This window comes from Bidens hawaiensis, unplaced genomic scaffold (assembly GCF_021521415.1).
Source record: "Bidens hawaiensis isolate Kalapana, Puna unplaced genomic scaffold, B.hawaiensis_p1.1 tig00036381_1, whole genome shotgun sequence".
In the NCBI taxonomy this organism is placed as follows: Eukaryota; Viridiplantae; Streptophyta; class Magnoliopsida; order Asterales; family Asteraceae; genus Bidens; species Bidens hawaiensis.
In genome coordinates, this window is record NW_027496352.1 from 57,904 (window position 1) to 129,992 (window position 72,089).

The 72,089-nt window shown below is 36.9% G+C and overlaps 6 protein-coding genes and 1 pseudogene across 6 annotated transcripts; 4 read left to right on the top strand and 3 right to left on the bottom strand.

The window, feature by feature from the left end:
• Window positions 1-8,745: 8,745 nt before the first annotated feature.
• LOC143588443 (protein CUP-SHAPED COTYLEDON 3-like) lies at window positions 8,746-12,056 on the top strand. Its single transcript, XM_077069442.1, has 3 exons — window positions 8,746-9,278; window positions 10,798-11,063; window positions 11,181-12,056. Exons 1-3 carry the CDS (start codon window positions 9,110-9,112, stop codon window positions 11,607-11,609), a joined length of 864 nt encoding a protein of 287 aa, XP_076925557.1. The 5' UTR covers window positions 8,746-9,109; the 3' UTR covers window positions 11,610-12,056.
• Window positions 12,057-14,786: 2,730 nt separating this feature from the next.
• Window positions 14,787-19,451, bottom strand: LOC143588439 (U-box domain-containing protein 4-like). The gene is made up of 5 exons (XM_077069439.1): window positions 19,244-19,451; window positions 18,044-18,324; window positions 17,834-17,959; window positions 15,593-17,137; window positions 14,787-14,869 (listed from the first exon to the last, which is right to left on the bottom strand). The coding sequence occupies exons 2-5, from the start codon at window positions 18,059-18,061 to the stop codon at window positions 14,804-14,806; spliced, it is 1,755 nt and encodes a 584-aa protein (XP_076925554.1). The 5' UTR covers window positions 18,062-18,324; window positions 19,244-19,451; the 3' UTR covers window positions 14,787-14,803.
• Window positions 19,452-22,969: 3,518 nt separating this feature from the next.
• LOC143588440 (TOM1-like protein 2) lies at window positions 22,970-28,416 on the top strand. The gene is made up of 3 exons (XM_077069440.1): window positions 22,970-23,455; window positions 27,024-27,302; window positions 28,025-28,416. Exons 1-3 carry the CDS (start codon window positions 22,973-22,975, stop codon window positions 28,325-28,327), a joined length of 1,065 nt encoding a protein of 354 aa, XP_076925555.1. The 5' UTR covers window positions 22,970-22,972; the 3' UTR covers window positions 28,328-28,416.
• A 4,422-nt stretch (window positions 28,417-32,838) lies between these two features.
• On the top strand, window positions 32,839-34,353 carry LOC143588444 (F-box/kelch-repeat protein SKIP25 pseudogene; annotated as a pseudogene).
• Window positions 34,354-39,078: 4,725 nt separating this feature from the next.
• On the top strand, window positions 39,079-42,772 carry LOC143588445 (cocosin 1-like). The gene is made up of 4 exons (XM_077069443.1): window positions 39,079-39,489; window positions 40,196-40,440; window positions 41,292-41,711; window positions 42,287-42,772. Exons 1-4 carry the CDS (start codon window positions 39,204-39,206, stop codon window positions 42,659-42,661), a joined length of 1,326 nt encoding a protein of 441 aa, XP_076925558.1. The 5' UTR covers window positions 39,079-39,203; the 3' UTR covers window positions 42,662-42,772.
• A 13,334-nt stretch (window positions 42,773-56,106) lies between these two features.
• LOC143588446 (transcription factor MYB14-like) lies at window positions 56,107-57,420 on the bottom strand. Its single transcript, XM_077069444.1, has 3 exons — window positions 57,108-57,420; window positions 56,884-57,013; window positions 56,107-56,605 (listed from the first exon to the last, which is right to left on the bottom strand). The coding sequence occupies exons 1-3, from the start codon at window positions 57,238-57,240 to the stop codon at window positions 56,119-56,121; spliced, it is 750 nt and encodes a 249-aa protein (XP_076925559.1). The 5' UTR covers window positions 57,241-57,420; the 3' UTR covers window positions 56,107-56,118.
• A 10,154-nt stretch (window positions 57,421-67,574) lies between these two features.
• Window positions 67,575-68,132, bottom strand: LOC143588442 (uncharacterized). Its single transcript, XM_077069441.1, has one exon. The coding sequence runs from the start codon at window positions 68,130-68,132 to the stop codon at window positions 67,575-67,577; it is 558 nt and encodes a 185-aa protein (XP_076925556.1).
• Between the last annotated feature and the right edge of the window lie 3,957 nt (window positions 68,133-72,089).

Here is a 72,089-nt window from a genome sequence, read left to right on the forward strand (position 1 = left end):
GCGTCTGGAATGACCATATAATGTCACGTCACCATAACTTCCTGCACGTCCTGACACAGTCAGAAGAAACTGTCGCACGACGTTTCAGAGGTTTGGACTGTTCCTATCTTTCCACCAACCTTTCGAATTTCAAAATTCAAAATTTAAAAGTATTAAAAAGTAAGCGGGAAAATCCCCCCTTACCTTGGCAAACAAGTAACCGTAAGACGGATGCGGGTACAGTGTTAAGGCAAAACCCTTCACATACCTAGCACCCGCAGGGAATTGAAGCCAAGAAAACCTTGGCAAACAAGTAACCGTAAGACGGATGCGGGTACAGTGTTAAGGCAAAACCCTTCACATACCTAGCACCCGCAGGGAATTGAAGCCAAGAAAACCTTGGCAAACAAGTAACCGTAAGACGGATGCGGGTACAGTGTTAAGGCAAAACCCTTCACATACCTAGCACCCGCAGGGAATTGAAGCCAAGAAAATCTTGGCGAACAAGTAACCGTAAGACAGCTGCGGGTACAGTGTTAAGGCAAAACCCTTCACATACCTAGCACCCGCAGGGAATTGAAGCCAAGTATTCCTCGGCAACCAAGTAACTATAAGACGGGTGCGGGTACAGTGTAAAGGCAAAACCCTTCACATACCTAGCACCCGCAGGGAATTGACGCCAGGAATACCTTGCAAGTAAAGTAACCGTAAGACGAGCGCAGGTACAGTGTTAAGGCAAAACCCTTCACATACCTAGCGCTCCGCTGGGAATTGAAACCAAGAAGGATCTTTTGGGCAATGCTTGCGTAAACGGAAATAACATCCCCGCATAGCGGGAACGTCGAGAACTACGTTGTTGGAATCTCCAGGATGGAATTGGTGGTTTTAACATAATTGATCACTATGTTCAAAACTATCAAAACCTCATGGAAAGACCACATAAGTGGGACTCAACGCTCCTGACTTGCGAGGAGGTTACAGACCTGCCCGCATCATACCCAAAGACCAAGCAGGAAACTCGGGAATTTCTGCAAGTGACAAGGACTTCCGCGGGAGGAATCCCTATGGAAAACCTTAAAAAACCCCTTTTCAAAACCCTTTGCTCAAGTCCAAAAGTTCACCTCACTTTATTAAACACGCATGAGAAGAACATTGGACTGGGGGGACTTGAAGAGGTAGGTCCCAGCAGAGCCCAGTTGGACCCGCAAGACTCACCTTAAACAGGGACGTCTGCGCAGAAACCAACTGGATCCGCAGGACCAACCATGCTCAGAGACGTGACGTCCTTACGCGCAGTACGCAAGCTGTTCCCGCAGGAAATGCCTCCCATGGTGAAGGACTCCGCCTGTTCCCGCAGCCTCGGATACAAGCCATGAGGGAAGGCCACCCGCGCAGCAAGGCTACACGCACAAGGCACTTAGCTCTCAATCACTCAGTGTCACCTGAAGGAATGAGCGAAGCCGGGAACTATCCCGCACAAGGGCGGGAGGGGGAATACTCCCGCCCAAATAAGCCAGTCCGTACGATACAGGAAGATCTTCTGTACTGTACCTGACGAGGTATGGGAAAAAGATCTGACTAAAGATACGACAGCTTATGGACAACAGTATGGCGAGCAGCATGCTCCTACACTGTTTGTCACTGTTAGCCGCTGCCTACTCACCAACTCTTGTCATACCACGTGCGTAGCTGGCAGTTGGTGGAAAAGGAATAGTATACAGCAGGTCTGGTCACTATCAGCCGCTACCTACCCACCAACTACCAGCAGGACACGTGCGTAGGCTACTGTTGGTGGAACAGGAACACTGTTGCAGCCGGCCATACCTCTTTGGAAACCTACCTTCGGCTATAAATACCACAAATGGTATGACCATCTCATCTTATCATATCTTACTACATTATCATCATAATATACCTGATATCTGCTCTAGCAATCTCTTAATATACTTTTATATTTAAAGAGCAATCTAGTCTGATTCTCACGCCGGAGGGTGGTCACAAGGAGGAACCCCCCCCCCCCTTCTCAGTGACGAGCTCACGGTGTCTGTTTTGCAGGTTATCAGAAGAACCATCTTCCAAGGGTCTAACCCCTCGTGGGAAACATCTCTCCAACCCCCAGGTTACCAGTAACCTGTCCGGGGTCCGGTTAGTGTTTCTTCAATCATCTAATTCAGAGGCATCACAACATCCAAAATCTAGTAATCAGTATGTCTGAAGAGTAGTTATAAATGATTTCTAGAGTTATTAACAAATATTTTAATTCTTGTTAATGGAGCGATGAAGCGGAAGGGTGAAGATGGAATGATTGAGTACGGGTGAAAAAAAATAATCCAACCTAACAAAAGTAAAATTTCGATTAAAATTAAGTCGATTTTTATTGTCAAATAACAGACGACTCCTAAGAGTTTATTGCAAATCACATTTATCGACAAATTCATAGAACTCAAAATTATATCTCTAGTTTAATTTTTTCTATAAATACATTCCTAAGTTGGAAGAAAATAAGTCAAATCACCCTTCATATCTATGCATTAAGATGAGACATAGATGACTATAAGTTAGTCTAAGTGCACAAACATACAAATATGAAATTTAATGTATATGATTAAAATTTTATCAATGAATTTATCTCTTAACATGATTCATTTTAAGAGAATGACTACTAAATAGAGTTTCAAACGATGAGTATTATAGTTTTCGCAAATGACTTATTGACCTAGCAGTATCTACCGTGTATTCATGTTAAATCGTTGTGGGTGATGTGTGTTTGTTGTTAAAAAAGAAGAATATCATAGTTTCCATTAAAGATTATATTCTTTTTTAACTTGTGAACACAAACTCTCCGCTCTATGTATCCTTAACTTTTAAAATCACCACATTTGTACATCTTAGGATTTGAAATTACAACTACTTGGTTGGAAAACAAAACATTTTGCCATGAGAAATTGAGGATATCTGCCTAGTTTTTTATTATGTGTATTATAAGACCAAGTATGATGATTTTAAAATCGAAGAGGTTGGTGATGTTGAGCGCCATTGGAGTGGCGCCCCCAGGCCCGGCTCCGAGAACATTTAAAAAATTTTGGGTCGAAGGCGAAAATTTTTTGGGGCCTTAATAAAAAGGGTATCTTGTTGTGTTTAACAATTTAGTTTATAAATAAGCCTTAATTTTTGGTGTCTTATAATTTGGTTGTGTAAAAAAACTATTTTTTTTATAAAAATAATGTTAAAATGTCTCAAGTGAGATTAGAACGCATAACCTTTTGGTTGAAAACCACACCTCTTTGCCACTAGACCAAACTAGTGATTGAATAATTATGTTTAAACATTATATATACATACTATTTTTCATAAAAATATATATAAATTTTTTTTAAAAAAAATTCTGGGCCTATCAGGGTGTCGGGCCGGGGTCCGTCGACCACCCGGCCCTCCCTTAAAGCCGGCCCTGGGTGCCCCCATTTGCTTGGAGTGTAATGGTGTTTTGACGCCATATCACGATGACATGGAGATGAGTGGCGCCCATAACACGTTTTCTTAATTAATAAATGTTAAAAATAGTATTTAAAGTAATAATTACAAGCATTCTATTTGCCATTTGATGATTTGGTCCCAGTCAAGAAGCTCTTAATCTATGACAAGTGGCAAATGACCATACATCAAGTTATATACTTCCTGGTGGGCCCAAGGGCCACGTCATTTATGATTGCTAGACCCCACATGGGTCGTTTGGAATTGTAACCTACCAATTACTTCATCCAAATTATTTTTTGCTATACTTACAAATAATTCGACATGATATGACATTATGATATGATTTCTAACTCAATGATTATATTGAACCCTGTCCCAGTTTCATTTTTTCATTCTCTGATGACTCAATATTATGTACCCGTCTATCGATCATATTCAAGACGAAATTTCAAAACTCACTTCAATTATTAGTTTCATATTTTTCATACTCATCAATTAGGTGTTAACGCTCACTAGTATTAGTACCTTAATGTGCTAAAAAAAAATAAAGCGTAGTGCTTAAATCTTTTACTTGAAAACCTTAATACTTCTTTTAAAAACCACATACACTAACGACATAATTAACTCTAAACACAATAACCTAAGGCCCTAAAGCGGGTAACTCACAACACTTAAAAGATTTACTTATTAAACAAAATTCTTAGACCAAAGATTTTCAATAAAAAATGCATCGGAAAATATTTAAATCATTCATACAATCATTCAACTAAAACATCATGTTTTGAAAAAAACAAAATTAACATAAACAAGGATGTCAATCGTTGGCCTAGATAGTCATGTCGATGCCCTCCATCCTAGCAGACATACCTGCAAATCTGCAATCAACCTGATTTGTATAGTAAAAGTCAGTTATGCTGAGCGAGTTATGGTTAACGCATAACGTCAATTCATCATATCACATTCATTAACGTAACACATCATCACGCGCATAATCATTTATAACTAAACTTAGCCTTCCCGAAATATTTTTAATAAGACCCCCTTGAACTTTTTAAATCATCATTAACATTAACTCAATATTATTATAACAAGACTTAATTTTTAAGTACCTTCTCTGTTTTCCATAAGCATAGCTCATCTTTCAACGCTTGTGTCTTTCTAAATGCGGTTGCTATCGGAATAAGCATTAAGCACTTAGCTTGTTTTAGCATAAATAGGTCTTCAACAATAATACTTTCGTTCTTTGTATATCATCTGACAACCAAATACAAGTTCGTTTATAACATATTGTTTTTAAAAAGAGTCCAGCGGGTCATGCACAAGTTCTTATCGAAGCCAAAGAACTACAACTTTGTTTTAGGTATGATCGGGATTGCCACTCAAAACGGGGGTGGCGCCGCAACTTGTTGCCCGTTTACCCGTCCATCTGATGTAATTGGATCTTTTTGTTCAATATAAAGAAATAATCACTTATCCATTACCCAACAAAATCTTCAATAGCAGCATTGGACTTTTGTATCAATTCCCAACATAAATAAATAGACTAGAATCATGTCTTCCCCGTAACACTATTGTAGTATTGTGGACAACATTAACTTCCCACTAGATCAAATATTTGTTACAAAATTTTGGGATTTATTTTATTTTTTTTCCTTTCCAAGTTGATTCTCAAACTTGGTTCTTTTTAGAAGATATCAGTTGTGCCTAATAACATCTCAAGAACAAGGCTGCGCAAGGCGGCTTTAACGAGAATCCGCCTGTTAGTGCCTTGGGCCGTTGGCTTGCTTTATATTTGTCTGACAAACTCCATAAACATCTGCTGCTGAAGCTCTTAAAAGAATTGGGTTTCATCATGTTTTTTTTTGAACGGTGACTTTCACAGTTAAGCTAGCACTGCGCGACCAAGTCGTGCCCCACCACCCCACTCAGGCCAGCTATGTTGACATGATCGGGATCCACGCTAGCGTCCAAGTTTGGCTTGGCGTTCCTGGTAAAACCTAGTTTGCTCACCCTACCCGAAGGCACGACAAGTTTTTAATGCTATGGAAAAATCCGGTCGGAATCAGGATTCAAACCCGGGACACCCGGGTCATCCATCATGTTTTTGGCCATTGGGGCAAGCCCCGCTGGTTACAAGAAAATAAATTTACAATGTTCGTTTGTTTAATAAAATTAATTAGGCTCTATTATGCTGAAAATGTAATAGAATATTTATATATTCTTGAACCATAATAGAATAATTTCTATAGTTGGATTGCATTAATAAAAGGTTAAATATTCTCCAATATTTTCCCTTAAAACATTCTACAAATTTTCCAAAAATAAAACAACCACTTATATTAAACATGACCAAATTAAACCAAAACTATGTAATGTGTCTTTTAACATCTAGCAAGAGCTTATAATAGATCTTGTCTATTCCTTCACTTCAAATAGAATTTCAGTTGCTCAATATGTTTTGAATTTATTGACATACATAGTTAGTAGCTAGGTTGTTAATCAGATGTCACAAGCATACATAATAATTCGTTTCAGTATTATTTATTTTCTTGAGGTTTATGCACTATTTTACGAAATTCGAATTGTATATGGGGTTAGATTAATAGGTTTCAAAAAACGAATCAAGACATGCAAGTCGTTTCAAATGCAATTTATTAGGCTACCTTGACGGCATGAAGGACTCAAATCCCTGTGTTTCAAGTTGGCATCCTAATGTTGATTAACTCCAATTTTAACCTATAAAAACGATTGTCACTTCGTTATAGAGAGACAGGCTGATCGATAACTTTGAATGAAAGTAAGAAAATGTAAGTAAACAAGTCTAGATATGCTTGATTGATCCAAAGTGCATGCTTTTATTTACAGGTTTTTAAAAGAAAATATAACACAGACAACTATACCATGTAAAAGTTTGTTTTTTTTTAAGTGTAGTAATTAAGAATATATATTTATTAAGACTAATATAAATTAGATTTTATAAGGTTGTAATGACGCATGAGAAATGTTCTTTGTTTGCATGTGGTGCTCTCATTTAGTTGGCAATTAGATCCGAATTTTTTTATTTTTTTATTTTTTTGGTGGGGGGTGGGGGGGGGGGGGGGGGCTACGTAGGGATGGCAGATCATGTGTGCCTAGATTTTTTTATCATGATGGTGGGAGTCGAGACAAGGAGCCTAGATTTTTTTTATCATGATTGTGGGCCGACGAGAAAGGATCGAGACAAGGAGACAGACCTAGAAAGAGATTTATCTCTTCAGTAGTTTCATTTGTTATCCTTTCGCGTTTTATGTTTTTATCTTGTTTCTAAATTTTTAATATTCGAATTATTTTGCTTAAATAGGGTTAAGATTATTTATCTTGATAGTTTTTGTTAAGTACTGATAAACAGTTGGTCATGTTAACCGTGTTGACTGACTCATATGATATAAACATTTGAAACTGTGATCTTGAGTAATTAAACCTTTTGAATACGCATCCGTGCATGCATCATATAGTAACTAGTTGCTTGCTAATCTTGGATTTCAAAAGAATTTTATGCTACTATGTGTCTATGGTGTGGGTGTATGTGTTTGTATATATCTTGGTCGAAATTGCTATTTTTAGCAGCCATTTTTATTGAAAAACCAATGTTAGACTAGCAAGGAGCTAGGCAGTTTGCCAACCAAACATCAAAACACCCGCTAACATACACATCCATTCTTGGTCAAAATTGCTTTCCAATTGTTAGAAAAAGTCAAAGTTCCTTTAATTTATCAAATAAGAATTAACAAATTAGACAATCCTAACAGTTATACTGGACCAGACACCTAATTGGACGAGCTTACAGCTCCGAATTTTATTGAGTGTTATAGCTTGAATATGTTAATAGGACACACCATCAAAAAAGTTAACTGTATTTAAAAAATGTAGGAAGCGATCAAGAAACGTCATGTGTCTTAAGAGATAAAATTAAAAAGCATTCGCAACTATAACTTAAAGGTTGTTTGGTAGTCATTTAATACTACATCTGAATCGGTTAGAGGTAAAATGTGCCGGTTCACTAAAATGACACATTTTAATAGTTCGTGGAGACTTGGAGTTTCTCAATAGTTATATTTTAGAGAATCATGCTGAATGATGAAGTTATCTCTTAAATATCAGACCTCTTAATAATTCAGAACAGGAATATAAAAAAATAAAAAATCAATTACTCTAAACCCTTACACTTACACGCACACCCCTCTTCAGATGTATATGCTTTAAAGTATATTTTTTATATATAAGGATTATGCCATTATGAATATATGTGCATTAAGATAGCTTTATATGTAGTCATTTTTGTCTTTTATGTTTGGTTTTTGTGCGCCCAAAAGCTAAATGATCTTGAAAAACAAGCAAAATAATTGAACGATCCAATGATAATTTTCACAAAGATGGTAAAAAAGCTGGATTTTGGAGGTTTTCTCACCAACTCATAAACTTTATATTTTTGGATCATATTCATGGTTTTAAAATCTTGCACTATATTTTCTAAATAATTATTGCCTGCAATAGTTTAGTAAGTTGTTCTCTTAAACACCATTATAAAGGTAATGATTTCTTTAGATTAGACTTAATGAGGATTTTTATTACGCTTACGTTATGTAATAGGTCTAAAGTTTTGCGTCGTCACGCTAATTAATTAAACCCCAACTTTGATACTAGTTAACGTATTAAAGTATATAACAAGACAAGTAACTCCTGTTTAGTAATCCTTTTTTCAGTAATGAATTCCCAACATCACAAAAGTTTATAATAGGGAGCCACAAACATACATACATACATACATATATATTCTCAAATTAATATTAACAATAATAGTAAACTATGTATGCAAAAGAAAGATTACTAAACTTAATAGTTTTTGTCTTATTTTAAAAGACTTTTAGTTTCTTAAAAATAATCAGAGAAAAGATATAATACAATAATTGTTTAACGTACATTAGGTACAAGAATATGTATATTCATAAAATCGATCCAACGAAATCACATCACAAGATCTCGAAATCGTCAATACATATCCAATTAATCATTGGTTCACCGAAATAAACAGTTTTGGATCGTTAATCGATCGGTTTTTTACTTTTCTTCACGAAAACCATTTTTGAACGTTTTAGGTTTTTGGCTGAGTGTTTTAATATTTTTGCCTTTAACGTGTCGCGTACCTATCGTACGTTAAGCAATTATTGTACAGTTCCCTCATCCTATATATATTCCTATATATATGTACTTATTTTTTAGATTTGATCAATAATTAAAGGGAAAATAGTAAGGCACACAATGGAGACAGATTGATTTCTTGTGACTTTGGTTTTTCTTGAAAGTTCCCACTCAGAAACAATAACTAACCATACAAGCATAATTATAAACTGTTAAGAATATTGATTGACACTTAAGGAATTCTAGGTGGCAAAGGTAACTTTCAGCCTCCATCCCCTTATATACAACACCTTTCTTCTTCATTATTAATATCATTATAAACTCACTAGTAGAAAAGCTTTCAGCTGGACCTTGTAGTTATATCACCACCATCTACACCTTTCTTGTTTCCTAAATACATACTCCTTATGATCAATAGAGCCTAGCCTCTACATGCTTTAATAAACCTTGAAGTTTGATTATTGGTTCAAGTCAAGAGATGGGTTTGAGAGATATTGGAGCCACACTACCACCGGGATTTCGGTTTTACCCGAGTGATGAAGAATTGGTTTGCCACTATCTTTTTAAGAAGATAGCTAATGAAGATGTTCTTAAAGGCACTTTAATGGAAATTGATCTTCATACTTGTGAGCCTTGGCAGCTTCCTGGTGAGTTTAATAATTAGGGGGTGTTTATAGATTGGTTATAAATTATAATTATTGCATGTTCATATATATACATACATACGTGCATATACATATATTATATTGCATACAGGAGATAAACAATTTCCAAGGGTGTCCCATATTGTTTATCCAATTCCTTATTTGATTATTTGTCTATAAATTTTATTTAACAAGACAATAAGTAATAAGTTTTAATATAGCACTTTGTTAACTTGTGAATTTTACAAGAAAAACACCGGTATAATTCGGTTCATAATATGCATATTAGTCAGGTTCTGAAACACATAATTAGCACTCCACACACAAACAACTTGATTTAAAGCTGATATTCAATTCATAATTCACGACAGATTTACGTTGTTTGAGAGATTTGAACTCAAGGCCTGCCGACCATGATATTCATTTTTCATGGTAGATTGATATTTGTAAAAACTTTTTTATATTAATATTTTTCTCAATATAAATATGCATAATGGTAGGAAAAATAGACTCTTGAGTCAGGTTTACTAAGAAAGAAATCTAAACAATACATATTTAAGGTTAGGCTTTTGTCAAGTAGAATTTCTCTTAGATATTATATATAAAAGAATATATGTATGTGTATGTATGTGGATACATATATATAGGTACTACATGATTATTATTTATATGAAAGTGGAATTTTGAAATCCTAATATGGCATAGCTTCAATTATTTGTGTTTAAATAGTCATAATTAATTTGTAAAGAACACTAGCTTTCTTGACAAACTCCAAAAGCACCTTTTGGATATGAATTAAAAAAAAACTTTTTATTCCCACCCTGACCATACCCTATATATATCTTTTAGGATATGACTACAGATTTGAATGCACTAATGTATGATCATGTATGATTGTATGTACATATGCATCTTCCAAATCAATAAAGTTGATAATATATTCATTGTTATCAATCCTATATCCTTATACAGTTAAAAAGACAATTCTGTATCATTTAAAAAACAATAATGGGATAAGATGTAGATGTTCTTTTGCTTTCTCCAATAGGTTCCTTAGAAAATAAGCAATATATAATCATCGTGTCACCCGGACCGAAAAGGAGCAACAATTAGCTTCGTCTCGTGACCATATATTCAAACTATAGACGCGTCGAAAAATAAGAATAATATGACTCAATGTATATACATGTGATGCATGTAAGTTGGTGAATGGAAACATATATATTTCTGTCACATACACATCAATGGTACTGCTAATAGGGACATATTCCAAAATTGACATTGTACCAACAATCTGGGTCATATTCTTTACCCTTTCATTTGAATCCTATCCAAGAAACATTACTGATTACACACTTGAAACACCTGCATTCACTCTCCATCTCAATTTCTTTTTCTTTAATCATTATGTCATATTGAAGCAATTAATTAATTAGTAACCTTTAAGCTATATAACTTATTATGGTGCATAATCATATTACTAACTATTTTTTTCAACCATTTGTTTTTATGGTAACTGAAGAGAGTGCAAAACTCAACTCAAGTGAGTGGTATTTCTTCAGCTTTCGTGATCGTAAGTACGCAACAGGATACCGAACTAACAGAGCCACCACATCCGGATACTGGAAGGCCACCGGAAAAGATAGGACAATTGTTGATCCAAGAACCGGTGTCACTGTTGGGATGAGGAAAACTTTAGTGTTTTACATGAACCGCGCACCTAATGGGATTAAAACCGGTTGGATCATGCATGAATTTCGCCTCGAAAACCCTAATCTTCCTCCCAAGGTAAGAATTAGTTAAAGTTGTCACTTTTTTTTAGTGTTTGGCATAAAAAAAGCTATAAAATATGCATCTATTTAGTTAACTTTTCTCTTGTTTTTGGTTGGATCTATCTATCAACAGGAAGATTGGGTTCTATGTAGAGTGTTTTACAAAGCAAAAGGAGACAATAGCAACCAACACTGTCCACAAGACTTGTATCATAACACAAGTCATATTACCACTACACCAAATCTTGTTGATCCACCTTGTGTCCACCATCACCACCCATTGATCACCACAAACACCACCACCACCGCAACCGCTCTCACTCAAAGCCAGCCACTAAACTACTTTGGCATGTCACAACCACATTGCAATCACCCGAACATTCTACCACTACCTCCTGATCATTCCATGATTGCATCAACAAATCAAATGATCATAAGCTCAAATAACAAGTGTGAGGAACAATATGGTTTCTTTTACGATATGGGGTTCGAAGATCATAATCTACAAGACATGGAGTACGCTGATGATGATAACGACAACGGCCTTGTGTTCTACCACTAGTCATTAGTAATGTGAACTCTAAAGTGTTTTAGGTGTAGAAAATTTAAGGTATGAACATATATTATATTCTTTGCTTGATTCTTGATTGTTTTTCGTGTTTGTGTTCGATTTGAACGAAGTGATTGATTTGTTGTGGATTAAGGGATTGAATATATGTACAAGCATAGGATTATTTGGGTTTGTAAATGTTACTCTTTTAATTAATTTTAAGTTTTAACGCCATATTATTATTATTTAGTTTCGTGTTCATTATGCAAATATACATAAGCAACAAAAGCTTATCCAATGTGCAAAATATGCATCATTTTTGTTCCTTTTTTTTCCTTACTAAACTACAATGATAACGTTTCATATTTGTTTTAACCTCTAAAATAAGAAAAATACAAAAATAAACTTGATCGAACCCAATCTTTATACTGTACCGCTTAATTTGTTTTCGTTTTCGCCGTGTAAGCAACATCATATGAACCCAATCTTTATACTGTACCGCTTAATTTGTTTTCGTTTTCGCCGTGTAAGCAACATCATATGATGAGTATGATGTGATTAGGATTTCTGCTAATATTCAAGTTTTTTATTGTGGTAGCCTTTTTATACTTTAGTCATTATGTGATGAAATGATTTATGTAATTGGGAGTTATTTGGCTAATGATTTGATGTTGTGGAGCAAGAACACTTGGGAGTTTTAAAAGGTCAAGAATAAATAGTTGGGCTAAAACTTTCAAGGGTTACTTCAATCTTTCCAAAAGATTAGCTTAATTAAATAATAATTTCGTTCATGATATATACATGAATGTGAAATAAACATAAAACTTAAAAGGTGGTTTTAATGTTTTTCTAAGAAAATGTGTAAAATGTGTTTTAATGGTTTAATTAACATTTCTATTTATTTTGGTATTGTATTTTAATATTCCTGAAAATTCTTTAAAAGTAGTTAAAGGTAAAAAAAAAAAGGGATAGTGATATGCGCCGCGCCCTATGATTTTTGTTATTTGTGCAATTTAATCTCAATCGATCCTTCAGAAATTTTGACACCTACCCTCATAAATAATTAAACCGATCCCATGAAATACTAATTAACTCCAACTCTCAAGAAAACTTTAATTAAAATTTAAAAGTTATACAAATTTAATTATATATACATGTTATAAGCTAGTTAATAAATAAGATACAACCCATTTTATACAACTAAATAAATAAACTCATTTATCGATTGAACGGCTCACTGAGTATGATTAGTTTATAGATCTATATATCCTTTTATTCACGACTGAAAAGCAATATATGCACATCAAACACATAAAGAATGTCGTATATGATATATGAGTGTTATGTTACGCATGTTAATATTGAAATTGAGGTGATAAATTTTAATGGTTATCGAATCATTTTACCTTGATATAATGAATTATTGATAAGTTTAATGTATATTTAACTATATATATATATATATATCAACCATTGATAGGTGAAAATTAGTTACATAACTGTGGAAGGGGGAGATAAATAATAAATACAAGGGATTAGAAATAAAAATATTAAGATTAGATAAATTAGTCAGTTCTACTGGAAATAATGTAATGAATGTTTCGTTTAAAATAATGTAATGATTATTTGTCCCGGTCCATTTCTATACGCACAATTTTACTAACTCGATCCATTATGATATAATAACTAAAGAACTGTATACGCTATGCAGGTTAAATATAATAAGAAAAAGAAATAGATGCGGTTCTCCGATTACAAAATATCATGTATCTTAACTAAAATAGTAAATTTATTTGATACTTTACTTACGTTCCAAAATATTTTCTTCTCAGATTTAAGATGGTTTTTAATAATGTTACTCTATTTAACAACTTAGCACTAATAAATATACTAGTAAATAAACTATGTGAATTTAAAATACTTAAATTGAGACAGAATGAGTGAGAGAGAATAATTGGTGTGTAATATTGGGCCTTGTTAAATGGCTCACTTTTAAACCAGGCCTACAAATATAAATCCTAGTTGTCCTTGGCTTTGACCCATGATGATTTATATTACAAACCATATATTTTTAGGAACCGGTACGGGGTATGGTCAATAAAAGTCAAAAACGGGTCGGGTAGGAACTGGCTCCGAGTATAGTCGAGTATTTAACCTGGTTTTTCTCGGGTTTCGGGTATGGTCGGGTCGGGTTTTGACCAAGTAATGTGGAACCGGTTCCGGCAAGTCCGGTTCCGAGTACAGATATGGGGAGAAACCCAATAGAAGTTTCAATACGAAGAAAGCCGATATTTGATTGTTCGGCTTCGACTTTTTGGCTGACGGTTCGGCTTCGACTTTTTGGCAATGTAACGTTTGAAGGTTGAGACTGGCTGTGTAAACCAAACCAATCATTTAGCTTTTAAACCAACCAAGCCTAAAACCTCAAATTAATGATTTGTAAATATACTTATCATTTTACAAGTTCTAATACAAACTAATGATCTGAAAAAAAAAATAAAAAAAAACGGTTTAAACAAACCAAGCCTTAAACCTCAAAACTGGCCCGTTTGGCCTGTCACTTCCAGAAACAATACTACAATAGTTAGCGGTTTGGCCTAGATTTTCGTCAAAACTAATGGAACTGGACCATGCCCAGCCAGGGCCATGATCACCTGTCCTGAGTACAGACCGATCCGAAACTGTGGGGACTTTTGTATGAGTCTAACCATCCCAGGTCAGAAACACCTGTCATAACTCCTAATCGACCCCTAAAAAGGCTAACCTGTCTTTTAAGGACTTTGTCAAACGTGTCTAAACCATTACGAGTCCAACGAAAGATCATAAAATAAGCACAGAGAATAATATCCTCACAAAAACAGAGCATTGCTCTCCGTGAACCGAATAATTCAATTCTGATCATAGATTCATTGTTTTTTCTCCATTCCTTCTTTTTACAAGCTACAGAAAAACAATACAAGAATCCACAAAAACAAAAAAATAAATAAAGAAAAAATCACTCTTTTAAACTAACAACAAGCCTGAAGCTGACCAATTTAGTGTTAGATATCAAATCTTCACACTTTACAGATAATATAATAATGAAGAAGAAACACTCCTGAAAGGAAAAATTAAAAACAATGAAACCAATCAACAAAGGCCTCGCATTTTAAAAAACAGAAAAAACAATTTTTTTAAAATAAAACTAGCAAACCGTCTTTTGTTTCTCAAGATTTCCCTCTCCCGGAAGAGTTTTCACGCTGACTGTGAAAATGACTCAGAAGTTGTTGTGCCTGTTTTAATAATAAAGCAAACCCATTACTATAAAAAATAACTAAAACTAGCAAGTTGCAAACATGTCAAATAAAAAAAAAACTAGCTAAAAGGGTTAAAAGGCGCCCAAAGTCTTTTTCTTTAGTTTATACAACCTCCTAGTTGTATTAGTATTGTAACAATATTGTGTTTAATCATATTTAACACATCAATCACAAGAAAAGAAAGAAATTGTTGACAAAAAGTTTGTTTACCGGTGAGTGGCCATAGTAAACCATGTACCACTAAATGGTCGATTACAACTTTGTTTTATCTCAAATGGGTAAAACATTTAACGCTAAACAGGTCAATTGCAGCTTTGTTTTATCTCAAATGAGTCAAAAACATTTTACCCGTAAACAGGTCAAGTGATCAACACAGCTTTGTTTTATCTCAAATGAGTCAAAAACATTTTACCCATAAACAGGTCAAGTGATCAACACAGCTTTGTTTTATCTCAAATGGGTCAAACATTTTACCGCTAAACGGGTCAATTACAACTTTTTTTTTCTCAAATGACTCAAACATTTTACCCGTAAACGGGTCAAGTGGTCAACACAGCTTTGTTTTCTCTCAAATCGGTCAAAAGTTTTACCGCTTAACAGGTCAATTACAGCTTTGTTTTATCTGGGTCAAATATTTTACTGCTAAGCGAGTCACTTATGGTTTTGTAAGCATGCTTTATGTAATAATCACACCTTTACCTTCTCCTTGGCCCGTGATGTTCCGGATTGTGACAAAGCAACAAGAGGCGGGACCGCACCTTCTTGAAGAACCAACCGACAATATTTTGGACTGTTTAAACAAAGTTGTAAAAGTATAGAAGCAGCGTTCTCTTTACCCCTTTGAGAACCCGTTTCAACAACCTCAACTAACAATGGTATCCCACCTTCTCGCGCAATAACCAAACACCCTTCAGGTACACTAGCAAGGTTCGAGAGTAAAGCAACCGCTTTATCAACCATTTGTATTTCGGGATCCATTAACTCCACAAGATACTTAATCGCTCCTGCTTGTATTATCCGAGCTTTATTCTCGTGAAAAATCGATAAATTAAACAATGCGGTAGCTGCATCCTTTTTCCCTCTTAGTGTGCCCGATCCCAAAAGGTCAACCAATGGTTTTATCGCACCAGATTGACCAATTTTGACCCGGTATTCTTCTAACAAAGAAAGGCTAAATAACGCTGTTGCTGCGTTTTCTTTAGCGCACGTGTTTCCCGTTTCTAAAACGTCGATTAACGGTTCAACAGCACCCGATTCAGCGATCATTGACTTTATGTTTCCATTTATTGACAGGTTTAAAAGAGCGGTAACCGCGTGTTCTTGAGTGAGCTTTTGATTGGAATGCAGTAATGAAATGAGCGGTTGAATGGCTCCTGATTGTCCGATCAAGATTCGGTTTTCCATATTGTTTTTGGCGAGGAACCGTATTTGTTCAGCAGCTTTTGTTTGGGTTTCGTTTGAGGGAGATTTGAGGTCATTAACGACTCGTTTCACATGTGAAAATGTGGTTGAATCGTTTGGTGAAACCCCAGCATCCGAAGCTGTTTCTTCACATAAATGTTCAGAACTGGAAACAACCGTTGAAGTAGATCCACTCCTACTATGACTAAACGACTCCTCAGTTGACCGATGGTTTGACTTTTGAAAACTAAGTCGGTCAAACCCTTTTTCAATCGTCAAATTGCTAACTAATTGATCTTCTGATGCTGACTTATCAGGATGGTCAACTTTTACATTGTTTTTATCACACCAATTTGAAATCAAACCTTTGACTGTGTAATTCGGGATTAGGTTCGTGTGTGAAAATGTTTGACGGGTGACCGGGCATCTCAAAAGCCCATTATCAAGCCATTTCTGGATCGAATCCCGTTCATAAGTTTGACCAGTTGACACGATCACAGGGTCAAACATGAGCTGCAGGGTTAACGGGCAGATGAAATATGCAGGGACTGGAACACCATTAATGGTTTTAAAGCTTTCAAGATTTACCATGGTTTCCCTTATATGAAAAACAAGATCAGAAATATAACTGATTTGACTCGGTTGGTCAACGTTAATATACTCCTTTTCAACTGCAATGCTTTCTTTTAGCAGTTCTTGACTTGATGATAACCGAAACAATTCTATAATTTCCAATATTAGTTCTAAAGGTGGAACCTTTTGTTCTTTTATGAATGTTAGGGCATTTTCTAACTTCTCGGCTGTGGTTTCCGACTTTAAATTGTTTAATTCGTCCATGAAATGCTGAAAATGAATTATATGATGTTGTTATGCACTTTGAACCAAACCGACATAATTAAACAGTACAAAAATTAATAATTATTTTCCGGGTAGGCATAAACGAACCGAATTTTCAGTGAACCTTTCAGCAGGAAATTTGTTCATTTAAAAAAACGAACAAAAAATTAATAAAAGTTGTTTTTCTTTCAGTTGAACGAATGAACATGAACGTGTGTATCATTTGTTCATTTATGTTTGTGAACATTGGATCAAATTTCGTTTATGTTCATTGATTCATTTATTGATGTTTGCTACCTTAGCATATTCATTTAAACTTTGTGGGCCCATTACAATTTAATCTAGCTTTAGTAAAATTTTAGGCTTACTTTTAATTGATTTTAGCTCGATTATGTTATATTTGTTCATTTATGCTCGTGAACCACCGTCCGTTTAAAGAACGAACATAATCGAACATTTACACTTTCATTTTCTTAATGAACAAACACGAACAAGAAACCCACATTCATTTAGCTGTTCGTGTTTGATCTTTTCTCCGTTAAAGTTAAAAGAGCGAACAAGAACATGCTCCATTCGTGTTTGTTCGGTTTGTTTACAAGCCTACCGGTCCTAATTAAAAATTATAAAGCCAGTAAAATATATTATTTTCATCTAAAGATGTGTGCTTTTTGTCAATCAACGTGATTCCAAGTTCACGCATACCTTAATATCGGCTAAAATGGAAGTAGATGAAGTTGATGATGAAGACTCTATTAACCCGTATACAGTTTCACAAATCTTGATAGAGTCTCTTTGAATTTTTGAAATAAGGTGTTTGCTTTGCACGACCTGAAAATATATTCAAGAGACAAGACATTTGTTGTCACTTTTAAATAATCCACCATAATTATGTAACAACGGATATAAACGCACCCCATAAATTTTGCTCATGTGAAAATTTCAATTTTCAATGAACTCCCGGGCCTCGTTTACAGCCACATCAAGTTCTTCTAACTCCTTACACAAAACTTCATCTGAGTGCATGCAGGATTGATCAACATTATCAAGTGCCTGTTTGAATAGCTTCAGTGAATTAGCAACATATTTGTAGTCGTGCTGACTTGGCAGGTTCGTGGATGCCCCAAACGTGACAAGATGAATGAATCGAGAAAAGCTGTTGGTTAGACATTTCAAAACCTTCTCTATATCCATCACTGTTACAGAAACACATCAAGTGGTAAAAGATGGTTACGTATCCAAATTCAAAGGTACATGAATAACAATTCAAACTGGTTTATGAATTACTAGCCTCTAAAGCTACAAACTTTATAATATGTATGTAAATTATGTAAAGTCAGCAAAACTTGTTATTTATTCTATCGTTAATATACAAACAAAATGGGGAATTGCATGAGTATCCGAGTATCAGACAATTAATCGAAGAACTGGTATGCAACAAAAACAAACCACTTTTTAGATACCAAATTTTGTAAGAAACCACTCGCAAATCAATGTTTATGATCAAAACTCACCCATTAATCACATAATAAACAAAATTCTGTTCTTCCAAGTTATAATTACATGAATTACATGAAAATTAAAATAACCGACAATTAGTCAAACAACTGGTGTGCAACAAAATAAACCACTTCTTAGATGCCAAATATTGTATAAAAACAGTCACAAACCAATGTTTGTGATCAACACTCTCCAATTAATCACATAATAAACAAAATTCTGTGCTTCCAAGTTATAATTACATTAATACACGAGAATCGGAGTATCAGACAATTAGTCGAACAACTGGTGTGCAACAAAAACAATCCATTCTTAGATGCCAAACTTTGTATAAAAACACTCACAAATCAAAGTTTATGATCAATTAATAACATAATAACACAAAATTCCGTGCTTCCAAGTTATAATTACATGAATTACACGAAAAATAAACTACCAGACAATTAGTCGAACACCTGGTGTGCACCAAAAAAAAACCCAAAATTCACACAAACCCAATAAAACATTTTAACAAATTCAACCACACAAACTAATTCCAATCATATTCTACAGAACCCCCAGCAATTATCAATTCAATTCCATACAAAACGACAAAATTATTAACAACAAACAAACCTAATGGTTGCAGTGGTGCGAGTACAGCGATAATAAACAGATCTGAATGAAACCCACAAAGGAATTAAGACGAAACAGAAACACCCATCTGGGTAATTGAATTAGAGAGTGATTCATGAGAAGAATCAATGGGTGAAAGAAAAAGAACAAGGGGTTAAATTGGTGGGTCAATATAGTTGCAGGGTTTGTTTGTTGGTCTTATTATTATTATTATTATTATTATTATTATTATTATTATTATTATTATTATTATTATTAATTAAGTATATAATATAATATAATATAATATAATATAATATAAAGTCAGGTTGTCGTACAATAATATTTAACGCACAAAACCGTACGCGAATCAAGCTCAAGATAAAAACAAAACGCTCAAAGCCAAGATACAAAAACGCTCAAGAAAAATCATAATACGCTCAAAACAGGTTTCGTGAAGAAAAGTAAAAATGGTCGATTAACGATCCAAATATTTTTTTTTCAGTGAATCGATGATGAATTTGGTATGTATTGATGAGTCCGAGATGTTGGAATGCGATTTCATGGATTAATTTCGTGAATATATATATTCCGTACGCTAAGTTACGTTAAGGATTATTGTATTTTATCCTTTATAATATAATATAATTAAATTATTATATGATTAAAGATTGCAAAAAGTTTGATGGCTTTTAATTATGTAACGTAAGAAATAGACGTCCAACAAGATTCCATTTCAGATAAATACAATTATTTTTGACGTCTTATGTTGTTTGTTTGTATATATATATATATATATATATATATATATATATAGGTCGACAAAGAATATGTGATTCTCGACTTTCGGCCAGCTTGTCCATAATTAACTTATTAGAATCTTGATGAGATTATGTTTAAGCTTAATTGGTACGAGTTTGTTGCTTCATTTAAATGTTAAAGTTCGTCAAGATAACTAAAATTTCATTTTAAATAAAGATGATTCAATTACAATAAATAGACAGGTAAGCGGGCAACAAGTTGCGACGCCACCTCCTTTTGAATGGCAAAATCGATCATACTGAAAACAAAATTATCGTTCTTCGACGTCGTTGAGTTACTGTGCACGACCCGCTGAACTCTTTTCAGAAACTTAGCAGCATATGGGGCAAGAGACCCAAATGTAAATGTCATATCCGAAAAAACCTTGTATGCGTCACTTTTTGTTCATGTAACAATAGAAATTATACGTTTAGATGGCAAAATTCCATATATGTAAGAGAAACAAATTCGCATGGTGGGTATACTATTAACGTATTTGGTATTGTTATTAATTTATGCATAAAGTTAAACATGTATACACATAGATCAGTATGTATTTTATCGATGATGGTGACCAAACATATTAAAGGACTAGAAAATCACAAGATTAATTGTCAAAAGCAAAAGGAATAAATACATGTTGATTGTTAAAACACGCATGTTTAGTCACATTGCATGAAGCAACTTAACCAGTTGTGAAACCACTACTTCCTAGGCCCGCCAGAGGGGAAATCCATGTTAGATCCATACACGAATGTTTTCCTCCGATCTATCCAAACACTAAAATGTTAGTCAGCCGAATAGATGATCTTCCCTCCAACGAGTCAGCCAGGAAATTCACAGGTACTTTTTTAACAGAAGTTCCGACCCACCTGAATATGTCAAAGAACACATCTCGTGTCGTTACTTGAACTCCGAGGGCTCTTCACAAGTTTTAATAATATTTGTGTCTACACACATGGAATTTGACGAGATAAATAAGCATGGGTGAAGAACGTGATTGAATCGAAGTTGCTTAAAGTGAATTAACGAAGGACATGTACAATTAAAATTTGGGTAGAATTAGAATTAAGGATTTCCCGAATGGATCAATCATTTAATCAATTAAAAAATGTTGTAACATTTTAATACAAATCCCATCAATCTCAAGCATGTTCAGAGTAGTCTAGTCATCGTCTCTTATTAAAGAAACAAATCTATGGTCAATAATTAATATTTGGTAAAACAAGTTCGATTAGTCTTTGCATCTAATGTAACATATACATACAATCATAGTTATTTTGGTATCTGTTACAAGTCAAGGCACTAGAGTTTTACATGGATATCAAACAACATTGATCAGCTTAAAATATTACATATTCATTCAGAGACCAAACAACAAATCATTGACTATAAAGTTTTGGGCAACTAATAATGACATGTTCTTCTTAACTCTAGTCTTATCCTTAAATTTTACTATTTCTTTTTTATTCTTTTAATTTTCACATCTCATCCGTGAAAATTAGGTACCGACTGATTGTTATTATTATATTAATTAATATAACAGTTACCTCTAAATTTGGTAACTCAAAACATATCATAAATCATAAAATAAAACTATACTAATTTTCACTTGTGGCCTACTGGTAGACGTAGGTGTCTTGGGTTATTAATTGAAGACTCAAGTTTAATATTTATTTATGTTATTTTTGATTGGTTATGGCAATAAAGAATTAGAGTTAGGACTGTATATGATGCTAGAGAGTTTTAATTGACACTACAAATAAAATTAAAAAAATAATTAATACAAGGGTAAAGTTAAAATAAAAATGGAGACAAAAATTAGAAGTGTCAGCAGGGTCGTCTTCGATAATTTATATACCACGGCCGAGCCAAAATAAAAAGGCCCGTAGGCCTTGATGAAAATTTTTTATTCGTTAATGTACATGGATAAAACTTTTATCGACCGATTTATTATAAGCAAAAACCATTATGAGCATGTAATTATCCCATAAACTATTGCAAATAACCTTATTTTTAACACCAAAACACATATATATGTAATATGTATAAAAAAGTTTGTGCCCTCGAAACTTATGTGCCCCGGCCGATTGTGCGGCCTGCACACCCACCGAGCCACCCCTGAGTGTGAGAGCGAATTCTCGTCACACAAAAAACTCCTCAACAAAAAATTCAAAAGAAAAATAATAATAACTCAATATATAAAAAACCGAAAAAAATTAAAAAACAAAAATGTTTCCCCCGTCATTCTAGTTCAAAAAAAACTCCAATGAAAAGACACAATGTCGAGAAAAAAGACGCAATGCCGAAAATGAACAAACAACATAATGATAAATCAAAAAAGACACAATAGGTCGCAAAATTTAACACCATGCCGAATAAAATATAACATAATTAAAAGAAAAAAAAGACATAATGTAAAGTAAAAAAGACACAATTAACGACTAAATAAACACAACGATGATAAATAAAAAAAAATATTGTTTGTTTTATCCTAAACATCGTGTGTTTTTTTTAAAAGACGAAGAAGACGGTGGAAACATTTTTACGTTTTTATATTTTTAATTTTTATTAAATTTTAAGTTATGATATTTTTTATTAATTTTCATAACTTTTAGTGAGTTTTTTGTAACTAAAAATCCTTCTCGTTATCATTATTCTCATTTTTAATTTTTTATCCTATTTTGTATAATAACTTAACATTTAATATTGTTACCTCTAAACTTGGTAACTGAAAAGTGAAAACATTAAACATATAATAAAAAAACATGTACTTTTCCTCAGTAGTTTCGTAATATCTTTAGTCAACATATGTTCCCAAAGACCGACAACACATCACTTTGATCCACCACAATCTCCACCACCACCACCAACCTCTTGTAATTATCATTAATAATAATAATAATAATATTATTATTAGGGTTTGAAGTTTGAACTCCAATCTTCACCATGGACAAACTCAAACTGGCTTCATCCTCCTTCGGCGAACGCCTACTCACCGGCAGCCGTCTCGTCGGCACCAAACTCCACCAAATCCTCCAAACTCCAACACCAGAGTCCAAAACAGTCGACGATGCCACGTCAGACACTCTAGAGTCACCCAACTGGGGGCTTAATATGCGAATATGCGCCATGATTAACGCGGAACAGTATAACGGGACCGAGATCGTGAAGGCGATTAAAAGGAAGATATTGTTGAGTAAGAATGTTGTGGGACAGAGGCTGAGTTTGGATTTGTTGGAGACGTGTACGTCGAATTGCGATAAGGTGTTTTCGGAAGTGGCGTCGGAGAAGGTGCTTGAGGATATGGTGGCTATTGTTAAGGATGAGAAGACGGATGAACGGAATAGGGTGAAAGCGGTTAGGTTGATTCGGGCGTGGGGCGAGTCGGACGAGCTTGCGTATTTGCCTGTTTTTCGACAGACTTATTTGGTCAGTCAGTGAATTGTTTTTTCTTATGTTGTTTGTTGTTGTGTTGTGTTGTGTTGTGTTGTGTTGCATATGTTATGTTTGCTAGTTGTTTGAGTAGATGAAGACAAATTAAGCGCGATAAGTGTTAAAAGTTTTAGGATTTATTTAATTAATGTTACAAGCCAAACAGAAGAACTCAACCCAAAAGACTAGTCTGATAGGTTAGGGAACTCATTTGGCTTATAAACCCCACATCGGTTGCCCATACAACCGATGTGGGACAGGTCCCATACCTTGCAATGGTTTCGGTCCGTAACATTTACGTTAGAGGACATAAGTGATCATCTAAAATTAGCATATAGTTGTAAAAATCGCGACTAGGTCCCCGAGTACTCGGCGAGTCATCCTTGGATACTCCCTAAACTAAGGCTCCCTAGTTGACTGAGTTGGCAGCGCCTAGTGACTTCTACAACCTTGAAAATTAGGATGTGAAATATTTGGATATTTGTTTGTTTTGACTTACCGTTAATATTTTGCATAATATAGCTACGGTTAATGATAGTGTTGTAGAACTTGCTAGGTGCTAGTCAGGTGGTGGAGTAATGTATCACTGTGGGGTACTGACTAGCGGTTAATAGGAATTAATTGGATTGGAATTTAATGTGTGATTTTTCAGAGTTATGCACGCACACATACACACAGAGTTTTTGGAAATTTTATATATAGTTTTTGAAAAATAAGTATAATTTTTATAATTGCTTCAAAGATTTTGCCCAATTTTGAGTGAATTGGTTTTCCATTATCTTTAGTATATTATTTGTGGTTTGCATTTAGGTTTGTTATGTTTGATTTGATTTAGGTTTTCGGGTCGGGTCGGGTCGGTTAACCGATTTATTTGCCCACCTCTAATTAGTTACTTGGTACATGTTATTATTTGTTGTTTTGTGTTTAGGTGTTTTATGTTTTGATTTGATTAGAGTGGTTTTTTGCTAGTTGTTTGAGTAGATGAAGACAAATTAAGCGCAATAAGTGTTAACAAGAGGCCGTAATTGATCATCTAAAATTAGTAGGCTGGTAAACGAATCGAGGGAAGTTCATTTATGTTCATTTATCTAAAAACGAACGAACGTGAACACATTTTCGTTCGTTTATTTATGTTCGTGAACGTGTCTGTTTATGAATGTTCGTTTACATATCAATAGAAAATAATTAAACATTATCTGGAAGAGTTATCTACTTAGTGGTTTTATATTTGTTCATTTGTGTTCATATATGTTCTTTCATGTTTGTTTGGTTTCATTTGCATTTGTTCGTATATATGCTCATTTCTGTTGTTTATCTTTGTTCAAATATGTTCATTTATGTTCGTTTAGATTTTAAACAAAAGAACATAAATGAACACAAACATGTTCATTTTTTAACTGAACGAACGCGGACACAAAATATGGGTTCGATTAAGTGTTCGCTCGGTTTGTTTTCAGGCTTAAAAGTTAGCGTATAGTTGTAAGAATTGTGCCTAGGTCCCCGAGTACTTGGCGAGTCATCCTTGAGTAGTACCTAACTAAGGTTGAGTATTCGCAGCTCCCCAGTCGACCGAGTTGGCAGCGCCTAGCGACTTTTGCAACCTTGAAAGTTAGGACGTGAAATTGAAATATTTAGATATTTGTCTGTTTGCCTTACCGTTAATATTCTGCATAATATAGCTAAGGTTAATGATAGTGTTGTAGAACTTGCTAAGCGCTAGTTAGGTGGTGGAGTATTGCAGTGGGGTACCGACTATCGATTAATAGGGATTAATATGGAATTTTATACGCACATACGAATTTTCTGAGAATTTTATATATGGGTTTTTAAAATACGTATAAATTTTCAAATACTTCAAAAATTTTGCCCAATTGACTAAATTTCACTGAAAAACCATTCGGCCTCCTAGGAACAATTTGGACTGATTTACGGCAATTAGGTCTGACTAGTGATTATCTTGTCTAATTTGCTGAAATCGCATCGGCTAGCCTCCGATAACCGATTAATTGGCGCCTAGGAACGATTTTTATAACATTGCCTAATCAATCAATCAATCATGCCCAGTAAAATCCCACCGACAGCAAAGCTATAAGTAGGGTCTGGGGAGGGTGGGATGTAGGCACACCGTACCTCTATCCAAAGGAATAAAGAGGTGGCTTCCAGAGAGACCCTCGGCTCTAGGTACATAACATTGCCTAATGACTTTATAAAAGTTTATTAACTGTTTTTCGCATTTAGGTATTGTTTTTTGCATTTAGGTCTTTTCATGTTTGATTAAATTTGTTTTTTCCTAATTGTTTGAATAGATGAAGACAAATTAAGCACAAGTGTTATAGGTTTTATGATCTATTTAACATTAGAGGCCATAAATTATCATCTAAACTAAGAATGTGAAGTATTTAGATATTGTTAATGACTTGAGAAGCATTTTTTTTTTATTTTAGTTTTAACAGTATTATCATTCATTGTTAGTCTTTTAATTTCTTTTTGGTTTTTTGGAGAATCCAATGTTTGTGAAGTTAGAAAACAATCATGGAAATGGAATAAAGGTTTTCTAGTCGATCATTGTTTTTTGTATTATATACCTTTTCGTTATCAAGAAAGCATCTAGTCATCGACGCCATTATTATTTATTAGACTATCACACAATAATTGCAACTTTTGGCCTAATAATTAAATGGATTTGGTCAAATTTAAGCAAGATACCAAGAGCAATAGGAGTATTTTTAATCAAGTTATAATATTTGTTTCCACAAAGATTATTGTGTTGGGCCTTAGGAGTCTAATGGACCAGTTCCAGCCTTTCCCGGGCCCAAATCTGAGCTGCAAGCCTGCAGCATGAAGGTAGCTCGTCAGAACTCAGAATTGACGATATGTATCTGCAATTGTGTGTTTAAACTTTTAAATTATAATATAGAGAGTAATAGATGTAACATTTTGTAGATTTCGTATAGCCCGAATATCTTTGTGAATCATGTGTAGCCACCCATGCCCATACCTTGAGCCCGATCCTGACACGTCTTCTGTGGTCACACTGACTTAAGTAACAATGATGCTTTAAAATGAGGAAGCGGTCTACGCCCTTGTCAAATACTACTTAGATCTTAGAACATCCAGTTTATTATTTATTTATTTATTTATTTTTAATATATATGTATTATTACATTAAATACTTAAAATTTCAAATAAAAGGATCCAATTAATAGAGAGGCAGGTAAGCGGGCAACAAGCTGCGCCACCACCCCCTTTTGAATGGCAAAACCGATCCTACTGAAAACAAAGTTATCGTTCTTCGGCATCGTTGAGTTACTATGCACGAACCGCTGAACTCTTTTTAAAAAACGTAGCAGCATCGGGGGCAAGGGACCCAAATGTATCGAAAGCAAAAGGAATGAAGGCGTGTTTATTATTATTATTATTATGCACTTTCTTATTATTATTATTATTATTATTATTATTATTTTGCACTTTCTTATTCGAAGAGTTTGCTATATCCCTATGCATGTAGAATAGAAACGTCTACACATTTAATAATAACAGCATCATATGCATGTATATATTGCAGAACCTAAAGGCCGACGGGATCCCAGCAAGATCACAGGGTGGAAATTCAAGCCCCGGGAATCAATCAATGGAATCACAGGTTTATGAACAACCTATACCAGCTCCTGATAGATACCCGTTGCCCGATATTGACTTAATGGGATTAGAAGACGAGACCGCTCCATATACTTACAGTGGTCAATCTGCGGAACAAAAAAAAGAACTGCTGTTGGTTGGTAGAAACAGTCTTGAACTTTTATCAAGCATACTTAATTCAGGAATGGAGCCCATACCGATTAATGTGAGATCTTTGATGACCTTGTCATGTAGACATAATTTATCATGTTTATGTTGGAATTTGCAGTGCATATTATAGATGCTGGGGTGGACGGTTCATTTTGTGTACGGGTCGGTTTTGGACTTGAATCGAATCACCGATTCAAAAACCGAAAATTCGGGTTTTGAGTTTTTGTTTTTCAGTTTTTGGTGTGGTTTGAGTTTGGTCTGGTTTCGGTTTTTCCGGTCGTACTATTTGTGTTTAAAATTTTTGGGTTAAAAAGAATATTGGCCCAAAATACTGTAACGGGCCTAAATCGTTTTTGTTAAATAAGTGACATATTGATTACTATACATGTGGGCCTAAAATAGGTTACGCTGTTTATTAAATTCGTATAACTTATCATTCAAAATAAAAAATGAAACTCCATAAATATGGTTAAGTTCGGTTTTTACGGTTTTAGTTACATGCAAAACCGAACCGAAAGTTCTTACGAAAATATAAAAATCGGATTTTGGGTTCCATGCCCTAATTTATGACGTGAGGTGGCATAATATGCGGGTCAGGCTTGTTGCTTAGTCGATAAAAATGTGTTAGTTTTTGTATGAGTTGGGTCGGGTCAACCTGAAATAAATTCAGTTAATTTTTTTTTTGTTATTATTTTTTTGTTTCATAAGGTGGTTATATGCGCGATAAATACACTTTGGGGCTTGGGCTACATTTGACCCGTTTGGCTCGTTCTGCAGGATGAGTTAACGGTTAGCATGTTGGAAAAGTGCAAGGAATCTCTGCCCGTGGTTCAAAGAATAGCAGAAATTACAACCGATGACGATGCACTCCTTTTCGAAGCTTTAAATCTGCACGATGAGCTTGAACACATCATTGCCAGATGCTCAGAAATCAAAGAGAAAGCGGGACCAGACACATCAGAAACCGACACTATGAAACCAGCAGAAACCACTTTGACTAGTGAGGTCAAAGTCAAAGAAGAAAGTCAAACTTCATCGACTTCACAGGTCGAGAACAATGAGCAGGAAAAAACCGTTTGAAATACGTAGTGATCGGATTAACGTCCACGTATATTCAATAACCAGTAGACTTGAACTTTAAATCCCTACAAATAATTACTTTGAACCTTCTTGTTATTAGTAATGTTAAACTTTTATCCATGAAATGCGTAAACCCGTATATATTGCTTTGGATATGATACATAAACAGTTACATAACCGTCTCCTAGTCTCTACATATGATTGTCTTTCATATCTCTACGTGTGATTATCTTTCATATGCACAAAGGTTTTTGTTGAATGACACGTATGAGGGGTTATAGGTTTTTGCTGTTGTCTACTTAAAATTGATTTGTGTGTTAACGTGTCCAGATAGATGGATCGGACAACATTAGGGATGACAATGAGCCGGGTAAAATTTTAAGTTTTGTGAATAGTGTTTTTCTAAATTTAGTGGTGCACTATCCATCAAACAATATATTTTTGTTAGGTTTAGGAAAGAGAAAAAATAATAAATTCAATGGTTGTGAATGAGATACTATAATATAAAGATGAAGAATGATATGTCGGAGGTTAAACAAAATTTAGAAATCAGTTTAGAGAAATGTGATGTTTAACTAAATATATAGATGAAGATGGAGTCATGGAGATGCTCCTATGAATGATCTTAGGGGGTGTTTGGTACAGAGAATGGAAAAGGAGAGAAAATAGAAATGGAAATGGAATTGTAGAGAAAGAGAATTGGTATGGAGAATGAGAATCATTTCTCTTGTTTGGTACACGAGAAAATAAACAGAGAACTCTACCATACCCAACCCCACCTCCACCCAACCTGACACCACTCACCACCGCAGCCCCACCACCACAGCCCCACACCACCAGCACCACCACCACAGCCCTTTCTTCAACCACAGCCCACCACCATCGGCTGCCGCCACCAAATCCTCTTCTTCAACCACAGTACACAAGAAATTAAAAAGATTCAAATTTTTGGAACATAAGATATAGAAAAAGGAGGCTCAGATCTGTCATCACTGCCTCTTTAGAGATTTTGTGGTGGTGGTTGTGGTGGCGATGATGATGATGATAATCAGATGCCACCTGCGACCACCGCCGATTTCCACCACCACTGTCACCCACCTGCGACCACAATCACCCGACCATCTGAAAACCCTAACCTACCACGAACCACCACTTGAAACCCTAATCTCCGTTCACCCGTACCACCTGCAACCTACAACCGGTTACCATCTCTGTGTTCACCACTGCGGACGGCGGAGACGGGGTGGTGGTTGCAGACTTGGAGACGAGGTGGCGGTTGCAGACTTGGAGACGAGGTGGTGGCCGGAGACGAGGTGGTGACATGCTATGAGGAGGCTGCTGAGAAATGGATTTCTCTTTGTTTTAAAGAGAAATGGAATTCTCTAGTTTTAGAGAAATAGAAAGAGAAATAGAAATGAAAAGTGGAAAACAAACAAAAGAAATATTTCTAATTCCATTTCTCCCTAATCAAATCCCTCTACCAAACACCCCCTTAGTTGTTTACACCCTAGGGCCGCCCCAAAGGGAGGTTGGGGAAGGCGACTACTTCAGGCTTAGTCTCCCAAGAGGCCCATAATTATTTAAAAAAAAATAATATACACTTTATATATAAATTTGTTATAAAACAAATGTATGCAAATTGACTCATTGGTACAATGAAAAACATGATAATCCATAGAACCATAGGTCATGTATGATATTATTTTTTCTTTTTAAGAAGAAAAAAAAAGCTTTCTTTTGTTTCTTATACGGGTCATTTTATTAAGTTGTTTATTATTTTTATGTTTGTTTTGATCCATATTGAGTTTTGGAAATGCAATTCAATTGGTAAAGTTAGTCGAATTATTTTTAGTGGTTTTTTCTTTTAATAACCCCAAAATTTTAAGGTATTCTCATGGATGACCCTGTTTGCGCCATGAAAATTTTGTAAACTTATATTTTACTCTGATCTTGTCCCGTATAATTCGGGGTTTTTATTCCGTGTATGCATATCTAGTTGAGACGTCTTACTCGAAACAACTTTTGTGTAATTATCTTAACAATAAATAGTTTCCCAAAAAACATTATTTATTAATAAATAAGTAGGGCCTCATGGGTAAAGGGCCGTTGGAAAAGTTGAATTTGATGGGCCAAAAAACAGATAGATACAATGAATGTATGTATAATTGTAAATGCTTGATCTCATTAACAACATACCACCTTTATGCATTTACTCTATTCCAAAAGTCCAACCAAGCCAAGCCCTAATTTAAGTGATGCATAAAGCTTTGAATGCATTGAGGTCCCAAAGTCAAGTGTGGCCAACATAATGCCTCATTATATAGGTTTCTATTTTGGGACTCATATCAATACTTATCATCTATATTAAGTCTTTTTAATATTTTAATTCATTTTTTCGAGTTTTTCGACGTGCCCTTTGGGGGTAGTAGAGGGATGTTAACATTTCTCGAGTGTGATCGATGTTTAAAGACGGATGGATTTGTGATAAGATGTATATGCATTAATTTCGGCTCATGTGATTTAAAGTGAATCCATTTGTATATTATTAAATTAAATGCGTACTGGTTTTAATAAAATTTGAAGAAAGCTGAAAAATACGTGTTTTCAAGTTTTAATGTAGATATAAACTTAAAATCATGAGATTTGGTAAGACTTCTTGTTATATGCATAACTACGTAGAAAAGATTGACACAACTACTCACTATTTGATTTGAAGTTTTAACAATGTCAACTCATGGCTTTATTAGTTTTGACTTTGACCTTACTTTATACTTTGACTTTTTAACCTAGTAAAAGATTCTTGTAAAGTATAAATTAAATCAATTAACAAAATAATCTTTTGATTCTTCTCTATGAAAATATTACATAAACTTAACAAGTAGTGAAAATTGTTAATTTTCTTATTAAATCGATTACAATTGTTATAGTAAACCATGACGTGTGTTCGATTTTCTTATAAAACATGATGAAACACAACCTAAATAAAATTAAAGAATAACTTAATATCCAATGACACTCCTCAAATTGGCACTACATTACATATATATGTAGGTGGCCTATGCAAGATCTCTGTCAACGATTTGGTTCCTTTGACGGGCATGTGATGTAATTTTCGACATTAAATCTTCTTTTGGGTCAAAGATGATCGACGAGATTAAGGTTAACTCATTCGTATAGATTAATCAGAGCTATTATTGTTAGATTAGCCCGAAATCATAAGTTAGAATTTGAAAACTTTCTTCATCAATGCTATGGTAGGGGTCATACTTTATAGCATGTTCTGTATCCAGTTGGGTACTCTTTGATCATTAATAAATCATTTATTCGATTATTTTAGAATATATAAATAATATTGCATTCTTTAGTGAGTTCTAAGTTATAGAAACATAAATATTTAACATATTTAGAGGCTGAAGAAGAGTAAGAGTAAGATATTACACACCTTTTACTTGGATTATAATATAGAATATCAATATATCATAACAATTTACTCAATAATAATCAAGTTATATGGAGTTTTCTAAACTTTCACATACTATATAGATTATAGACTAAACTTGTAATTTAATCTTATATAGAAATAATAGAAAAAGAAAAAGAAAAAGTAAAAGTAAATATAGGGTGAAGCTAATATTTGTTCATATTCAAGATCCAACTTTTGCCTTTTATTCATGATGTCCTTGGCTACTTTTTTCTTTTAATACTTTTTTCCTTCAAGTTGTACTTCTTTCTAAGCCTTTAAACATTAAAAACTAAAGTATTTCTATTAAATATATCCATATTTTAAGCAGGTTATATTCTTCTTCTTCCTTTTTTATTAACAGCCAACGATTTTTCTAAATGAACAACGAGCTAAACTCATCACATCGGGATACACTAATATTCCAATATGGTAAAACCCTCATATAAGACCAATGCACGTAAACACTCGCCCAAATGCACGATAATGCGGTGAGATAAACCCGTTTAGTTCAAGGATCCAATTAATCAGCGTCACATACTCACCTAATTTTTCATTATACCTGACGCTGTCAAAACTAAATAATAAAAAAACAGAAATCAAACTTAGATCATATAAAACACCAAACACCAAATATCTTTCTCATCACTTCACCACAAACTTATTAACTTATTTTTCTTTTAACAATATATAAATATAACACATTTGATATAAATTAATTCACGTGACTATATTAATAACTCGTCAATGTAAACAGGCGGTGAAAAAATTTAGATTCCATATAATCAATCATATTTTATTATTTTATTAACAAATATAAAAAACCGGCTATAATATAATAAATTATATCATTTTGTATTTAAAAATAAATAATAAAACAACAATTTATTAAAAAATAAAAACACACTTTTGACATCATTTTAGCTAAATATTAAACTAGCCACTCCTTTTAAAACCTCATCAACCACAAACCTTTTGCACCTCACCTATAATAATAATAATAATAATAATAATAATAATAATAATAATAATATTATTATTATTATTATTATTATTATGACCGATCCAACAGTAACCTCATGCGCCGCCGTAAACCCCACCGGAAAACGCCGTAAGCTTTCCGACGACCACCACTCTCTACTACCAGGCCTGCCGGATCACATAGCCCAAATTTGTTTATCTTATATCTCACCTGCCGTCTTATATTACGTTTGCCGGTCATGGCGCCGGCTTATTTATTCCGGCAACTTTCCACCGTTCCGGTCACTTTACACCCTCTCACTACCCACCGCCGCCGCCGTGGACGGTGGCCAAATGATCACAATGTTCTCATTCGATCCGATATGTTCGAAATGGATCGCTATCGACTCGCCACCGTTACCGCCGGATATCCACCACCTTTCGGTCCGGCATCCGTCGTTTATATCGCGTAATTTGCCGATACAAGCGTTGTCGGTCTCGGGCAATCTCGTCGTCCTCGCCGCCACCTCGGTCCACCGGAATTCGCCAATTCCCGCGTTCCCGCATCCTTTGATATTTAATCCGTTGTTAAATGCATGGTTCTCCAGTCCCCCACTTTCCACCCCCAGACGGTGGTGTGCCGCTGGAGTGGTAGGAGATACCGTGGTTGTTGCCAGCGGTATCGGGTCCCACTACACCGAGAAAGTCGCTCGGTCAGTCGAGAAACTGTCGTTTTGTAATAACGAATCCCTGTCTGGGATTTTATTACCAGACATGGAATTCAAAATTAATACAGTCATTAAATCCTCAGCACTGTCTGGTTTTAATATAATATTAAAACCAGACAGGGAAGTGGGAAATAATGACAATATTAAAACTATTAAAACACTGTCTGGTTTTGATATAAAGGCAAAACCAGACAGGAGACTGGGAAACAATGCAATCATTAAAAGTACTTCAAAATGTCAATCAAATGATGAGAAACAACATTCATATGGGAAATGGGAGACAATGCAATCACTAAAACACTCAAAGCTTTGTAGATAAGCAATCGACGCGGTCGGATGGAAAGGGAAGCTTTGTATGGTAAACGTAAAAGGCGATTACGCAAAAGAAGGGTTCATTTACGATCTAAATACCGATGAGTGGGCGGATATGCCCGTGGGGATGTTAGGGGGTTGGAGAGGGCCAACCGCGGCAATGGACGAAGAGACATTGTATGTGGTGGATGAGTCAAGGGGGTGTTGAGAAGATACAATGAAAATGGGGATAATTGGATGGAAATTATTGCGGATAAGCGGTTAAAAAGAGCGGAATATATAGCCGCGGGTGGAGGTAGAGTGTGTGTTGTTGGTGAAAAGGGTGTTGGGATTGTGGTGGTGGATGTTGTGGCGGCACCGCCGCAGTTGTGGGTGGTGGATACGCCGCTGGAACTTGATGTTTTGTCTATTCATAGTTTGCCTAGGATGTGTTTGCCGGAATTTAAGTCTCCGGTTATTGTTACACAATCCAAATAATAACTTTTCAATCTTGTATTATTTTATTTGTTTACTTATTTTTTTTAATTTGTATACGTTTGTTTTTTAGAATATCCAACTTTGTTTGTTACGAACATGGGTTACGAACCAATGGATATTGATGTCATTGACTCGATGACTCATTTGCTTATCTTTTGTTTATTTAAAAAATTTTAAAAATTATGTAGGAAATCTAAACAATAGTTTACACAATGTTTGGGAAATTGAATTGGATCTATTGAAATCTAATAAAATATTGTTTTACTAAAAACTCGGTGTTCATGCTTGAACCGGTGAGTTGAATTATGCGTAGTGGTTTTAACTTTTAAGATATTGTTAGTGTTGAAGTTTACGTTAGTGTTATGTAGAGAGTGACGTTTTAGTTAATCTATACTTATATTTTGGTGTAGTGATTTTAACTAAGAATCAACTGAAGAAAAAAAAATGATAAAAATAAATGTGATTGATTGATTGGGGACGGGCCCCATCTCTCGAACCCTTCATGTTTGTTAAAGCATTGGTGGATACTGGATAGGCCCTTGGCGGCCTCTATTGGCACACGTGTAATGGCGTTGGCTATGTATAATTGTTGAGGTGTAGATGTTGGGCGCCTACTAGGCATAGCCTTATATAAAACTCAGGTTAAGATGAATATTATCGTTGGTTAAAGATGGATTTAGAAAGATAGCATTAGGGAGAATCAGTCATGAACCTCTCGGCACTGAAATAAAGGACGTATAAAGAAAGTAGGATGGGGACATAGACAACGACTGAGAAAACTAGTACTTATAGATAGGTGGACGGTATTGCAATTTGCAAAAGTTGTAGATAGACCGTTATGGCTTTCCCAATCATTTCATCTTCAATGGATTGTAAATTGGTTCCTTTTTAGTAAAGAATACTCAATACTGGTTGTTTAAAGAAAATGGTAAAAGAATACTTAAGACTGGCTGTTTAAAGAAAATGGTAAAGGACAAACTCGATGCAAGAGACTCCTCTATACGTGAAGTGTCCTATGTATCAGACTGGCTTGAGCATGAAGTTTACATCTTTACCCTGAGCTTCTGTAAAAGAATAATGTTTTTATTACTCAATTCATAAACTTTTAAAGGAAGTAAAGAATTCTTAAAAGTAAAAGTAAAGAAATAAAAAGTTTAGATAAATCATAAAAGATAAAATAAATGAGAAGTCATGTGACATAAAGTGTTAGAAAGGTTTTCGTTTTCTAGAGTAAGCTAAAAGTTTCTTTTCTTTCCTTTTTTATTATCATTAACTTTGGTTCAAAAGTTAACTAAGATGACCATCATTTATGTAACATGTGATTAAATTATTTCATTCAAAACGATTATAAAAGAGTGATATGTTAACGGATAACAACCCGTCACATCACTTTTTTATAAATTACATAACCAAGTCTATTCATAACAAAAACTTTAAATCTTAAGATCGAAAAAAAAACTATACACGACTCGCTGAACTTTGTTAAAAAAACCATAGCCTTCGAGACTAGAAAACTAAAGCATGGTTTGACGGCGACAAAAGCTTGTTGGATATTATTTATTTATGTGGTTTAACAAGTAAACACGGAAATGTCAAGATATAAACACATTAAGATAAGGACGTCTACCAATTTTGTAATAACCTTGAATATTATACACAACCCTCAACTTAAATATTATCGCTTACATCACCCACACAATATACCGGATCTATGAACAAATAAAAAATAATAATAAATATCTCAATACTAATCAATTCAAAATGAGCATATCCCCTCCTCAATATCAAAAACTTTTAAAACAAAATAAAAAGTGAAATTACAATGTTTATTAAGTGTTTTAAAACCGGTTCAACCGGCCGTTTAACCGGATTTCGCATAGCATGCCGGTATTTTGAGTCCGGTATTTTTGGCCGGTTCGCTAGAACATCGTACCGGCGGTTTTTGTCTAAAATACCGGTTTTTACCGGCAAACCTGTTTTAAGTCCCAGAAATATTTGATATTTGCGGCTCATATTTTTTTCAAAATTACTTTTAACCCAACAATTAACATTTAAACGTATAAACTTTAAGGATACTGTTTTAAAAAGTGAGTGTTTTATATAATTTTTTTAATATGGATTAACTTTTGGATTAATTTTTGTTATGAGATCATTTACTTTTGGGTTATTTTTGGATTGAAGTTATATTTATAGGAAATTATAAGATAAACTATTCAACCGATTGAACCTCCCGGTATAACCCGGTTCAACCGGTTGTACCATTTTTAGTCAAATCCGGTACAAGTAAAATACCGGTTTTTAAAACATTGGTTTATTTGGCTCCTAATGACTCAAAAGAAAACTAACACACCATTGCACTAGTTAGATAATAAGGAACACACTATGATGGGCAACACTTGGTTCTTCGTAGGGGGGACGGGGCGGTGCGTGATAAGCCACCCATCACGCGTGATGGGTAATTGAACACCGCCGCCGGTCCTTTCTTCAAGCGTGATGGGTATGGTTGCGTGATGGCCATCACGCAAGTGATGGGTTTGAGTGATGGAAATCTCTCTCTCACACAAAAACCTATATGTATATTTATACACCCCAAATACACTCCTTTCACTCACACAAAAACCTATATGTATATATATATATGTATGTATATATACCAAAACCTATCACACCACACCACACCACACCTTCTAAAATCCATCAAATGTGATAGATTTGGAGCTAGTGATGTGGCACACCACCATTGGGTGGTGTGTGTGAGGAAAATGGAACCACCCCTCCCCCCTTATGGCATCTATATAAGTCTTAGTGAAACACCATTGTGGGCACCATTCTTCAATGTTCTTATTAGTAGGTACCGACATTTTTGAGGGACCGATAACCCATCTTAGACATACCCCAGTAGCAAATGTGGTCCTCATTTTTAGAGTGAAAATCGAGTGACTTGATTACTTAAATGATGTATGTGTAGAGTGAATATCCAAACTGGTCAATAGGGATTTCTAAATACCCCAAACCTTGAAGGGTTTTTCATGCGAAGATGGATGAAGGTGAAGAAGTAGTGTTTGGGCTATCGGAGGCGCGCAAAAGCTTGAAGCTTAGTATGGTTTGCAATGTGGAATGTAGGAGACCGAAATTGTAGTGTCTTGCCGAGGCTTCGTACACCTCCTGGCGAATCTCAACATTGATTTCTTCACAAGCGTCCATGGATAAACCGACTCCGATAACAGTTGATATGTACCAATTGCATATCATAACTTGAAAGAGAAATATGGCCGTTTTTATAGTCTTAAAAGAAGATAAAACCGATCAACTAATCAATAAACTGAACACATCACTACACAAGATAATATCGAAAGTAAAGTTTTGTTTTGCATATCACTTTCATAGTTTTGAATTTTTATTCAAATAAATAAGAAAAATATTCAAATAAATAAAAAAGAAAGAATCGCTAGAAGGAGGGCTTGAACCTCCGGCCTTGACTAATAACAGCCACACGCTCTAACCAACTGAGCTTTTCTAGCTATAATGCCTAGCTAGTCGACTCGAATATTAAAAATATGTATGTTAACATGTGGATTGGGCTATAACAAGATTTGTATTGGGCCGCTGATAATCTTAACATGGTCATAGAGTGCAAGTGTGCAACTGTTAAGTGAGTATACACAAAATACTTTTTTTTCAACTTTTGAGCAAATATTATAATACAAATATTCACCTGTGAGTTTTATTAATATATATTTAGCATTAATTTGAAAGTTATATAAATGTTATTGTATTTGCTTAACTATTGCTTGTTCTACAGCTTAGTTTAGAGTTCACTTGTATAATTATTGGTTTCTTGAACTAGAAGTGATTAGAATAGAGTATGGAGTATGGACTGTCGAAAATGAAGACGCGAATAAGAACCTGCCCAATATTGGCCTAAATAATCCTAGGTCCGATCCTTTGGCTATTATTTATTTATGTTTTCGGACTGATCTGATCCGAAACACAATCAAGGCAATCCACATTCCCGGTTTAAAAAAATGTGATTTTTTATGTGTTAAGTACATTTATAACAATTAAATTTTAGAAAATTGAAAACTATAGGTTACTACAGTGATGGTAAGTTAAATCCCTAATTAGAAAATATGTCAATTCGGGTTATATCTTTTGTTGCAAATAACCCCTAAATCATTTGCCTTCTACTTCGATAAAAAAATTATATATATGACTCACAATTTATATGTCAATTCGGAATTGAAACTAGCGTGTATATTTTAAATAGTTTATAAGAATTTAATAAATATGTAACTCAAATATTTTTAGTCAAATATATAATAATCTATTAGTTAACAATGAACAAAATTACTTATACTTAAATTCATTATTTTTTGCTAACTTTTTTTTTTGGCCTCAAATTTTCAAGCTAAAATGGTAAAAACCGAACAAACCGAAACACCGAACCAAAACCGAAAACCGAAACCGAACGGTTTCAAAGTATCAAAAAACCGAAGTTTCGGTTTTTTTGTTTGATTTTAGCCTAAACCGCACCACGCACACCCCTATTAACACGATACTAGCAAGGTACAATGAGCTTTTTTATTAGACTGGTAAATTTCTCATACATAAAAAAAAGTTAGCTAACATATGTTCCAACTAAAAAACTGTAACTCATTTACATCCTTAGGTTGATGACATTTTGTACACATTAGAAAAACAAAAAACCTTACATGTCTACAAATAAAACAAACATATATAATAAACCAAAATCAACACCAACTCTTGAACACTTACTCAACTTAATATGTGTAAAGCAACAAGCCCATACAAGCCATGCAAGCTGCAACTTGTCTCATTCTTTCTACCACAACTTCCTTATGTGTCAATCTTTAACACTCCCTCAGCTTCTTTATAACCACCATTACCACCACCACCACATCCACCACCATTAGCCACCATGTCTATCCTCTCACTCTCACTAGCCTTTCTCTTATTCTTCCATGCCTGCCTTGCTCTCCGGCCATTCGTGCAACAAACCGAAAACGAGTGTCAGATTCAATCCATCAATGCCCTTGAACCTAATGTACAAGTCACTGCTGAAGCCGGTGTAACCGAGTTCTTTAACTCTGGTGACCAGCAGTTCCAGTGTGCTGGAGTGGAGGTTATTCGCCACCGGATTAAACCACAAGGGCTTCTTTTGCCAACTTACTTAAACTCTCCACTTGTGGTCTATATTATCCAAGGTCATTATATTATTAATTTAATAATTTACTATCGGGTTAAAAGTAAATATTAATTAACAATCTGATACCTAATCCTACACTGTTTCAAATAACTGTTAGATTAGATTATATCTGACAACCGTTTTGACTAAAATAATTCAAAGTTTGACCCCCTAGGTTAAAGTTGTCGTCAAGATATTGACTGATGGCCGTTCTTACCAATATTTTTTAAAGTTTGACCTGACCCCATGTGGTTAGAACGGCTATACAGTCATTCAGACCTAAATTTTCAAAGTTTGACTTTTTGTTGGTTAAAACGGCCGAGTGAATGTTTTTTTGGATGGCCGTTTTGACTAGAAAATTTTGAACTTTTACCCCTATGTTGTAATCCAGGATATTAGTCAAAATGTCATATGGTCGTACCAACCAATAATTTTTAAAGTTTGACAACAGCCGTATGTATATTGTTTGAACAACTTTTAGTACAAAAGTTTGCAAAGTTAAACTTTTGTGGACAATTGTTTTGACAAAATATAATAATAATAATAATAATAAATAATAATAAAAAGTCAAAGTTTGACCCCAGGTCAAATGACTATTCTAACCAACACATTTCAAAGTTTAATCCACAATTGTCTGAAGTCTGAACAGGGATATTGTTTAAACGGCCATTCTGGTAAAAAATTTGACCAAAAATGTTAAAAGTTTATATTTTAAATTGTTTTAGGGAGGGGATTTCAAGGAGTAATGTTACCCGGGTGTCCGGAAACGTTTCAGTCGTCGCAACAAGTGGAAGAGCACGGATCGTTCCAAGATCGCCACCAAAAGATCCGCAATTTCCAAGAAGGCGATGTGATTGTCATCCCTGCCGGAGCGCCTCACTGGATGTACAACGACGGGCAAGAAGATATCGTTGCGGTTGTCTTGCTTGACTCCACTAGTGCTACTAACCAGCTCGACCAGTTCCATAGGGTAAATGTGTAATTATATAATAAGTTCGTCGCAAATTTGTGACCATTTTGTTATACTTTTGGTCGTTAAACTTTGCTACCATTCTCATGCAAACCGGTTGTTAATTTTGCTACGAAGAAACCAGTCCTGATTTCTGGACTGTTACTATTTCAGTCAAAATCAGTTGTTAATTTTGTAACATTTTTATTCCAGTAGCAAATCGGTCACTATGTAAGTTATATATATGCTACCGTTATTCGTTCGGTCGCTAATTTGGTTAATTAACCTTTCTAATTTTACATGAATACAGTTACAAATTCCGTCCGAATTTTGCTATATTTATGAATACCATCATAATTTGTTACCGTTATTATTTCGGTAACAAATCGATTGCTATTTGCTAACATGCAAGCGTTAAACTTTCAGTCACTAATGTTACTAATATCGTCCTTATCATCTTTGGGTCAATAATTTTACTAATAATCCTTTTGGTCATAATTTTGCTAATTTCTAGCAGTACTAATTAATTGTTACCATTATCATTTATGTCGCGTATAGGTCACTAAATTTGTTACGGTTATCATATCGGTAGCAAATCAGTCACTATATATGCCATTGTTTTCTTTTTCGTCGCTAATTATTTTTTATTGCGGTTGGTTCTAATTTTGAATTTTGATGATTGTTATTTTAGTTGCAAGTTATCAATAGTCGCAAAGTAGCAGCCAATTTGCGACTATTATGTTTTAGTCGCAAATACGCTGCCTGCTGATAATTTTGCGACTGTTTTTCTTTCGCAAATTCTGGTCGCAAATAACCTAAAAGATCATATTTTTATCCCCAAATGTTCAAAACCTATTTTTTGATGGTTACAGAGATTCTTTCTCGCTGGAAACCCGAAAGACGGAGAAGTAATAATGGGACAACAAGGCGGACAAGAGTCACCAGAAGAGGGTTCCGCCAACATTTTGCGAGCATTCGATCTTAAAATGCTCACGGAAGCGTTCAACGAGGACGAAGAAACCGCTTCAAAGCTTCAAAGCCCAGATGACACAAGGGGTCACATTGTGATTGTGGAAAATGGTCTTCAAGTTATCCGACCACCGATCCAAATTCAACAAGACAATGGTTTAGAAGAAACCCTTTGCTCACCTAAACTAACGTTCCACATCAACGATGTTTCGCGTCCGGATTACTTCAACCCGGAAGCCGGTTGGACCACTCAGCTTAACGGTTTCAAATTGCCTATTCTTCAAACGCTTCAACTTAGTGCCGAAAGAGGAGTTCTGCATAACGTAAGTAGTAATTATCGGCTTTCATTCCGTAAGAAAAGAAAACCGTCAGTGAAATGAGTTACCGACGACAATCCGTCGGTGATGCTCTATCAGTAATTTGATTATTGAGTCTTCTCTTTTAGAGACTCACACCGAAAATTCGGTTTTTTAGTTTTTAAAAACCGTTAAGTTTTGGTTTTCTCAGTTTTAGTTTCTGCTAAAAAAAATTGACTTGTGCCTCTTAAACTTTGATCCTAAATATGTTTATTTGTTAATGAGATATTTAACGACAATCTAATCTACTACTAGTTAATTATTAATTAACTGTTATACATTTGAGCTATAATATATAGGCTACACTATTAACATTTTTATAAATTATGTAGCATTTAAATTAAAAATGAAAATAAAATCTATAAATTCAGTTCAGGTCAGTTTTTCAGTTTTAATTACATGTGAAGCCGAACTGAAATTCAACTTTTACGAAAAACTAAAACCAAGTATCCTTTGGTTTTTGTATGGGTCCGGTGATACTTATTTGTTTAGTACTGACATAATCGACTCAAAATGTTCTCTTTGATCCTTTTGAATAACAGAATGCTATGGTATCACCATACTGGATTACAAACGCGCACGATGTCATCTACATTACACACGGATACATGAGGATGCAGATTGTAAGCAACGAGGGAGAAGCGGTATACGACAACGTGATCCAGGAGGGGCAGGTAGTGGTGGTGCCACAGAATTTTGTGGTAGTGAAATATGCCGGAAAACAAGGGTGCGGATGGATATCGTTCAGGACTAATGACAACGCGATGATCAACACCTTGTCGGGGAGTTCATCGGCTGTTAAGGCGTTGCCTGTTGGTGTGATCATGAATGCTTACCGGATGTCGCCGGAGGATGCGTGGAGTTTGAAGAATAATAGAAAGGAGTCGTTGATGTTTAAGCCTAGTTTTAATTACTAACTGAGCTAGGAGGTAATGGCAATCCATGTGAGGAATAATAAGATGTTTAAGCTAGTTATGTGTAATGTAACAGTTTTAATCTATCTATGTTGAAGGAAATAAGAGGCTTTTTTTAACAAAAGTAAAACAACCGAACCCAGTAAAATTCACACCAATAGCACACATATTAGCAGGGTCTAGGGAGGGTGAGATGTAGATAAATCGTTTTGTTAATCTAAAAATCAAGCAAAACAGTTTTGTTATAATGCCAAGAACAAACCATCGTTAGTCTTTATCATAGAAGGGGGATTCTGCGATCAGCCTCCAGTGCGAGAATAAGTAGTTGTTCTTAAGGGGTGGAAATGCAAGGATCGATTGGAAATGTAAAGTGTTTTAAGTGGTGAGTATGAGAGTTCGAGTGTGTTTCGCTCGAGAGCTAAGGGCCATATTTAAAGTGGAATTGGATGGGTTCGTCACATCTTCGTCTTTCGTGTATCTGCTACTCGTCTTTCTGCTCGTGCAAGGTCTATCCTTATCCTTTTGGTGTGAGTAGGCCAAGTCGCGGCAATTTACTTATTCCCTAGATGTTGATCCCTTTTTTGTCGGGAAAATGGCCAAAATTGCCCTTTTGATAAATTATATTCCTTGACTAGCCTCCCTTTTTCTAAAATTCCCAAAATAGCCAATCTATAAATGTCAGTTCAAACTGATTAGAACTGATAGCCGACTGTTTATACAGTCACGTCCAGACAAAAAGGGAGGCTAATCAAGGAATATACCTGTCAATTTGGTCATTTTAATCATTTTGTCAAGTTCCTATTTTCGTGTCTTTGACTTTGGATAAGTTGAAATGCTATATTATACTATACTTTTACGGTTTTCTGTTGACGTGGACCGTAGCGTGTACATTCGGTTTGCTTGTCGAGTAGAAGCGGGATCGTTCCCACGTCATCATGTGACAATAAATAATTATGACTTGATACAATGATACGTGTCTATGTTTCAGTTTGATTCATACACGATGTAATAGTGTCGAGGGTTACATGAATGAATTGATTGCTACATGTATATTAAAGTTATGACTTGATACGTGTCTATATTTCAGTTTGGTTCATACACGATGTAATAGTGCATATGATTACACATTTACATGGATTGATTGCTACAGATATCACAATAGCGTGTGGTGTTGAAATAGTGTTCTCAAGTTTATTATTAAAATACAAACAAATAAAAAAATATAATATAATACAAATAGAAAAAATCAAATGGTGGGTTCATCAATTTCTTAGACCACGCGTAGTGGCTCGTTTAGGATTCCACAACGAGCCAAACACCGCCCCCGCCCCTCGTTTTCCTCTTCGTTTTGGCCCTGCTCATTTTGTGTAGTCAACGTTCATTTTACACGATGGTGGGGCCAGAGCTTTAAAGAACCAATGAAAAAGAAGGTGCCCACCCCCCCCCCCCCCCAAAAAAAAAAAAAAAAAAAAAACACAACACCCACACACACCCCATTATGCATGGTCTTAGCTTTCTTAATTTTCACATCAAGTATTTTGCTTATACTAGAAAACACTAGCTAGATATGGAGGGTTCATAGATTTCTTAGCTTTCTTAATTTTCAGATTAAGTGTTTTGCTTATGCTCGAAAACAATAGCCAGATAGAACAAATAGCTCATATAAGAAAAAAACGAGATGTTTTTCTTTTCGGTTGACAATTAGAATTATTATAATACAACACTTTGGCCTTCGGGGTTTGATGTTGTGGGTCAAACATTCATTACAGTTTTACGGTATTCTCAATAAGACATAGATCAATGTAAAAAAGCATAGATCTATAATATCTCGAACTTACATAAAAAAATTGTGAAAATAACCTTGAAAACAAAATGTCATTTAAATCTTACTCTAAACCACTAAAAACTTCAAATTATTGACTGAGGTTGTTTGATATTTTTAAATTTTTGCATAGATCTATAATATCTCGAACTTATATAAAAAAATGTGAAAATAACCTTGAAAAAAACGTCCTTTAATCTTACTCTAAACCATTAAAAACTTCAAATTATTGACTGAGGTTGTTTGATATTTTTAAATTTTCGCATAGATCTCGAACTTATATAAAAAAATTGTGAAAACAACCTTGAAAAAAAAACATCCTTTAAATCTTACTCTAAACCACTAAAAACTTCAAATTATTGACTAAGGTTTTTGGTATTTTTTAAATTTTCGCTTACTTGTTGAGTTTGAAGATTGAAATGATGACATCAAAGAGTACGAAAGGCTTTAAATCCACTTAGATATATTTGACCTAACATCATAAATGGGCATGTAACTTTTTTCAATAATCGAATCCCATCACTAATATATGAAAAAGGTATAACAAGTACCACTTTATACCAAAAACTTGTATTTTTTTCAAATGTGGGTGCAACTGTGGACAATTGATGTCGACTAGAATTGGATCTTAGGAAAATTCACACACTAGAGGAAAAATAAAAAAATATATAATAAATCACAGAGAAATTTGGAGAGGAAACTATTCATTCGTTGGTGATTATCTTAATAATAATACAAACGTCTTATGTATTCAGATACAACTAAGCCCATAAGCATTTGTATTATACACTATTAATATTATATACTAAATAATGTTGGCTCGGTTCTTCTGGACCGATGTTAACTAATACTACTAGATTAGTTATGCTGCCTCACTAAAACCTTACAAAGAAAATCCAGTAAGACAAAACTTAGTTAAGGAAAAAGTGTACATCGTTTGTATTTTTTTCCCTCAATTGAACATAATCTCTAAGTCTTTAAAAGTTAATCTCCTACTATTGTTGCTTGACTTGATTTTGATGTAGTCGTCTCTAATCAGAACTATGCAAGTTACAGTGTCTTCATAAATAGTCTTTGGGTACTTCATGATTTGGTCCAAACCGCATGCCTCTTATAAGTTTTGAATCATTAACTTCATGAGTGAAAGTGTATTTGAATTATAGTCGAGCTCAGTGCAAGTCTAATGGATATCCTGCATAAACATAGCATGGGACTCTGTACTTTGTTTACAGAACAAATCCATGCCTCGAGTCCTTTAAAGATATTAACTTATCATATAATACGCTTAATGATGTCGCCTTATTAAAAAACTCTGTTAAGGAAACCCGATGGGACAAAACCATAGCTAAGGGGGGAAACGTGCATCATGTATATTAAATAATAAACAACATATTTCAGGATGATGTTAGATCGATACTTCAGGACATATAAGATAATTTGATATTGATAACCTACAACAAACCAAAGAGAAACTTAAAAGAGGTATCATTCATCCATTAGAGATTATCTTAATAACAATACATCATCTTCATCATCATTATCATCATATATACACATATACAACTAAGCCCATAAACACTTGAGTCTGACTATAAAACAGTCTGCATTCATAACAAATACAAACTTTTAAAAACAGTAACACGCAAGTTATAAGACTCACCATATATAAAATTTTTGAGAATTATAGACATTTGATGTCTCCTAGTGTATTTATAAGTTATTAAATATGCACGTAAATTTATTAATAAGTAATAACACAAAGCCGAACTTAACTTTTAAATCGAAGCTAGCTTGTGCTTTTGTAAGTCAAAACCAGCCAAGCTCGGGCATGACTCGGCTCGTTTTACACCCTCAACCCTTGGCCTTATCCAGAAATGCGAGGGTAAAATGTCCAAACAAGGGTAAGATTCTTTTTGAACTAAAGGACGAGAGTTTCAATAAAAGGAAGACCCACAAACAGCAACTAAAATTCAAACTCACAAAAGAATAAAAATTAAAAAGCACAACTCACGAGACCACGTTACCTGCTGCTGTTACTTAATATTATTATTATTATTAACCATTGCCCAAACATGTTGCCAAACTCAGATCCCAAATCTCACTTATCCTGCAACAACTCCAGTTAACCTTTCGTTAGCAAGCTACACCAAATCCAACAAACAAAATGAACAACAACAACAACCACAACCATGGTACATTAATAAGTCTAGTTCTTATACTTGTTATGCTTCCTACTGGTACTGAATCTGCTGGACGGATGGGATTTGTTTACACTAGAAACAGAGGAAGATGCACTCCACAGTATGTTATGTTTTATTGTTTTATTCTCTCTTTGCATAGTTAATAAGTATGGATAGAGTATTATATATAGATGTTGAAAACATGAAATGTGTGACATATTATAAATTTATGAGGTGTACACAAACCATATGACATCTAATCCATTTCAAACGGTTGTCCGAAAGAGGTCGGATATTGTCCAAACGTCTCACCAATAGTTTTTAAAGTAAGACTTTGGTCAGAACGGCTGTCTGGATATTGTCCAAACGGCTGTTCTCACCAATAGTTTTTTAAGTTTGACTCAAGTCAGAATGTCCAAATGGTCGTGTTATGACCAATAATTTTCAAAGTTACTCCGGTTAGAAGGTCGTCCGGATATTGTCTAAACGGTTGTTCTCACCAATAATTTTCGAAGTTTGAGTATTGTCCAAATGGCCGTTCTCACTAGTAAATTTTAAAGCAAAACTTTTGTCCAGATATTGGCTAAACGGCTGTTTTGACCAATATTATTCAGAGTGTGGTATTGGCTAAACGTCTCTGACAAATAATTTTTAAAGTTTGACTCCTGTCAGAACGGTTGTCCGGATATATGCCAAACAACCGTTCTCACAAATAATTTTTAAAGTTTTACTCCGATCAGAACAACCTCCCGGATATTCTCCAAACTTCCGTTCTTGTTGGTAAGATTCAAAATTTGACACTTTGACCCCCGTTAGAAGACTCAGAATGTTTGTCTGGATATTGTCCAAACGGCTGTTTTGACCAGTACTTTTCAAAGTGTGCGTGAAGAGGTAGGTCCCAGCAGAGCCCAGTTGGACCCACAGGACTCACCTTGAAGAGAGACGTCTGCGCAGAAACCAACTGGATCCGCAGGACCCACCATGCTCAGAGACGTGACGTCCTTACGCGCAGTACGCAAGCTGTTCCCGCAGGAAATGCCTCCCAATGGTGAAGTACTCCGCCTGTTCCCGCAGCTGCGGATACAAGCCATCAGGGAAGGCCACCCGCGCAGCAAGGCTACACGCACAAGGCACTTAGCTCTCAATAATTCAGTTGTCACTTGAAGGAATGAGCAAAGCCGGGAACAATCCCGCACAAAGGCGGGAGGGGGAATACTCCCGCCCAAATGAGCCAGTCCGTACGATACTGGAAGATCTTTTGTACTGTACCTGACGAGGTATGGGCAAAAGATCTGACCAGAGATACGACAGCCCATTGACAACAGTATGGCGAGCAGCATGCTCTTGTACTGTATGTCACTATTAGCCGCTACCTACTCACCAACTCCTGTCATACCACGTGCATAGCCTGCAGTTGATGGAAAAGGAATAGTACACAGCAGGCCTGGTCACTGTCAGCCGCTGCCTACCCACCAACTGCCAGCATGGCACGTGCGTAGGCCAGAGTTGGTGGAACAGGAATACTATTCAGCCGGCTATACCCTCTTGGAAACCTACCTTCGGCTATAAATACCCGCTCTTGTACTGTATGTCACTATTAGCCGCTACCTACTCACCAACTCCTGTCATACCACGTGCATAGCCTGCAGTTGATGGAAAAGGAATAGTACACAGCAGGCCTGGTCACTGTCAGCCGCTGCCTACCCACCAACTGCCAGCATGGCACGTGCGTAGGCCAGAGTTGGTGGAACAGGAATACTATTCAGCCGGCTATACCCTCTTGGAAACCTACCTTCGGCTATAAATACCCCAAATGGTATGATCATCTCATCTTATCTTGTATCTTACATCTTATACCTGATATCTGCTCTAGCAATCTCTTAATATACATTTATATTCAAGAGCAATCTAGTCTGATTCTCACGCCGGAGGGTGGTCACAAGGAGGTACCCCCCCCTTCTCAGTGACGAGCTCACGGTGTCTGTTTTGCAGGTTATCAGAAGAACCATCTTTGCCGGATCTAACCCCTCGTGGGAACCATCTATTTAACCCCCAGATTATCCGTAATCTGCCCGGGGTAACTTAGTGTTTCTTCATTGGCGCCATCTGTGCATAAAAGCTAGAACTTCATTTCTTTTCAGTTTTTTCAAACTTCTGGAAAGATGGTTAAAGAAACTCCGGTAACCACAACCCCAGTTACTGAGGGGAATACCGGCGACTACACAGTTTTTACGAACACTACCCCGGTTACCCAAGCCGGGGCAAGTGCAGTAAATTTTACGAACACTACCCCAGTTACCCAAGCTGGGGCAAGTGCAGTAAATAATCGCTCACTAGGATTCACCGATACCCAGTTAGAGAGACAACGAACGAGGCTCCCCCGCCAAACACTCGATGAAGTTAAAGCGTGGGCGGAAGCACGTCAAAAAGAATTCCAAGCCGAGTTGGATGAACGCTTACGTTCACTCCAACAGCCTGAGGAATTCGGAGAGTACTGGGACAATGATTCGGAGGAATCCGATAGTGACGCAAACCCTCGTCATAGGGCGAAAGGGAAGCGTAAGGAAACGGACTCCCAACCGAGAAGGCGTTTTGGAGAAACCTTCAAACCAAAAAACGCAGGTGGAAACCCATGTGACTTCTCCAAAACATTTACACCAACCGCTGCAAAGGCGGGAACGTCCAAATTTGCAAGGGACATTGCGGAAGAAATCGTCCCGAAAAGTGCCAAACAGATGTCAAACATCGGCACTTACGATGGTATATCTGATCCAGACGATCATTTGAACAGGTTCATAGCGGGGGCAACCGTCAGTAGTTGGACGGAACCTACGTGGTGTTACATGTTCCAAATGACGCTTGTTGGGGCAGCTAGAGCGTGGTTCGATCGTCTACCGGTCCACCACATCTACGATTGGGAAGACTTCCAGCAAAAATTTAGCCAACACTTCAGCCAACAAAGAAAGTATACCGAAGAGCAATGGACAATCCTCAAATGCATTCGAGAGGAAGATGAATCTTTGCCAGACTTCATCACTCGCTTCAACTCAAAGAAGCTAAGTCTGGGTAATGTTAGCGAAGATCTTGTTCGCGCTGCTTTCATCCAGGGCGCAAACGACCCAGAGCTCATCCGCACCTTAACGGGTAAAGATGGCATGCCATCCACATGGGATGCCATCATGACAGCAGCTAAACGCTTTGCGGAAACGGAGAAGCAACTGGGTAGAGATCTCCCCCAGAGCACAAACATCTACACCCAGAAAACAAGAGAAGACAACGTCCTTACCGCCCGACTAAACAAAAAGCGGAAGCTAGGCATTTGGCAGTCAAGGGTAAACTTTGACACCTCATCCGGCTTGCAACATCGGTTAGGCGGAAGGGATAACGTATAGTCGAACCAGAACTCCAGATGGACGCCACTCACCAAAAGCGTCACCGAGATATTCGCCACTGAGGAGCTCCCATGGCCAAAGGCTCCAATAATCCGACATCGTCACAATGCTGATCGGAGCAAATACTGTGACTTTCACAGGACAAAAGGCCACAACACTGAAGAATGCACAGACGCAAAGGACATCGTCGAAGCATTTGTCAGAGATGGGACGCTCGCACACCTCGTGGCGTAACGAACGCTGAGCAGGCTGATGCGTGTAGAACCCCAGCTGGGGAAAACACGAATAAAATTGCAGCTTCAATACCGGAGACTACATACTGCGTAAACAACGAGATCCCGAACCAGGTCACTTTGGATATATCCTTCCTTCATTTGCGAGACACAAGCTGCATTATCTTCATAGATAGGAGTTGGAATTCGATCTTTCTCTAGTCCACAAGAAATCAATATGTGTCGTGACATAGATCTTAACCATACACATTCTCTTGAAGCTTCATGCAATGCAATGACTTCAGCATGATTTGAAGATGTTGCAATGAGTGTTTGTTTCTGAGAACGCCATGAAATCGCAGTTCCTCCATTCTTAAATACGTATCCAGTTTGAGATTTTGCTTTATGGGGATCAGATAAATAACCTGCATCTGCATAACCAACTAACCCTTCTTTTGAATCGTTAGGATAAAATAAACCTAAATCAACAGTTCCTTTTAAACACCGAAAAATATGTTTAATGCCATTCCAATGTCTTTTAGTAGGGGATGAACTGAATCTTGCCAATAAATTAACTGCAAAAGAAATGTCAGGTCTTGTACAGTTAGTAAGATACATAAGTGCTCCAATTGCACTGAGGTATGGTACTTCGGGACCAAGAATCTCTTCATTATCTTCGCAAGGACGAAATGGATCATTGTCAACATTGAGTGATCTAACAACCATCGGTGTGCTTAAAGGATTTGCTTTGTCCATATTGAAACGTTTTAAGAGTTTCTCAGTATAAGTTGACTGATGCACAAGTATCCCATTATGCATATGCTCAATTTGTAAACCAAGACAATATTTGGTTTTTCCAAGGTCTTTCATTTCGAATTCTTTCTTTAAAAGAGCAATTGCTTCATTAATTTCTTTTTGTGTCCCAATTAAATTTAGATCGTCAACATACACAGCTATGATCACACATCCTGATGTTGTCTTCTTGATGAAGACACATGGACAAATAAGATTATTTGTGTATCCTTTGCTTATCAAATAATCACTCAAACGATTGTACCACATCCTTCCAGATTGTTTCAGTCCATACAAGGATCTTTGTAATTTGATGGAATACATTTCCTTAGGCTTTGAGCTTATTGCATCGGGGAGTTTAAATCCTTCGGGAATTTTCATATAAATGTCACTATCTAGTGATCCATACAAGTAAGCTGTGACAACATCCATAAGGCGCATCTCTAAATTTTTAGAGACTGCTAAGCTGATTAATTATCTAAACGTAATAGCATCCATGACAGGAGAATACGTTTCTTCATAGTCAATTCCTGGCCTCTGAGAAAAACCTTGAGCTACAAGTCTTGCTTTATATCTTGTAACTTCATTTTTCTCATTTCGTTTTCTCACAAAAACCCATTTATATCCTACAGGTTTCATTGACTTTGGTGTAATGACAATAGGTCCAAAAACCTTTTGATTGTTTAGTGAGTTTAATTCAGCTTGCATAGCATCTTTCCATTTGTTCCAATCTTGTCGATTTTTACAATCATCTACAGATTTTGGTTCAGGGTCATCATTTTCTTCCATGATATCGCTTGCCACAGAATAAGAAAATATATCATCAATATTTTCCATTTCATCTCGATCCCACATTATATGTGATTTACCATAGTTTATTGACAATTCTTTATTGGAATCATTTATTTCTCCCTGAGGAAATGTTATATCATTTATTCTTTCCTGAGGGAAGGTTTTGTCAATCATTCCTTCCTTAGGGTCAGTATCCTTCTCAGAACCCTTTCTTTTTCGAGGATTTTTATCCTTTGAACCAATTGGCCTTCCACGTTTTAAACGTTTTTGAGATTCATGAGGTGCATTATTATGGTTTTGCTTGCTTGGAATCTCAACTCGAGCTGGAGCATTAGCAGCTGGTATATGAGATTTAGTGACCCTGTTTATATCAGTAAATGCATCAGGTAACTGATTTGCAATTTCTTGTAGATGTATTATTTTTTGAACCTCTGTCTCACTTTGTTTTGATCTTGGGTCTAGGTGTAACAATGATGGCACACACCATGATATATCTCTTTCTTGCTTTTTCATTTCTCCCCCTAATGTCGGGAACATTGTCTCGTTAAAATGACAATCAGCAAAACGTGCTGTAAATACATCACCTGTTAAAGGTTCAAGGTATCTTATGATGGAAGATGTTTCATATCCAACATATATTCCCAACCTTCTTTGGGGACCCATTTTTGTGCGTTGTGGTGGTGCAATAGGAACATACACAGCACAACCAAAAATTCTAAGATGAGAGATATTTGGCTCATTTCCAGAAACAAGTTGTGTGGGAGAGTATTTATGATTTGCACTTGGTCTCACGCGGATTAATGATCCAGCATGCATAATGGCATGACCCCAAATAGAAACAGGGAGTTTTGTCCTCATTATTAATGGTCTAGCTATTAGCTGTAGGCGTTTGATCAACGACTCGGCTAAGCCATTTTGTGTGTGTACATGAGCAACAGGGTGTTCTACAACAATCCCCACAGACATGCAATAATCATCAAAAGCATGTGATGTAAATTCTCCCGCATTATCAAGCCTTACTCTTTTAATGGTATAATCTGGAAAATGTGCACGTAATTTGATAATTTGAGCAAGAAATTTTGCAAAAGCAACATTACGAGTCGATAATAAAGAGATATTAGACCATCTGCTGGATGCGTCTATTAAGACCATGAAGTATCTAAATGGTCCACTTGGTGGATGAATTGGTCCACATATGCCACCTTGAATTCTTTCAAGAAACATTGGTGTTTCTTTATCGACTTTTAATGGCGAATGCCTTGTAATTAATTTTCCAAGAGAACAAGATGTACATTGAGGCATTTTATCTATTTTGTGGATCTTTTGACCTTTCAGTGGATGCCCATGTGTATTTTCAATGATCCTTTTCATCAATGTGGATCCTGGATGGCCTAATCTGTCATGCCATAAGTTTATGATACCAGAATCGCAACAATTTTCTTTGACTGCCATATGTGCTTGAGGCACATTTATATATGTATAATGCAAACCAGAATGGAGCATTGGCAATTTTTCCAATATTTGATCTTTGCTTATGATATGCAAATATTTTTCATTACTAACCGTCCTTGACTGAGTATCATATCCATTATGATATATGTTTCTGAAACTCAACAAATTTCTTGTTGATTTTGGGGAAAATAAAGCATTTTCTATTTTGAGCTTTGTACCATTTGGTAATGCTAAATTAGCTTTTTCCACTCCTTCTATCAAGTTTGTAGGACCTGATATTGTATTGATGATCCCTTTTGTTGGTTTCAGTTTATAAAAATATTTTTTAGATCTAAGTATAGTATGCGTGGCTCCACTATCCGCTATACATATATCTTCTTCATTTGTTTGATCTTGTGCTCCGGTGATTTTCATTTTAAATCTTGAAAAATATTAAGAAAAAAAATAAGTGTATAACGAAGACATATGATATTTAATAAGAACTTTATTTAATTTAAACACAAGTAGTGCATGAAAGAGGAACTACATAATTAAAGATAATGAGAACACACTTAATAATTGCATCTAATTATAGTAGTCAAGCAACTTTGTTTCAAAGTTCCACTCCAAAGTCTTCAACGCTCAGCTCAGCATTGATATTATTAAAGTTATCAACATGGTTCACTTCTTTCTCTTTTCCTTTTAGAGAGGCTTGGTATAGTTCACACAGATGTGGAGCTGTGCGACAAGCCTTTGCCCAGTGGTTTGTACTTCCACATCTAAAACATGAAGTGCAATTGTTTTCGGACCTACCAGCTTCATTCCATTTATTTTGGTGGTTGGAATAGGTATTGTGTGGGACATGATAATTATTGGCTCTCTGGTTACGACCATGACCACGACCACGACCGTAAGAGTTATTGTTCCATTTGAATGGATGCTTACGATCATTAAAATGCCTTTTGTCAAAATGACCACGTCCACGTCCACGGCCTCGTCCTCGACTTTGTTCCCATTTATAATCAGAATTTTTATGAGAACTTTTGTGAGCAACATGTGCTTCTGGTATTGCTAATGAACCCGTGGGTCGAGATTGATGATTTTTCATCAATAATTCATTATTTTTCTCTGCTACAAGGAGTAATGCATTTAGATCAGAGTATCTCCTAAAATTCTGCAAACGATAATGTGTATGCAAGTTTATATTTGATGCATGAAACGTGGAGAAAGTTTTCTCTAACTTTTCTTCCTCTGTTACGGGATACCCACAAAATTCTAGCATTGAACAAATTCGGTATAAAGCAGAGGTGTAATCATTTACCCTCTTAAAATCTTGGAACCTAAGACTGTTCCATTCATCTCTAGAAGTAGGAAGTAAAACTTCCCTTAGATGACCGAATCTGCTTTTCAAATCTTCCCATATCATATATGGGTTATCATAATTAAAATATTCATGCTGTAATAATTCATCAATATGTTTATGGATGAAAACATCAGCTCTTGCTTTATCCTGGTCAGAGCAATCATTGTATTCTTGGATTGTGTCTAACACACCATAGATTTTAAATGTCTTTTGACATTTGCTGTCCAAGATATATAATTTTCTCCAGAAATGTTGAGTGCAGGGAATTCGAGTTTTGCTATATTTGACATTTTGTTGCTAAACATAATAGAGCAAATAATAAGATAAATATTAGAATCCATATATATCAATCAACAATGAGATACAATACATTGGTAGAGCTATAAACATATAAAAGAAAAAGAAAATGCCGAAATATTCAGATGGGAGATTAAAAATTAGAATGAGAAGTAGTATAAGCATTATAGTGACCAACAGTAAAACCGGGTGAATCATTTTGAGAACTTAATCTTGGATAAATTTAATAAGAAGAATGTTTGTTGTAAATGAAATGGGGTTAATGATTGGTTATTTATAGTGAAAATTTATAACCTTTTTACAACGGTTATATTACCGTTTTATAACGGTAACATTACGGTTTGTATGTGTGTGTATATTAATTATTTTAAAGTAAGATAATAAATAAGATATTAAATACAATTTATTTTATAAAATATATAATTAGTATGCACAATAATAAGAATAGAATTGTTAGTGTAAATAAATCTAACTTCTAAATGAGATATTAGTGTGCATATATAAATAAAAGTTAGAATAGTTATCAAATTTTAATAACAATGTTTATACACCTTTGTGTCTATTACCTTTCTTGGTTAGGATATAAGCGGCTCGTGCTGATAACGTGTTATGATATTAGCCCTAAATATAACAAGCTTATTAGAATAATATATGAACTTGGAGTTAACAAGAAACAAGGAAATATGAGAATATGAGAATTTTTACTGGATACATTAAATCGATCAAGATACATAGTATTTATAATATCAAAACACTGTTTATAATCACTATTTAGGGGGACAAGATTATATCATTGGTTTGACAAATGAAAAGTGTGTCATACACAAAAAGTGTCGGTGGTTCACAACATCATTATTTATTTTAACAAATATGAATTGATACATATTTTTAGAAATTTCTTAAAAGTTTAAAGTAGAAAAAATAAGTAATAAAAATATAATATAATATTCTACATATTAAAACCTATATAAGTTTTAACTTTTCATATTCTAAATATGCACACACATTTATGTTTGCTAAATTCTAGTCTAAAACAAATATCTAAAACTAAAGTAAAATGATTTATAGATGTATCTAATATATATATAGCTAATGTATTGATTTAAAAAAAAATACAAATACAATTGTTAGAAGAGTTTATGTAAAAAAAAAAATCTAACTAAAAAAACCACATGTCATCTATTCTTCTCCTCTTGTGAACACATTGAACCAAAAGTCCATATCATCATGCATATTTGACTCAAACCCACATCCACTTAGATTATTTTGACCAATGTTTTCATGCACTACCGGCACTTCACCGGAGTTGTCACCTGAAAACACCTCCGACCAAAACTCATCATCCATTTCCGGAAAGTTTTCAAAACCCATGTCTTCCATGCACAAGTTATATTCATTTGTACTTGTAGTCATTGAAGATATGTCGGTACACGAAGGTTGTGGCGAATCGATTTGATTGTAACTCGTTTGAGGGCTCGAATTCGTCTCTAAGTGCGATAATGGGGTACCGTTTGTTTCGGATTCTTCGGTTGTTTGTTGAATTTCAGAGGTGTTGGTGGTGTCATCATTAGGGTTAGGTTTCACTCTCTTTTTTAAATGTGTGTGCCAGACATTTTTTATCTCGTTATCTGTTCTTCCAGGTAACCTAGCAGCAATAGCCGACCATCTGCAATTCACATCACAAGATCAATAAACTTTCCTAGTTCATAATTAGGGTTGTTCTGAACGTACTCAGTACATTGCATACTTTTATTCGATGTTATCTACAGTACGTTTAGCCAACCTCATATTAATTATGAGCAGGCTAAACATGCCCCACTAATAATTTTTCATGACACTTTCTTGAAAATATAATATAAAAGGTTTTATTTTGTTTTTTATGTTTAAGAAAAAATATTATTAATGTGACGAGTTACATTTATGTAACAATAAAAAAGTACGAACCTATTTCCCATAAGGGCATGTAACTTAATGATGTTATCTTCTTCCTCTTTACTAAAGTTACCCCTTTTAATATCGGGTCGTAAATAATTAGTCCATCTCAACCGACAACTTTTCCCGCACCTCAACAAGCCTGATAACACCAACACAAATAAAACCAACATTAAACCATGAAAGTTATCAAACAACATCATTCGCAAACTTCTTATTCGTGTTTTAACAATTACCGGCATGTTTAGGAAGAGCGCGCCAATTCGGGTGACCGTTTTTATTAATATAATCCACAAGAATTTGATCTTCTTCCCTACTCCAAGGGCCTTTCTTCAAACCCATCTTTTCACAACATGGAGCTCTGACCATTTTTGTCAAAAGTTTTTGTTTGTTGATACTTGATAGAGTTCTTGGATATTAGAAATGGTGAGTTGAATGAGAATAGAATTGAGGGTTAAATAGGGGGTGTAGGAAGGGTCCAGGAAGATGACTAGCAACTCAAGTGGAGTGAGGGTCCATAGGCAGCCGTATTAAGCTAGCCAGCCAGGTTGACCATGGTCTTATAATATATTATTAATATATGTAATGTAATAGTATCATGTGGGCTCTTTGTGTCATTTTTTTGTCACAATCGGTATCTACTTGAGAGTTATTTATTTTGAAAGTAATTTGCAAGATATTTAGAGTTTATATTTGATTTATTAATGAAACTGATAGGCACATGGGGATTTAGAATATTAGACCAGTTATTTTATTAATAGTTTAGATATTATTTAATATATAAATTTGGACTAAGTTTTTATATGATAATTTGAGGATATGTTTATTGCAAAGTTGATAACATTTTAAAACCTACAAGAAAGACATAATATGCTTATATCTTATGCATAAAGTTATAACAGTTAAAAGAGAGAAAATGTGACGCCTATATAGTATACCATTGGAATTCTTGCTAAACCAAATTATTATCGTTTTCGAACAAAGAAAAGTTAGTATTACAAACTTAAAACTGAAATTACAAACTGAAGAGGTAGGTCCCAGCAGTTGGTGGAACAGGAATAGTACACAGCCGGCCTGGTCACTATCAGCCGCTACTTATCCACCAACCACCAGCATGGCATGTGCGTAGCCCACAGTTGGCAGAACAGGAACACTATTCAGCCGGATGTACCTGCTTGGAAACCTACCTTCGGCTATAAATACTCCAACACCTTGGAATGGTATAATATATCTTATCTCATATCTCATATCTTGATATATTACCTGATATCTGCTCTAGTCATTATCTTAATATACACTTATATTCAAGAGCAATCTAGTCTGATTCTCACGCCGGAGGGTGGTCACAAGAAGGTACCCCCCCTTCTTAGTGACGAGCTCACGGTGTCTGTTTTGCAGGTTACAGAAGAACCATCTTAGCCGGATCTAACCCCTCATGGGAAACATCTATTTAACCCCCAGATTATCCGTAATCTGCCCGGGGTCGATTAGTGTTTCTTCATTGGCGCCATCCGTGCATAAAAGCTAGAACTTAATTCTTTTTCAGTTTTCTCAAAACTTCTGGAAAGATGGTTAAAGTTACTCCGGTCCCAAAACCAACGAGTGACCAAGAAACCCCGGTAACCAAAACCCCAGCTACTGGGGGGAATACCGGCGACTATACAGTTTTTACGAACACTACCCCGGTTACCCAAACCGGGGCAAGTGCAGTAAAATTTACGAACACTACCCCAGTTACCCGAGCTGGGGCAAGTGCAGTAAATAATCTCTCACTGGGATTCACCGATACCCAGTTAGAGAGACAACGGACGAGGCTCCCCCGCCAAACACTCGATGAAGTTAAAGCGTGGGCGGAAGCACATCAAAAAGAATTCCAAGCTGAGTTGGATGAACGCTTACGTTCACTCCAACAGGCTGATGAATTTGGAGGGTATTTGGACGATGATTCGGAGGAATCCGATAGTGACGCAAACCCTCGTCATAGGGCGAAAGGGAAGCGTAAGGAAACGGACTCCCAACCGAGAAGGCATTTTGGAGAAACTTTCAAACCAAAAAACGCGGATGGAAACCCACGTGACTTCTCCAAAACATTTAGACCAACCGCTGCAAAGGCGGGAACGTCCAAATTTGCAAGGGACATTGCGGAAGCAATCGCCCCGAAAAGTGCCAAACAGATGTCCAACATCGGCACTTACGATGGTATATCTGATCCAGACGATCATTTGAACAGATTCATAGCGGGGGCAACCGTCAGTAGTTGGACGGAACCTACGTGGTGTTACATGTTCCAAATGACGCTTGTTGGGGCAGCTAGAGCATGGTTCGATCGTCTACCGGTCCACTACATCTACGATTGGGAAGACTTCCAGCAGAAGTTTAGCCAACATTTCAGCCAACAAAGAAAGTATACTGAAGAGCAATGGACAATCCTCAACTGCATCCGAGAGGAAGATGAGTCTTTACTTGACTTCATCACGCGCTTCAATTCAAAGAAGCTAAGTCTGGGCACTATTAGCGAAGATCTTGTTCGCGCTGCTTTCATCCAAGGCGCGGAAGACCCAGAGCTCATCCGCACCTTAACGGGTAAAGATGGCATGCCGTCCACATGGGATGCCATCATGACAGCAGCTAAACGCTTTGCGGAAACGGAGAAGCAACTGGGTAGAGATCTCCCCCAGAGCACAAACCTCTACACCCAGAAAACAAGAGAAGACAACGTCCTTACCGCCCGACTAAACAAAAAGCGGAAGCTAGGCATTTGGCAGTCAAGGGTAAACTTTGACACCTCATCCGGCTTGCAACATCGGTTAGGCGGAAGGGATAACGTACAGTCGAACCAGAACTCCAGATGGACGCCACTCACCAAAAGCGTCACCGAGATATTCGCCACTGAGAAGCTCCCATGGCCAAAGGCTCCAATAATCCGACATCGTCACAATGCTGATCGGAGCAAATACTGTGACTTTCACAGGACAAAAGGCCACAACACTGAAGAATGCACAGACGTGAAGGACATCGTCGAAGCATTTGTCAGAGATGGGACGCTCGCGCACCTCGTGGCGTAACGAACGCTGAGCAGGCTGATGAGTGTAGAACCCCAGTTGGGGAAAACACGAATAAAACTGCAGCTTCAATGTTGGAGACTACATACTGCGTAAACAACGAGATTCCGAACCAAGTGCATATCGGCTCGAAAGGCTCGATGACACTCCCAAGAACATGGAAGGGAGCTCAATTACACAATCTGCATGTAGATCAATTCCAAACTTATAAAAGAAAAGGCCCATAGCCACTTCTAATGGAAATGATTCTCCTTATCACATTGACGCTGATGGTCTTACATTTATACTTATGAACTTTCCACACTGATATGCCGGTCTTCACCGCATACATAAGTGGGGAAAGAAGTCGTTGCGTGTGGAAGGCGGCAAGACCCGCATAAACACAAAAAACGGTAAACCTTCACGCAGGTCAGTCATAGGTAAAGTTTGGTGATCCCACTAAATGAAAGTGCCGGTCCTAACCGCACAAATCATGATAGAGGAAACCGAACTAACCTATTGACAACCGCGCGTCGAACGGTTAATTTATTCAAAACACTGATATGCCGGTTTTCACCGCATAAATGTGTAAAGAAATCGTTGCGTGTGAACGGCGGTAAAACCCGCGTAAACACAATAAACGGAAAACCTTCACGCAGGTCAGTTATAGGTAAAGTTTGGTGATCCCACTAAATGAAAGTGCCGGTCCTAACCGCACAAATCATGATAGAAGAAACCGAACTAACCTATTGTCAACCGCGCGTCGAACAGTTAACCTATTCAAAATACTTAGAAAATTTCTAACGGAAGGATGAGGAAAACCTCCACGCAGGTCAGATATAGGTGAAGTTTAGCCATCCTACCAAGTGCAAGTGACGGTTTTACCCGCACAATCACGAAGGAGGAAGCAAAACTTCAACCTATTATCTACCACGTTCAAAGGTTAACTTATTCTAAACACTTAGAAAATTTCTAACGAAAAGATGAGGAAAACCTCCACGCAGGTCAGATATAGGTAAAGTTTAGCCATCCTACTAAGTGCAAGTGACGGTCTTACCCGCACAATCACGAAGGAGGAAGCAAAACTTCAACCTATTATCTACCACGTTCAAAGGTTAACTTATTCAGAACACTTGGAAAGTTGCTAATTTAAACTAAAGTATGCATGAGCAAGTCATATAACGTTTATAAAGCAAGTCATCCAGTGAAATTAGCGTTCCTACCCGCACAAAGATTTATATTTCATAATAATTCATTACAAGAATGGCGGGGTAACTACCCGCCTACATGAATATAAATCTATACAATGTAAACCTATCCTAACAGTGGGAATGGATCTTAAGGTTCAAGCTTCAAGACCACTCCCTCCAAACCCACTTGTACCCGCACCATCAGTTGGCTGTGGCGGTTCAAGGAAGGTCTTTAGAATGGCTAGCCCATCATCAGCAGCAGCAACTTCGTTCACCTTCTCCACCACCGGATGCGGGAAGGCGGCATACTGGTTCACTGCTTGGTCATATACAGCTTCAGTATCCACATCATATAAAGGGAAGTTGGAAGGCGGGATGCCTTTCTCAACGAACCCTAGACCAAGCAGGAAGCCGGCCTTTTCCCCATCCTCATGAGAAGCGTTGAGGGCTGCGCTCATGGCATCGTCGTATGATGTGTCCGTGAAGACTCGATGCACAACCTACAAGAAAAAATACAAGTATTAAAACCTTTTCTATTTACAAAGAAAAGCGTAAAGATATTATGAAATTACGCATACCTGAGACAACGCTTCTCGAAGAAGCCATTCCTTGGCAACCAGAGCCTCCTGGAGGGCGGCTTGAGCTTGGTTACGGGCGCGTTCGGCTTCACTTTTGTTAAGGTTGGCGAGCAACACTTCCTTAGCAGCAGCCTCTTCAACGCCCTTTAGCTTCCGCTCAATGTGGTCAAGCACGCCCCTCTGGTCCAAGATCTCTTGGAGCTTCTTGGCGTCTTCCATAGCCAAGGCATCATGAGCCTGCTGGAGCCTCTCTAGCTTGGCTTTAAGCTCCTCATTCTCAATGCGTAGAGGCTCAGCAACAGCTTCAGCCTTGGTGGCCCTCTCAGTTGCGTTCCGTGCAGTTTCCTTAGCCAGCCGAAGCTGTTCATTAACAGCTTGGGCAGCCTTGGAACGGGCCTCGAGACGGGCCTGAACTTCAACTTCAAGGGCTTGGAAGGCCTTCTCCTTTTCCGCAGCTACTGCGGCAAGCCTCTTGTTCTCCTCCCGGATGGCCCGCGCCTGAGCCACTTCCAGGCTACGCGCCGTCTTTAACTTGTCGTTTTCACGACAAAGTAACTCGACGCGCGGCTGCATCCGGGCAAGGAGAATCCGCAGTTCATTCGACAGCCTACCCTCCTGGTAGCTGGACATGGCTTCCCCCAGCGCACCGGCGGGGGCGGCGTGGCGCGCCCATTCGACGCATTCTACAGGCGTCCGAAGGGTTGTTCCTCGGCGGATGTTCCATCGTGGAACATACACTTCATTGGAATCCGACACTGCAAAAGCAAAAAGCAGTTAGGAAAAGATGATATAAAAAAAATATATATATATAAAATAAAGGCTAAAATAACCCTACGCACCTGTAGGGTCGACGACAGGCCTGTAGCCGCCAAACCCATCACCCGAACCTAACGGATATCCATCCAAGAGGTCAGGCAGATGGGAAGGAGGCAGAGATTGGCTTGACGCCCCAACCCCGGACATACCTGAAGGACCGGCCGTAGTCGCCGGCGCCGGAGGAGGCATAGCGGAGGCCGCCTTGGTAGAAACCAGCGGAGGTGAACTTACAACCGCGGCCGCGGCTGCGGAAGAATCCACAGTAACATTCACCGCCGGCTCAGTGAAGGAATCAGTGAATATGGCACTGACAGCCGGCGGAGATGTCATCACAGTTGGAACAGTTGGCTCAACCGGGTGAGCAACTGAACCAACAACTGAAGCAGGCGCAGTCGCCTGGGTCATCGCCTCAGGTAGGTTGACCAAACCTACCGTCATGGGTCCGGAGGTGCTCCTCCCCGCTCCGCCCTGGAAGGCGGTAGCATCCACGCCTGCACGAAGACGAGATATTAGTATAATGGTGTAAAGCTATGCAGTAAAAGTAAAGGAAGATTATACTTACGGGTTTTCTTGAGCCTAAAGGTGCGAACAGGCGGGGACGAACCAGATGGAGCCGGCCTCTTCATACTGGTCACCGTCGTCGTCCTGGGCTGCTCGGAGGTGGCAGTCGTCTCAGCCTCCGGAGCAGTGGTCTCAGCACCACCTGGGTTCCCCGCCGCCTCCTCGCTCTCGGTCTCCGAGTTTGACCGGTTCTTCGGATCGGCACTGGAGGCAACCTTCGCCTTCCCCTTCCCGCCGGCAGCCTTCTTCTTCCTCGCCAATAAAGGACCATCTGCGGATTCCTCATCAGAGGATGACAAAATTAGAGGAATTCCCGCAGAGGTTTGAGCATTGAGAGGGCGAGGGTCAAAAAGTTCTTTACCTGGCCGCCTGGCGCTCAGGATCTCGTGGCCTGGCGGGTAGACCTCCACGAACCGATCCGCCGTTTGCTCAAGGATGGGCAACTCGTGCTCATCTAGAGCACGAGTACCCATCCGAGCGGGACCATCACTCTCCCGCAGCTGCAGGAGAGACTGCAAGTCGTTTCCCTCTAAAATAAAAAAAAAGAAACAGTTAGAAGAAAAACCTATATCAACAAAGAAGACAGAGCATACCGTAAGGGACAGAGTTCAAACCGTATTCGAGGACGATGGGAATCTGTGACGCCTCCTTCCACACCCGGCTCATCCCGAGCATCACCATCCCGGACTCCGCAAAGCGGTACACCGGAGTCTGGATCCGGGAGATCTTGGCGAACCACTCCGCCTCCTGGTGGTTGAGGGCGTGAAGGGCGGGGAGTGCTCTCCCATTCTTAAACGTCATCGCAAGGGGGACGACGCGAGCGGAGATATAAAAAATCTCCCGCTTCCACGACCGAAGACTGCGCTCGGTAGCGCAGATCTTCAAACCCTTGATCCGATTGACCAAGGTGTACCACCCCCGGATGCACCTCCAGGAGTAGAAGGTCATTAACCGATCAACGTGGGGCTCCACGCCCAGAATGAGACACACCCACTCGAAATGGCGGATCTTGGCGATCGCCATTGGGTGTACCTCAGTCAGATGCACACCGTGTCTCTCCAGAACACGGTATACAAACTTCGTCAATGGGAACCTGAGATTCCCATAGACGAAGAATGCAGCGTACACCCCTATCTTGCCCTTCGGGGCATCGTACACCGTCTGGTGTGGCTCCGGAAACTCAGGCTCGAACGGCTCGAGCATGAACTTCCGGACGATGTACTGGTAGAGGTCAAAATCACGAACTTCTGGACGATGTACTGTTAGCGCACTGGCACTCGCCAGCAGTGCTCTTGTCGTCCTTTTCGGACGTCGACGTCGGGTTCTCGACGAACAACTCAGACTCCTCGGCAGTGGCCTCAAAATCACGGGTAGAAGACATGTTTTGGATGTACAGAACAACGACTTCAGAAGAATGCTCGACGGAATAGTGAGTATTCGACGGAAATCGTTTAGAAGATGAAGAAAGAAGTGAAAGTGTGGACTAAGGTGCACCCTCTCGCCCTTTATATACTAATCGCAATTAATGCGATGAATTTAATGCGGAAGAGAGAGAAATCGCAGGTGCAATGAAACTATGACACGTGGCAAAGAGCAAGCTGGCAACAGCTGTTGAAAGGACGCGTGCCATTAATTTCGCGGCCACGCGCCCGAAAAATCGCGCCCACGCGCCTTAAAAAGCGTCTGGAATGACCATGTACTGTCACGTCACCATAACTTCCTGCACGTCCTGACACAGTCAGAAGAAACCGTCGGACGACGTTTCAACAGTTTGGACTGTTCTTATCCTTTCACCAACTCTTCGAATTTCAAAAAGATTCAAAAGTAAGCGGGAAAATACCCCTTACCTTGGCAACCAAGTAACTATAAGACAGGTGCGAGTACAGTGTTAAGGCAAAACCCTTCACATACTTAGCACCTGCAGGGAATTAAAGCCAAGAATACCTCGGCAACCAAGTAACCATAAGACGGGTGCGAGTACAGTGTCAAGGCAAAACCGTTCACATACTTAGCACCCGCAGGGAATTGAAGCCAGGAATACCTTGGAAGTAAAGTAACTATAAGACGAGTGCGGGTACAATGTCAAGGCGAAACCCTTCACATACCTAGCACTCCGCAGGGAATTGAAACCAAGAAGGATCTTCTGGGCAGTGCTTGCGGAAACGGGAATAACATCCCCGCATAGCGGGAACGTCGAGAATTAGATTGTTTGAACCTCCAAGATGGAATTGGTTGTTTAAACATAATTGATCACTATGTTCAAAACTACCAAAACCTCATGGAGGATCTACACAAGTGGAACTCAACGCTCCTGACTTGCGAGGAGGTTACAGACCTACCCGCATCACACCCAAAGATCAATCAGAAAAGTCGGGAATTTCTGCACGTGACATTAGGACTTCCGCGGGAAGAATCCCCATGGAAAACCTTAAAACTAAACCCTTTTCAAAACCCTTTGCTTAAGTCCAAAAGTTCACCTCACTTATTAAATTCATTAGAAGAACATTGGACTGGGGGGACTTGAAGAGGTAGGTCCCAGCAGAGCCCAGTTGGACCCACAAGACTCACCTTTAAGAAGGACGTCTGCGCAGAAACCAACTGGGTCCGCAGGACCCACCATGCTCAGAGACGTGACGTCCTTACGCGCAGTACGCAAGCTGTTCCCGCAGGAAAAGCCTCCCAATGGTGAAGTACTCTGCCTGTTCCCGCAGCTGCGGATACAAGCCATCAGGGAAGGCTACCTGCGCAGCAAAGCTACACGCACAAGGACTTAACTCTCATAATAATTCAGTAATGTCACCTGAAGAAGGAATGAGCAAAGCCGGGAATACTCCCGCACAAAGCCGGGAAAACTCCCGCCCAAATGAGCCAGTCCGTACGATACTGGAGGATCTTTTGTACTGTACCTGACGAGGTATGGACAAAAGATCTGACCAAAGATACGACAGCTCACTGACAACAGTATGACGAGCAGCACGCTCTTGTACTGTATGTCACTATTAGCCGCTGCCTACTTACCAACCTGTCGGAGGACGTGCATGGCATGGCCTGCAGTTGGTGGAACAGGAATAGTAAACAGCCGGCCTGGTCACTATCAGCCGCTACCTATCCACCAACCACCAGCATGGCATGTGCGTAGCCCACAGTTGGCAGAACAGGAACACTATTCAGCCGGCTGTACCTGCTTGGAAACCTACCTTCGGCTATAAATACTCCAACACCTTGGAATGGTATAATATATCTTATCTCATATCTCATATCTTGATATATTACCTGATATCTGCTCTAGTCATTCTCTTAATATACACTTATATTCAAGAGCAATCTAGTCTGATTCTCACGCCGGATGGTGGTCACAAGGAGGTACCCCCCCCTTCTCAGTGACGAGCTCACGGTGTCTGTTTTGCAGGTTATCAGAAGAACCATCTTAGCCGGATCTAACCCCTCGTGGGAAACATCTATTTAACCCCCATATTATCCGTAATCTGCCCGGTGTCGATTAGTGTTTCTTTACAAACCAATTACATTTTTTCATTAAATAAAATAATTAAATATTAAAAAATATATAAAGCTTCTATAAATTTTACTTTCTATTTACAAACATTTAAAGTGGTAACTATGTATTAATAAATGACCTGACTAGTATGTTACATTCACATGTGAATAATATATGTAAAATATATTGTATGTCTGTCAATGCAAGTAACATAATGGGAGAAGTCTCTCAAATATTAGTAAGTAATTTTAGTTATAAGATTGTTTGTGATTATGTTTCTGGTCTACAATTATAAATACATATTGATGATATAAAAGTCTGTTGGACTTAATTGGATCGAGCAACACGAACAACACCGATATTTTGTGAGAACTCCTCACGACTCTTTCAATATTATTAAGAATGAAAACCACACAAAATACAATAACCCTAAACCATCTATTTATACTAAAACCTTAACTTGCTCACCAAGAAACCTAAATAGACTCAAACTAGGAAACTAAATAAATTAATAACCAAAACTTACTACTAATTAAATAAACTAAACCGACTCAAACTCAAACTCTTTAAACTTTAAACCTTTATCAAGATTAATTCTTCATTCACCCCCTTAATCTTGATATGGACTCGTTACTCTTCAAAATAGCGTTGGATCCAAATCTTCACGAACCAAATTAGTAGCTTCCTCTTTTGGTTTTGGCCCGGGACACTCATATGCAAAATGACCATACTCAAGACAATTATAGCATCTGATATGAGCTTTACCACGACCCATACCTTTCTCCTTTTGATTTTCACTTGGTTGGAACCGACCACCTCTACCTCGTCCAACGCCACGTCCTCTACCTCGGCCACGTCCATGGTCACTTTTCCCTCGTCCACAACATTCAAAAACATCCTCTTCATTCTTCGAACTTTCCTGTCCATCAGTTTTAGTTAGCAACAACTTACTTTGACCGCTATCATTCGTCTCATCTTGCTCTCTGATTCGTTCCTCATAGGCCTTCAACCTGCCTATTGCTTATTCGAATGGCATGGTGTCAAGATCTGAATATTGTTCAATAGAAGCAACAATCTGAAGATACTTCTTTGGCACCGAATCTAACAACTTTCGCACTAACACTTCATCTTCGAGATTTGAACCAAGACTAGTATATCTTGAAACAAATCCGGCTAATTTTCCAGCAAACTCTTCAATCGTATCTGTTTTTTTCATTCGAAGTTGCTCAAATTCTCTTCTTAAACTTGCTAAACGTGCCCTTTGGACCCTGTCAGGACCAAGAAACCTTACACGTAAAGCTTCCCATATGTCTTTCGCACTTCGGTTCCTAGCAACTTGAAGGGGTATATCCTCTGGTAAAGCTTGATAGAGAATTGCTCTTGCAATCTTGTTCTTCTTTTCATCAACGGCCCCACCGGTTACCGGCTTAATTGTCTCCCACAACCCTTGTGCATCCAAAACTGACTCCATTAGAATTGTCCAAGTGTTGTAGTTCGTTGTTGTCAACTTTGGTACTTGAAACGAGGTGTTGTTTTCTCGAACCGGGACATTCCCTGCATTGTTTGCATTATCAACCATTCTTTTCTTCTAATCTTCTTAACGTCACACAGATCGTCCTCTTTGATCGCTCACACAGATACGATCACAGCGAATCACACAGATTTACGCTACTGCTTCTTTCAACGAATCACACAGATTAACGTTGCGTCTCCTTCTTTCAACGAATCACACAGATTGACGTTGATTTTTCTTCTAGATCGTTCACACAGATACGACCGTCTACGTCTTCTTCTTGATCGTTCACACAGATACGATCGTCTTCTTCACTGTTTGATTGCTACACTATTGCAACCCGTCTTCTCAGGTGCGTTTGATCTTATTCCTTGTTGTTCTCGTCTTCTGTTCGGCTGCGTAACTCTTCTGCCTGCTCGATCGTTCTTCTTCACCAATACACCTTTTAATTTAATCTTTGTGCATTAATTAGAGGTGTGTGTTTGCTTCACCTACGTGCCTAGTAGGTTCTTTTTTCTAATTAATTCCCACCGTTGCTTTTGACTCAAGCAAGCAAACAAACTGCTTATTTTTCTGTTCTTTTTCTATCTATCAACAATAGTTGTAGCCAAAGATTTTTTTTACCACTTTGCTTGTGTGCTTAGAATTAATTCCACCGTCTTTGTAAATAATTAGACGTGCAAATCTGTCTCCTATATTTTTTCGACCAAATCAGCCTTGACTTTCTTTCTCTCTTTATATTTAGTCTTCTTTTCTTTCGACGAACTAGACCTCCCAAATGTTAATTCAATCGACCTTCAAATTGCATTGATATGAGCCTACGCTCTGATACCAATTGTTGGACTTAATTGGATCGAGCAACACGAACAACACCGATATTTTGTGAGAACTCCTCACGACTCTTTCAATATTATTAAGAATGAAAACCACACAAAATACAATAACCCTAAACCATCTATTTATACTAAAACCTTAACTTGCTCACCAAGAAACCTAATTAGACTCAAACTAGGAAACTAAATAAATTAATAACCAAAACCTACTACTAATTAAATAAACTAAACCGACTCAAACTCAAACTCTTTAAACTTTAAACCTTTATCAAGATTAATTCTTCAAAGTCATGTGATATAAATCATTTTTTCTTATGAAAAAGGTTCCAGTTTCAAAAGGATTGAGAGATGCCCATGTATAGTGTTTTAGTCTACAAGTTGAATCTCATGAGTTGGTATTTTTTAAAGTTGAATATGTGTTCCTTATAAGCTTTTACTTTCTAAGACTTTTAAGCAACTTATATGTCGTATTTTAACATATAAAATGTTTTCTATTTCCGTTTATGGATATTAAAACCCCTAATTGTATAAAAAGGATTGAACATTAGATTGAGATCAACCTAAACATTTACAACTCTTGTCCATTCGAAGCTAAGAAGTATCTAACTAAACGATGGGAAGGCGTCCTTGAGTCGGCAATCTACAAATTATCGGAATTGATCAACTCAACCAGGTGATGGCACCAGATGCCCAAACATTAGCGTGAACAAAGAAAAAACATCACATAGACACATAGCGACTAACTAATTTTGGCTTCTTCAGCATGCTTGACAAACTCACTATATAATTTAGGATTACATAAACACAAACTCTCAATGTTTTTGATACGCTCACATCTTCCTAGCTATATATGAGAGACCGTGACATTCACGTCCCGAAAAGAAAAAGAAATTTATCGTTAAAAAAAATATATTTGAGAAGTCACAACTCACAATACATTGATGTGGTCTTTCGACATAATTTTCATCGATGCTACCTTTGTCCTTCTCTCCTAACGTCAAATCAAGTTACTATAAACTACAACTCATATTTATATATAACCATCAAGTTGTTTCCCAATACAATTTCCTTTTCAAATTAAGTTGCTCCTATCAGCCAATCACATTACTCGGATTACATGTCAATTCACTTATTAATTTCTCTACGAATCAAGTTGTTGATGGTTTAAACAAATCACTTTTGACGGCTATAAGTGGATTTGATTTTTCCTTTTTTTTAATAACTATTGAAACTATCTCTAATATCTAAGTAAATTTTTATAAGATGAGATGTCAATTATTCATACTGATGTTGACGTTTAAAGCATGATTCACCAAAAACACTATTAAGGAGGAAATTCGTCATTGTGAAAAAATCTTATTGAGTTAGGTTTCAAACTTGAAATCTTACGATCTCAAACCTTAACCATTACCCTTGTCATTGAACCAGAAGACCAACTACACGAGATATAATCCAATTTATATTTCTATATGTTGGTTTTAATTTTATTTTCCTTAAGATAGTCTTTATATTTTCTTTTACATAAATTATCATAAATAAATCCGCACAAATATAATTTCCTTTATATTTGTCTATAGAAAGAATTTTGTTTTAGTTTTTAAGTGATCTGTCATTTGAAAAGACGGATTTTAAAAATTGTACATATGGTGTCAGCTAGTGTTTGATGACATGGAAGTTTCGAAAGTGTTTTATCAAATAAAAGGATAGAACTAGTTTGAATTTTCTAGGATCCGCCATTTCAGATGGCAGATCTTGGATAGTTTTTGACAGACGAGTACAACTTTGAACAGCTTTTTTCATGGGTTATGTTATTTGAAATGACGAATCCTAGAAAATTCAAACTGGTTTCCTCATTTGGAATGCGGAACACCTTCGTAACTTCCATATAAATAGACAACATACAACATCTATGCGATTTCTAGGATCCGCTCATTTCAAATAGCGGATCAACTTAAAACCAAAATAAAAAATCTATCTCCTATAAACCATTTGCCCTTATCTTTTATGAGTTTGGATCAAATATAAATTATATTAACTTGCTAAATGCATGAATTAAGTAGTGTACATATTTATACAATATAATGTAAGTACATATTTATACAATATAATGTAATTATAGGGTAGTGTAATTACAATATTGTGAAATTACACTACTTGTATATATAATTACGCTCCTTGATTCACACAGATAACACGTTAATTTAATTTAGACGATAACTTGTCCCATCTTTTATTTATATTTTGAGGGAAAAAAATTTATTTTCTCTTCAAACCACATAATTCAATATCGAAGAAACGGGCACGTTTACAATATTAGAACACCACAAATATTATTTTAATGCATTTTAAATATGATAGATTTGAATAATGTTGGCTTCAGGTCAACACGTAAAACTGTTTTGTATTTATATGTATTTTCTATTTAATTTTTTGTAGTTTTGCTGATAATTAGTGTGAACAAAGGTACATCGGGGAGATACGAAATTTGACAGTAGCAGCTGCAGCAAAGCTTCGTTGACCACATTTAGTCGAACACATACGAAATTTGTCACTTACTTGAATCTTAACTTAACTGAAGAAACACTAAGTTACCCCGGGCAGATTACGGATAATCTGGGGGTTAAATAGATGTTTCCCACGAGGGGTTAGATCCGGCAAAGATGGTTCTTCTGATAACCTGCAAAACAGACACCGTGAGCTCGTCATTGAGAAGGGGGGGGGGGGTACCTCCTTGTGACCACCCTCCGGCGTGAGAATCAGACTAGATTGCTCTTGAATATAAATGTATATTAAGAGATTGCTAGAGCAGATATCAGGTATAAGATGTAAGATACAAGATAAGATGAGATGATCATACCATTTGGGGTATTTATAGCCGAAGGTAGGTTTCCAAGAGGGTATAGCCGGCTGAATAGTATTCCTGTTCTACCAACTGTGGCCTACGCACGTGCCATGCTGGCAGTTGGTGGGTAGGTAGCGGCTGACAGTGACCAGGCCTGCTGTGTGCTATTCCTTTTCCACCAACTGCAGGCTATGCACGTGGTATGACAGGAGTTGGTGAGTAGGTAGCGGCTAATAGTGACATACAGTACAAGAGCATGCTGCTCGCCATACTGTTGTCAATGGGCTGTCGTATCTCTGGTCAGATCTTTTGCCCATACCTCGTCAGGTACAGTACAAAAGATCTTCC

What these genes read in the sequence shown, in the direction of transcription:
- LOC143588443 (XM_077069442.1), top strand. Translation starts at nt 9,110, where the DNA reads ATGGGTTTGAGAGATATTGGAGCCACACTACCACCGGGATTTCGGTTT. An exon ending in TGAGCCTTGGCAGCTTCCTG is followed by an intron (nt 9,279 to 10,797) that starts GTGAGTTTAATA and finishes TGGTAACTGAAG; the next exon opens with AGAGTGCAAAACTCAACTCA. An exon ending in ACCCTAATCTTCCTCCCAAG is followed by an intron (nt 11,064 to 11,180) that starts GTAAGAATTAGT and finishes ATCTATCAACAG; the next exon opens with GAAGATTGGGTTCTATGTAG.
- LOC143588439 (XM_077069439.1), bottom strand. An exon ending in CCATTTTAGCCGATATTAAG is followed by an intron (nt 17,138 to 17,833) that starts GTATGCGTGAAC and finishes ATTCATTTTCAG; the next exon opens with CATTTCATGGACGAATTAAA. An exon ending in CATCACGGGCCAAGGAGAAG is followed by an intron (nt 14,870 to 15,592) that starts GTAAAGGTGTGA and finishes TTATTAAAACAG; the next exon opens with GCACAACAACTTCTGAGTCA.
- LOC143588440 (XM_077069440.1), top strand. Translation starts at nt 22,973, where the DNA reads ATGGACAAACTCAAACTGGCTTCATCCTCCTTCGGCGAACGCCTACTC. An exon ending in TTTTTCGACAGACTTATTTG is followed by an intron (nt 23,456 to 27,023) that starts GTCAGTCAGTGA and finishes TATATATTGCAG; the next exon opens with AACCTAAAGGCCGACGGGAT. An exon ending in TGGAGCCCATACCGATTAAT is followed by an intron (nt 27,303 to 28,024) that starts GTGAGATCTTTG and finishes CTCGTTCTGCAG; the next exon opens with GATGAGTTAACGGTTAGCAT.
- LOC143588445 (XM_077069443.1), top strand. Translation starts at nt 39,204, where the DNA reads ATGTCTATCCTCTCACTCTCACTAGCCTTTCTCTTATTCTTCCATGCC. An exon ending in TGTGGTCTATATTATCCAAG is followed by an intron (nt 39,490 to 40,195) that starts GTCATTATATTA and finishes AAATTGTTTTAG; the next exon opens with GGAGGGGATTTCAAGGAGTA. An exon ending in AGCTCGACCAGTTCCATAGG is followed by an intron (nt 40,441 to 41,291) that starts GTAAATGTGTAA and finishes TGATGGTTACAG; the next exon opens with AGATTCTTTCTCGCTGGAAA.
- LOC143588446 (XM_077069444.1), bottom strand. Translation starts at nt 57,240, where the DNA reads ATGGTCAGAGCTCCATGTTGTGAAAAGATGGGTTTGAAGAAAGGCCCT. An exon ending in CGCTCTTCCTAAACATGCCG is followed by an intron (nt 57,014 to 57,107) that starts GTAATTGTTAAA and finishes TGGTGTTATCAG; the next exon opens with GCTTGTTGAGGTGCGGGAAA. An exon ending in CATGCCCTTATGGGAAATAG is followed by an intron (nt 56,606 to 56,883) that starts GTTCGTACTTTT and finishes TGTGAATTGCAG; the next exon opens with ATGGTCGGCTATTGCTGCTA.
- LOC143588442 (XM_077069441.1), bottom strand. Translation starts at nt 68,132, where the DNA reads ATGGTTGATAATGCAAACAATGCAGGGAATGTCCCGGTTCGAGAAAAC.